Below are 72,089 nucleotides of genomic sequence, written 5' to 3'. Positions count from 1 at the left end.
ATCCTTCCGCAGGCTTTGCAGGATCAGGGAGGCCATGCAGCGTAGGTTAGCTGAGGCATTCGGTCCGGAGTCCTCTGGGTCACTAAGGACAACATGATCCGCAGCTACCTCCTCCCAGCCACGTACAAGTCCACGTGTTTCTTGGGACTGTAAATCATCCCTACAAGACTGCTGCTGCTGCTGCTGATGCTGATGCTGAGTGCCAGCCTCCACCTCCATGCTGACACAATCATCCTCCTCCTCCTCTTCCTCCTCCTCATCCTCTTCCTGTGTGATGGGTGGCACAGCAGGAACACTGTCTGGATAAAGGGGGCCTTGAGAGGCACGGAAGTCCTCCTCTTCCTGCCTCTGTTCTGCCTCAAGTGCCCTGTCCATTATTCCACGCAGCGTATGCTCCAAGAGGTGGACAAGAGGTACAGTGTCACTGATGCATGCACTGTCACTGTTCACCATCCTTGTGGCCTCCTCAAACGGTGACAGGACAGTGCATGCATCCCTGATCATGCCCCACTGGCGTGGTGAGAAAAAACCGAGCTCCCCTGACCCTGTCCTGGTGCCGTAGTCGCACAGGTACTCATTGATGGCCCTCTGCTGCGTGTGCAGCCGCTGCAGCATGGCCAATGTTGAGTTCCATCTGGTGGGCATGTCACATATAAGGCGGTTCTTGGGCAGGTTCAACTCCTTTTGGAGCTCAGCCAGCCGAGCACAGGCATTAAATGATCGGCGGAAATGCACACAGACTTTCCTGGCCTGCTTCAGGACATCCTGTAAGCCGGGGTACCTGCCCAAGAACCGCTGCACCACCAGGTTAAGGACGTGAACTACACAGGGCACATGGGTCAGTTGTCCCTGTCGGAGGGCGGAGAGGAGGTTGGTGCCATTGTCGCAAACCACCATTCCTGGCTTAAGCTGGTGTGGCGTCAACCACCTCTCGGCCTGCCCCTGCAGAGCTAACAAAACATCCGCCCCAGTGTGGCTCCTGTCCCCCAAACAAACCAGTGCAAGCACGACATGGCATCGTTTTGCCTGCGTACTTGCGTAGCCCCTGGAACGCCTACGGAGCACCGCTGGTTCTGAGGACAGAGCACTGGAAGAGGCCATGGAGGAAGAAGAAGAGGAGGGGGTGGAGGAGAGAGGTGTGTCACAACCAATAGTAGCATTTTGGAGGCGTGGTGGCGGAACAACCTCCAACACTACTGCACCTTGTCCTGCATCCTTCCCAGCTGCCAGAAGACTGACCCATTGGGCCGTGAAAGACAGGTAACGTCCCTGTCCATGCCTGCTGGACCATGAGTCAGCGGTAATATGCACCTTACCGCTGACCGCCCTGTCCAGCGAGGCAAGGACATTGCCTTCCACATGCCGGTAGAGAGCCGGAATCGCCTTCCGTGAGAAAAAGTGGCGTTTGGGGACCTGCCACTGAGGAACCGCACATTGTACAAACTCACGGAAGGGGGCCGAGTCTACCAACTGAAAAGGCATCAGTTGAAGTGCTAGCAATTTAGCCAAGCTAGCATTCAACCGCTGGGCATGTGGATGGCTGGGAGTGAACTTCTTTCGCCGGTCCAGCAGCTGGGGCAGGGACATTTGTCTGCTATAATCGGACGTGGGTGTACCGCTAGCAGAGTTCCCAGAAGCACTTGGCTGTGACACACCTAATTCTACACCTTCATTCCTCTCAGAGCAGGTTTCAGAGAGGACTGAAGGTCTAGTGGGGTTGGAGATGCCAGCTGATGAGGAGCAAGGAGAGGTCCGCTTTGTTCTTTGGTGTGGGTCTTTGAGGTACGCTTGCCAACGAGCTGCATGGCAGGTCAACATATGTCTGGTCAAGCATGTGGTGCCCAAGCGGCTGATGTTTTGGCCACGTGAGATACGCTTGAGACATATGTTGCAAATAGCAGCGGTGCGATCTGATGCACTCGTCTCAAAAAAGGCCCACACCAAAGAACTTTTAGAATAACGCGCAGAGGCAGCGCTCTGCACAGGCGGAGCTCTGCGGTGTGATTCAGTCGGTGTGCTGCCCCTAAGCTGGCCCCCGGAGGGCATCCTGCCTCGTTGGACATGTGCCTCCTCCTCCTCCTCCTCCTCTCTCCTTCCAGGCACCCACGTGGAGTCAGTGCCCTCATCATCCCCTCCCTCTTCATCGCTGTAGCAAATCTGGCAGTATGCTGCAGCTTGTGGAACATGACTGCCAGATTGCTGTCCTTCTTGAGCATCCCCTCTCTCTGCGCTCACGCTACTGCCTTCCTCTAGCTGAGTGTCATCATCAGAGCCCACAAAACACTGGGCATCCTCCTGGAGCATGTACCCAACACTGTGCTCAAAGAGTTCAGGAGACTCCTCAGGAGGATGTGGTGGGTCTAGGGAAGGAGTCACTGATGATGACATTGAGAGGAGGGAAGACGATGCGTTGGCAGCTGCTTTGCTAGTACCCTGAGTCTGGGTGAGAGAGGATGAGGAGGATGAAGAGGGCTTGGTCATCCACTCTACCAAGTCGTTGGCATGTTGCGGTTCAACATGTCCAGCTGCCGAAAAGAAGGACAAGCGTGTCCCATGGCCACGTGCTGATGACAATGCACCGCGTCCACGACCAGCACTGTTGTCTCTAGACACAGAGCCTGCTTGCCCTCTTTTATCGGCTCGCGCCTGTCTGCCTCTCCTTGCTGGCCTTCCAGACATGGTAATGGCCTGAAGGGAGTTGGGTAAAAAAGCAGTTGGGTAGTGTATATTGTGCTAGAGGCACACAACACCCACTAACTCCTGCAGATGCCTTTATTATAGAACACCAGAGATAAAGGGGTATATACAGATGTATACTGTGCTGTGCTGGAGGCACACACAACTTTCAATAACTCCTGCAGATGGCAAGTGGTCTCAAATAGAGAAGAGCTATGTAGGTGGATATAGCGGTATGTACTGGGTACAGAGCACGCAGACAGCACGCACTATCTCCTAACACTACTGGGTACAGAGCATGCAGACAGCACGCACTATCTCCTAACACTACTGACTGCAAGCTCTATTATAAAAGATAGATCACTAGCTATATAGGTGAGGTGAATATAGCGGTGTATACTGCGGTCAGGGCACGCAGACAATAACCAGAGAACACCAGAGATAAAGGGGTATATACAGATGTATACTGTGCTGTGCTGGAGGCACACACAACTTCCAATAACTCCTGCAGATGGCAAGTGGGCTCAAATAGAGAACAGCTATGTAGGTGGATATAGCGGTATGTACTGGGTACAGAGCACATAGACAGCACGCACTATCTCCTAACACTACTGACTGCAAGCTCTATTATAAAAGATAGATCACTAGCTATATAGGTGAGGTGAATATAGCGGTGTATACTGCGGTCAGGGCACGCAGACAATAACCACTACACAACAGCAAGATCGAAAATCGGCCAAAAACGATCGGTGTGTACTGTGTTGAAGGTACACAGAACACCCACTGCTTCAGACGCCAACACACTACACAAGGCCGCCGCGCTGGCGGCCTTATATAGTGTGGGGCGTGCACTACACAGCCTGAGCTATGATTGGCCACAGGCATCCTGCCTGTGGCCAATCATGGCTCTCCTCACTGCTGGCGCTGCGATTGGCCAAGCATGCGGGGTCACAGTGCATGCTTGGCCAATCATGAGCCAGCAATGCACTGCGCCATCGCAGTGCATTGTGGGCCGTGAGCGCCACACGAATTTGGCGCGAACGGACCAAAATGTTCAGACTTCGCCGAACGGACGAACAGCCAATGTTCGAGTCGAACGTACGTTCGACTCGAACACGAAGCTCATCCCTATCTGTGACCTGTGATGTAGGAAAAAAGAAATTAAGATTTTTGGTTTGCCTGTAACATTTATTTCTTGGAGTACATCATGGTACACAGAGATCCCAACCCTCTGTCTTGTGGCTTATGGCTACAAAACGGAATTCCTGCCTGCTGAAGAGGTGTTATGCCTGAGAGGGGACTTCTTGTATTTTTTGCCACTGTCCAGTCACATGTTGGTGGTGCATGACCCGGTAACCCAGTCCTTACTATTTGGAAAATGTTTATTTGTGACTGTGACATTACTCAAATCATATACAGTATATATAAGGGGTAGGGTGGGTGTTGCAGTATGCAAATGACACCTCCTCCATATGTTTCCTATTAACTCATTGGACACCAACCATAAATCACATAGAATACCTATGGGTGGGTTCTTCTGGGCAATGCCAGGCAATGGCTAAGGTCATTCATTCTAGTACAGGGGTTACACCTTGCCCAAAGGTGTGCTCACCAGTGTTCGGGACCAGGCTAGGGCCACGGTCATGTGAAAGTCAAACTATTAAAATAGTTTCCCAACTCATAGATGAACAACTTGTGTGTAGTGTTGTATGCAGAGTTCTTTTAAAGATACTGTACCTTGTCCTACACACTTGAACGGGTTTATTTGAAAAATAAAAATGGTGTAACCCAATCAGCGCAATCACTAATTGAAATTGCACTGTAATATATAACATATATCAACTGAGGTGTATGTGAGAGACATGCAGAGCCTACTCCACCAGTCAGCGTACCTGTTAACTCACTACTAGTAACAGTCCCACCGAGCGCATAGTGTGGACCTCATACATGAGCAACTTAACTCTTTCCTCTTCATACATAGTGATCAGGCCATAGGCCTCCGTAATGCTAATCCAATCCCAATGACCGATGGAGACAGACAGCTAAGGAGGGAGCCAAGACAACAGACTCCCTCCTTACCGGAGGCCTTGTCAGCTTACCAGGTAACACACCAACGGCTGGATGCAGTTCTTTTTGCTGTTACTTGTCTTCTCTCCTTAGAATTGCAGCTTAGCCTCTTTTTGTAGACTTACACCTCTTATTAAGCACCAGGACCCCACATGCACAACTTGAGTAACTTTAGACCAGGCTTTGTGCGGTTAAAAAACTTTTACTGAAAGTTCAGCATGGCATACATAACATGGCAAAACAGTATTAAGTACTTCCCCTTAGCCTAGGCAGCCATACAAGCTGTGGCACTATTCCTCCCACTGATACCAATGATGGAGCTCTATTCCTTCCACTACTACTAATGAAGGTACGCCATTCCCTCCACTGACACCAATGATGGGGCACTATTTCTCCCATTGACACCAATGATGGGGCACTATTTCTCCCACTGACACCAATGATGGTGTGATATTCCCTCCACTGACACCAACAATGGGGCACTATTGTTCTCACTGCCACCAATGATGGAGCATGTCACGGCACCCCAACATCCCCCCACCTTTCCCCACCACATACTTGTGGGGAGCCATGCAGTAAACACCTGGCCCCTTGCACAAAATTCCCACCACCCCACCCCTCCTGTGTGTGAGGCGCCAGGCTGTTAGTCCCCCTGCTGCTGTATTGATCTCCTCACTCCAGCTACAGACTTCCTCCCCTCCAGGTCCCAGGGTCTAGGGAGCACAGAATGCTCTTCATGCTGTGCCCCACCAGAAATGAGGAACTTGCCCCCCAGATGTGCACGAGTGGAACATGTTGCTAAGCATGAGGTTTCCTGGGTTGTGAGATCATGTTTAGCCTCATGTGTAACTACTTGTGCTGCAAAAAAAGATTTCAGAATTATTCAGCCTGTCCCCTGGATGCTACATGTTCATGTGAGGACCCCAGATCATAGTTACATTGTAGGTGAGGTTGAAAAAGAGACACACAAGTCCATCAAGTCCCACCTATGTGTGTGATTATATGTCAGTATTACATTGTATATCCCTGTATGTTGCGGTCATTCAGGTGCTTATCTAATAGTTTCTTGAAACTATCAATGCCCCCCGCTGGGACCACCGCCTGTGGAAGGGAATTCCCCATCCTTGCCGCTCTTACAGTAAAGAACCCTCAACGTAGTTTAAGGTTAAACCTCTTTTCTTCTAATTTTAATGAGTGGCCACGAGTCTTGTTAAACTCCCTTCCGCAAAAAAAGTTTTATCCCTATTGTGGAATCACCAGTACGGTATTTATATATTGAAATCATATCCCCTCTCAAGCGTCTCTTCTCCAGAGAGAATAAGTTAATAAGTGTAACCTTGCCTCATATCTAATATCTTCCAGACCCTTTATCAGCTTTGTTGCCCTTCTTTGTACTCGCTCCATTTCCGTTACATACTTCCTGAGGACTGGTGCCCAGAACTGGACAGCATACTCCAGGTGCGGCCGGACCAGAGTCTTGTAGAGCATGAGAATTATGGTTTATCTCTGGAGTTGATCCCCTTTTTAATGCCAATATTCTGTTTGCTTTGTTAGCAGCAGCTTGGCATTGCATGCCATTGCTGAGCCTATCATCTACTAGGACCCACAGGTCCTTTTCCATCCTAGATTTCCCTAGAGGTTCTCCCCCCAGTGTATAGATTGCATTCATATTTATAGATTGCAGATTGAGGCGGGCCTCGAGGAGCTGCCTCTGCCTCCCATTGCCCAGCTGCCTCTCTGCTTTTGCCCTGTGCTCTCTTTACCCCTGATCTGTGGCTAGAGTGCCCAGTGCTCTTCTCCCTCTCACTCCAGACCCAACAGACACCTGCCCAAAGTACTGCCTCTAAAGATCCTTCTGAGCCCACCACCCAACCCCCAGACCCTTTTACCAGAAGCCGGGGCCAGCCAGCCTCCTTAGCATGAGTCCCTGAACCATCCTGTCTCTCCTCTTGCTGTGCCATATTATTGCCCTGAGGATCCTTGGCCTTTCCTTTGTCTACTGTAGCACTACCCCTGCAAGGGCTGCTGGTAACTGGCTCCCCTTTTCCTGCACAGCCAGGCAACATGCATTTTCCACTTGCATCCAGACACAAGAAATCAGTCCTTGGGCTTGTGTTTTTTTTTTTTTTTTTTTTTTTTTTAGGGATAACAATTTGGATGGGGTAGGGGTTATGGGATGCCCATCTTGATTGAAACAACAAATGGGGGCAACTTATTTTCTATGTACAGAGAAAAGATCCTCGACTATTCTTCTTCCTAGACACAATCAGTCTTTAAGGATCAGTGGCAAAAATTATTTGTGGACTAGGAGCTCTTAGTCTTTGGAAAATAGCACAAAATTTGCAAAACTACATGCAGGAGTATCTACTGCTCCCAGCTCCACTGCCAGAAGGTACTATCAGCTCTACTGGGTACTTATCCACCAGCCCACATGGCAGCTCTGAAGATCTCTCAGGGCAAGAGATAGAAAGGGTCAAGCAAAGTGTTGTCCTTTGAAAGCTTGCTACGTGTGCCAATCTATTCCCTTGTGAATCCCTAGGTGTGCTGATGTACTCACTCTGTCTTCCTTGCTCTCTGCTGATCTTAGATTCCTTCTCAAACTGGACACTGAAAGGATTCTTCCCAGCTACCCCGAGCCCAACCTGTAGGCAAAGACCCTCTATACCTAGGTGACCCCTTCTAGGCCACCAATACCTTCCTCAGCACTCCATCTTCCACCCAACTCCCCTACTGGCATGGTTCCACCATGTTTAAGGGTTGACCTAGACACCCTGCCAGGACATTCTGCTTGGGGATTGGCCAAGTTCCCTCAAGTATGCATAGCAGGACCTCGTGTCCCTCGCCCACTAACTTCCAGAAGCTTGTACAAACTTCTAGATCAAGGGGGAGGTAACAGAGACCAGCGTCTGTGGAGTCATCCAGCCTGACCTGCAGTAACCCAATCCAGTTTGACACACATAACTTACCATGAGTCATAAACTTAAATCTACCTACACTAACACTAGTAGCACACTAGAGGATGCTACACTATTGTTGCCATGTAAATGATTTTTCTTTTGCTGTGCCATATTTCCACTCTGAAGATTTTTTCCCCTTGCTACCTAGGGGCCTGTTTCCCTTTTGCTGTGAGATATTCCAGCTTCATGGACTGTTAACCCTGGCTGTGCCCATTACCGCCCTGAGGATCACTCCCCTGTGCTGTGTAATATACTGTAGTTACCCAGGAACTATTTATCAGTGCTGAACCATTTGCTACTCTTTGAGCTATTCATCAGTGCTACTCCATGAACTGTTGTATGGTGCCAATTTCTACTCCATAAACTGTTCATCTGTGTTGTGCTCCTTGCTACTCTGTGCACTGTCTCTCTGTCCCATGCTCTAATGCCATATCTCCTGTACACCCAAGTCTCTGGAGCGGGTACTCGAGGCTCCAGAGGAGGGACCACCACGGTGAGTGCTGGACCTGAAGCTGGAGTGGAAGCTGATTCACCAGTGGCCAAAGCTGCAGAGGTCAGGTTGTGGATGCAACCTTTAAGCTGGAGATAACCCACCTCTATGCCCAGTCATTACTTGAATTAGAGTTGTGATTGGCTGATATAGCACTTCCAAAAGAGAGGCACCTCCTCTAGTCTCATGGCTAAATGGTACTAACACATATACGTGGTGATGACTGGAATGTTGTGGAGGCCTCTTTTCCACCTTCTGCCCAGCAATCTTAAAGGTAGAGACAGAGAGTGTGAGGGCATGAAGTGGCATGAGTGCCAGAATAGCTGGTTTGCAAAGTTGGCTCTTAAGGTGGATGAAGCTGAGGTTGCAGTTCTTACGAACAGGATACTGAAGCAGCTTGGCACCAGAGCAGGAGATTGTAGCAGAGCCAGTATGGAGGCAGCCGGGCAACAAGGGAACAAGTCAAACAGGCAGAGCAAGTCTAGGAAGCAGGCCAAGATGAGTAACAGCCAGGCAGAATCAACAGGCAAAGACAAGTCCAGTAAACAGACCGAGGTCAGAGAACAGATGAACAAGGTTAATGCAGAAACAGAGGCAAAGTCCAGGAGAAAGCCGGGTCTTACACAGGTAAGCAGGTTTAAAGGACCGGGTTTCAGGAATACAGGTACAGTATAAGCTAAAGACCATTCAGCAACTGCTCATGGTGAAAGACGAGTTTAAATAGGCCACTGGGTGCCAAGTGCACATGCTAATTCATATGCGCATGCACGCATGTGCTCGTACAAATGCAAACAAGATGAACTAGAATAGTAAATGTGTGCCTCTTTGCCTAGATGTATTAGCATGTGAGTAATACACACGTGCACAAATATGAGTGGGCAGTATGTACAGGAGAGGAGTGTGGAGGGTATGGCAGTGGGCAGTATGTACAGTAGAGGACTCTGGAGGGTGCGACAGTGGGCAGTGTGTACAGGAGGAGTGTGTAGGGTATTACAGTGGGCAATATATACAGGAGAGGAGTGTGGAGGGTATGACAGTGGGTAATATGTACAGGAGAGAAGTGTAGAGGGTATGACAGTGGACAATATTACAGGAGAGGAGTGTGGAGGGTATAACAGTGGGCAGAATGTATAGGAGAGGAGTGTGGAAGGTATGACAGTGGGCAGTATGTACAGGAGAGTAGTGTGGAAGGCATGACAGTGTGCAGTATGTACAGGGGAGGGGTGTGGAGGGTATGAAAGTGGGAAGTATGTACAGGAGAGGCGTTCAGAGGGTATGACAGTGAGCAGTATGTGCAGGAGAGCAGTGTGGATGGTATGATAGTGGGCAGTACATACAGGAGAGGAGTGTGGAGGGTATGACAGTGGACACTATGTACAGGAGAGGAGTGTGGAGGGTATGACAGTGGGCATTGTGTATAGAAGAAGAGTGTGGAGGGTATGAAAGTGGGCAGTATGTACAGGAGAGGAGTGTGGAGGGTATGACAGTGAGAAGTATGTACAGGAGAGAAGTGCGGAGGGTATGACAGTGGGCAGTATATACAGGAGAGCAGTGTGGAGGGTATGGCAGTGGACAGTATATACAGGAGAGAAGTGTGGAGGGTATGACAGTGGGCAGTATGTACAGGAGAGGTGTGTGGAGGGTATGACAGTGGTCAGTATGTATAGGAGAGAAGTGCGTAGGGTATGACAATGGGCAGTATTTACAGGAGAGGAGTGTGGAGGGTATGACAGTGGGCAGTATGTACAGGAGAGGAGTGTGGAGGGTATGACAGTGGGCAGTATGTACAGGAGAGGAGTGTGGAGGGTATGACAGTGGGCAGTATGTATGGGAGAGAAGTGCGTAGGGTATGACAGTGGGCAGTATTTACAGGAGAGGAGTGTGGAGGGTATGACAGTGGGCACTATGTACAGGAGAGGAGTGAGGAGGGTATGACAGTGGACATTATGTACAGGAGAAGAGTGTGGAGGGTAAGACAGTGGGCAGTATGTACAGGCATTATATGTTAATTAAGGCGGTAGTAAATTCTGCATTTAGATTTTTACCTACATAATAAAGCTTACCTGCAGGTAAAATGGTAAGCAGGTGTTAGGAGATATTCTAGTGAGCAGCCTCCGGTGATGTTTACAGGCTCATGCATTCCAAAGGAATGGTGTGCCCGTGCCATTACTTCAGAGCTGTGTGGCTTGGCTGAAACTTTCCTGAATGCATGGTAGTGATGTCATCATAGCTTGACCAATCAAGCAGCCATAGCCAGCCACCCGAATGGAAGACCAAGTAAAAATGGAAGCCTCTACTGTGGTGACAGTGCGCTTCTGGAGGGCTTTGTTTCTAGGTAAGTCTTTCATAAAGTGTCTTTCACAAACATATAGATAGTGGTACAAGCAGAAGAGCGTTAATAACAATGTAGGGTTCATCATATAGTCTTTTAAAGTTGCTGTGTCTTTGTATTAAATGGAAGATACATAGTCGATGTGCTCAGGGCCAGCCTTAGGGGGGAGTAGAAGCGGTCTCCAAACATGCAAAAAAAGAAGAAGCTCCAGGCCCCTCTGAGTGTAGACTGTTAAACATTGAATAATAGAGCAAAGGAATAAAACTCACATTGAGGACATAAGTGATCGGCATGTATAATAATCCAGTGAAAGGGAACTGGACTGGTTTGCACTGAGCCATTTCACGCCACTGGTGGAACTGTCCTGGCCAGCAGGATGCTGGTAAGATGGTGGGTGGTTGAGAAGGAGAGCTGGAACACAAGCTAGAACACAGCGTCGTTCGTAATAACGACATTCGTGATGTGTGTAATTTATACTGAGATTAAATTACACACGGATGGACTCTATTTACTAATTAGGTGACTTCTGAAGGCAATCGGTTCCACTAGATTTTAGTTAGGGGTATCAAAGTAAAGGAAGCTGAATACAAATGCCCCCCATACTTTTCACATATTTATTTGTAAAAAAATAATTAAATGCATTTATCATTTTCCTTCTACTTCAAAAATATGTGCCACTCTGTGTTGGTCTATCACAATACATTTACGTTTTTGGTTGTAAAACGAGAAAATGCGGAAAAGTTCAAGGGGTATGAATACTTTTTCAATGCACTGTGTGACTGCCATTTACAGCCTGTTTTATCTCCTCATCTATAGTTTTATACAATTTTCTATATATATATACACACACATATATATACAGTGGTGTGAAAAAGTGTTTGCCCCCTTCCTCATTTCCTGTTCCTTTGCATGTTTGTCACACTTAAGTGTTTCGGAACATCAAACCAATTTAAACAATAGTCAAGGACAACACAAGTAAACACAAAATGCAATTTGTAAATGAAGGTGTTTATTATTAAAGGTGAAAAAAAATCCAAACCATCATGGCCCTGTGTGAAAAAGTGATTGCCCCCTAAACCTAATAACTGGTTGGGCCACCCTTAGCAGCAACAACTGCAACCAAGCGTTTGCGATAACGTGCAATGAGGCTTTTGCAGCGTCCTGGAGGAATTTTGGCCCACTCATCTTTGCAGAATTGTCCTAATTCAGTTACATTAGAGGGTTTTCAAACATGAACGGCCTTTTTAAGGTCATACCACAACATCTCAATAGGATTCAGGTCAGGACTTTGGCTAGGCCACTCCAAAGTCTTCATTTTGTTTTTCTTCAGCCATTCGGTGGTGGACTTGCTGGTGTGTTTAGGATCATTGTCCTGCTGCAGAACCCAAGTTCGTTTCAGCTTGAGTACACGAACAGATGGTCGGACATTCTCCTTCAGGATCTCTTGGTAGACAGCAGAATTCATAGTTCCTTTTATCACGGCAAGTCTTCCAGGTCCTGAAGCAGCAAAACAGCCCCAGACCATCACACTACCACCACCATATTTTACTGTTGGTATAATGTTCTTTTTATGAAATGCAGTGTTCCTTCTACGCCAGATATACTTGGACACACACCTTCCAAAGAGTTCCACTTTTGTCTCATCGGTCCACAGAATGTTGTCCCAAAAGTCTTGGGGCTCTTCAAGATGTGTTGTGGAGAAATTGAGACGAGCTTTGATGTTCTTTTTGCTCAGCAGTGGTTTTCTCCTTGGAACTCTGCCATGCAGGCCATTTTTGCCCAGTCTTTTCCTGATGGTGGAGGCATGAACGCTGACCTTAACTGAGGCAAGTGAGGCCTGCAGTTCCTTGGACGTTGTTGTGGGGTCTTTTGTGACCTCTTGGATGAGTCGTCGCTGCGCTCTTGGGGTAATTTTGGGCGGCCGGCCACTCCTGGGAAGGTTCACCACTGTTCCATGACTTCGCCATTTGTGGATAATGGCTCTCACTGTGGTTCGCTGGATTCCCAATGCTTTGGAAATGGCTTTATAACCCTTTCCAGACTGATAGATCTCAATTACTTTCTTTCTCAATTGTTCCTGAATTTCTTTGGGTCTCGGCATGATGTGTAGCTTTTAAGGATCTTCTGGTGGACCTTACTGTGTCAAGCAGCTCCTATTTAAGTGATGCCTTGATTGTGAACAGGTGTGGCAATAATCAGGCCTAGGTGTGGCTAGAGAAATTGAACTCAGGTGTGGACAACCACAGTTATAGTATGTTTTAACAAGGGGGGCAATCACTTTTTCACACAGGGCCATGATGGTTTGGATTTTTTTTCACCTTTAATAATAAACACCTTAATTTACAAATTGCATTTTGTGTTTACTTGTGTTGTCCTTGACAATTGTTTAAATTGGTTTGATGTTCCGAAACACTTAAGTGTGACAAACATGCAAAGGAACAGGAAATGAGGAAGGGGGCAAACACTTTTTCACACCACTGTATATACTGTATATATATATATATATATATATATATATATACACATATATGTATGTGTATGTGTATATATATATATATATATATATATATATATATATATATATATATATATATATATATATAGTGGAATCTTGGATTACAAGCATAATCTGTTCCAGGAGAATGCATTTTAATCCAAAACACTTGCATATCAAAGTATCAAAGCGAGTTTCCCCATAGAAGTCAATGGAAATGAAGATAATTGACTTCTATTGTATGCAGTACCACATGTGGCCAGAGGTGGGGGGGCGCCGGAGAGACTCAGAAATACTTGAAGGCTGTTCGGAGCCGCTCATATGCAGTCGGAAAGCCTTGGAGAGGCTCGGAAACACTCAGGAACTGAGTTTTTCCGAGTATTTCTGAGTGTTTCCGAGTGCATCAGAGCGGCTCCGAGTGTCATTGGTGCCCCCGCGCCTCTGGCCAAATGCGGTACTGCACAACGCAGAGGCTTAAATCCTGCTAGTTTTGTGAGACAACACTCGCAAACCGAGTCAGGATTTAAAAAAAAATAATAGCTCGCATTGCGAAACGTTGGTTAACCAGGTTGCCCACAATTCGAGGTATTTCTGTATATTCACATTTATTGTCCAATTTTCTGTATCCATGTTTATTCAGATTTATTATTATTTATTTTTATATGGCTATCATTTATCATTCTTTGGGAATTATTACATTTACTTATTCGTAATTATGTTCATGATTGAATCAGAAAACTCATATAGTTATAAATGTAGCGGTGGCTCCTGAAGAGCATGTGCTATGCGTTTTTCCAAAGTTAAAGTTTTGCCTAAACTGCAGTTTGGTTTGGGTGCAATTGTCTAAATTAGACTTCAGCATCAGTCTGACTGGACTGTGAGATGTTCAGCCTGGCCACAGGGGGCACTGTCTCTTCTGGTAGGCATGGAACTATGGTCTGGGTGGGTGCTTAAGTTACTTTCTCTCGGAGCCCACTCAGTGCTTTCTGGGAGAGGGTACTTAAGATGCGGACGTCACGTGATTTGGGGTTCCGGTCCAGAATGATGTACTGACTTTATGGTCCTGGTCCTCCTGACCAGCCCCCGGGAAGGCTATGGCCTGGGGTGCGGATTCCACCCGACTTTAATGTCTCGGGCTGGCTAGTCTGCGGCAAGGAAACTAAGAGAAGGATTTTGAGGTGGTTGGGTGCTGTCTCTGGTTGGGAGAGACCCAGTGGCTTCAAGCATTCCAGGGGAGGACTCTTCAGAAGGAGACCACGTATGGGTTGGCTTCTAAGTGAGAGCCTGGAAGGGCTGAAGTACCCGAGAGAATCCGGTCTTGTGGATATCGCCAAGCTGGCTGAAAGAACCAAGTATCCTACAAGTGTTCTCAAGCTAAGTTTTCCTACGTGTTCTACAACGTCTGTGGCAGAGACATTATCTTGTATGTTCTACAACAACGTCTGTGGCAGAGACTTGTTCCTGAGTAAGCACCTTGTTGGCTGCTAGGCCTTGTGAGAGAGGGACTGTCCAACTTGAGGGAACATCCAGTTGCGAATGACTATTCTCTGGATGCAGTCAAAGTAAACAAGTTCTTCAACAAATTTGACTTTGACACTAAAGCCCCATACACACGAGCGGACTTTTCGACATCCAAACTCCGACGGACTGAGTCCGTCAGACTATCCGATCGTGTGTGGGCTGCAACGGACTTTAGCTTCGCTAAAGTCTGACGGACTTTAGAAATGAAGCATGCTTCAAATTTTCCCGACGGTACTCCGCCGGACCCGGTCCCCTTCGAAAAATTCGCTCGTGTGTGTGCTACTCCGACGGACTAAAACCGACGCTAGGGCAGCTATTGGCTACTGTCTATGAACTTCCTACGTCGAATCCAGTCGTACGTCATCACGTTCGACTCCGTCGGAGTTTGGTGTGATGGTGTGTGGTCAAGTCCGTTCGGTCGAAAAGTCCGCCAGAACTCCGGCGGAACTCCTTTGGAGGTCTGTCAGACTTAATCCCTCTCGTGTGTACGGGGCATTAGAGTACCTGAATTTTCCTTTCCAACCCTCTGATCCCAATTCAAGAGACTGTTTCATTGTCTACGTTTTTGCAAATAAAATCCATTCAGTGGATCTTTTGTCTGTCTCTAAGTTACTGGGCCATCTACCACGGGAACCCCTAGACGTACAACGAGGAGAACGGGAGGTAACGGTAAGCCCAAAACTAACCAGCAGCTCCTTCTGGGGTTAGTGCTACATAAATATATACTGTACATTTAGACAAAATCTGTTTTTTTACCACAGTCTGATATAAAAATATTTTTTAGCAATTATATATAATCCACGTAACACCATTGATTCATATATGTAATATGTATGTTGGGTCATATATTGTTTTAAATAATTCTTATCTTAATTTCATATATATATATATATATATATATATATATATATATATATATATATAATATATATATATATATATATATATATATATATATATATATATATATATACACTCATGCATGGAATGATATATGTTTTATATTGTATTGTAGAGAGTATATAGTATAATGTATTATATATTGCATATTCCTAGCAATATTACAATCCTAACAGCACAAAAGCATGCAAATAGAGAGATTAGCACTCTCTCCACTAGATGGCAATTTCTATAAGGCATTTCCCAGCCCCAATACAGCAGCTTGAGAAAGGAGCACGCGGTGAGTGTGTTCCCCTAATGCGCATGCTCCGAAACGCGTCGCAACATCATCACAAACGATGCTGCGCTCCAGCTTGTGTTCCAGCCTTCGTTCTCAACCACCCACCATCTTACCAGCATCCTTCCGGCCAGGACAGCTTCGTGAGTGGTGCGAAACGGCTCTCAGTGCAGTTCCCTTTCACCGGATTACTATATAGATCACTTATGTCCTCAATGTGAGTTTTATTACTTTGCTTTATTATTAAATGTTTAACAGTCTACGCTCAGAAGCACCTGTATCTTTTTTTTTTCATAAAGTGATAGTATGGGGTGCATACTAGCACATTTATGATATTGCCTTGCAGGAAAACAACTATTTTTTCTTTTTTGTCAAGAGTTTACTTACACTTTAACGTTATAGTGACCCGAGTTCTTTAAATTCTGATCCATTGTTGGTAATTGTATTACAAGTCATTAATAAAGAAAAACGAAATTGTTATATCGGGAATGAAGAATTCTTTATTTAAAGACAATTCCTGTGTGGGGTGATGTCCTGGTGATCGCCAGTTGATGCTGATCCCATCCTTCCACAAATGTCTTCAATGGCTTCTTAATCTATGTTTAGATAGACAATAATGAATAATAATAATAACATTAAAAATAATAATAGTAAGTGGCTGTGAGGGGGGCATTAGAGTGTAAGCTCTTCCTGTGCAGAGACTGATGTGACTGGCTCAGAGTTCTCTGTACAGCACTGTGGTATATGTTAGAGCAGACTTTCTCAAGCTTTTGCACACAGAGGAACCCTTGAAAAAAAAACTTTCGGTCTCAGGGAATCCCTGTTAAAAATGGCTATATCTACCCTGTTTCCCCGAATATAAGACCTAGTGTGATTGTCGGTGATGGCTGCAATATAAGCCCTACCCCCCAAATAAGCCCTTCCCTGAAAATAAGACCTACAAGGACTTTAACTAGGGCTAATTTGCGGGGTAGGGCTTATATTGCAGCTATTACCGACAATCACGCTAGGTCTTATTTTTGGGGAAACAGGGTAGATATAGCCATTTTTAACAGGGATTCCCTGAGACCGAAAGTTTTTTTTTCAAGGGTTCCTCTGTGTACAAAAGCTTGAGAAAGTCTGCTCTAACATATATAACTCATGATACATTGGGGTAATGGTCAGTGGAAGAGTGTGCCTTACATCTAGGGTCTTGGGGAAGAATGTCCCCCCTACAGATAGCTAAAAAGATCATTGGTGTCACTGGGAACTTATCTGAGAGGGAAAAAAACCTGTGTTAGAGCTATATAAATGTATGTAGCGCCGGTACTCCTGATGAGTAAACGCTGTAAATTTAGTTTTTTCCAAGACTGTAGTTGATTTTTGGGGTTAATTGTGCGAAATTGTACTTTGGCATCAGTTTGGCTGGGCTGTACTAAGGTTCTGCCTGGCCATAGGTGGGGTTCGCACCTGTGAGAGGCATTAGAACGCAGTCTGGTTTCACGCATTGGGTACCAATCTCTCTCTCTCGGAGACCATCAGTGGGCGCGTTTGTCTCGCTGTGTATTCCGGGAGAGGGTACTTAAGGTGCCGAAGTCACGTAGTTCTGGGTTCCGGCTTAGAAGTTGTTGCTGACTCCGTGGTCCTGGTCCTCCTCACCAGCCCCCAGAGGCCCTCATTGCCTGGGGTGTGGATCCAACCATTTCCGAGCCTCGGGACTGGCTAGTCCGAGGCACAGTAACTGGAAGGAGGGTTCTAAAGTGTTCCGGTCAGGGCCGTTTTTAAGGCAGGGCAAAAGGGGCAGCTGCCCTGGGCCCTGTCATTGTTGTGGGGCCCAAAGCAGCTGCCTCATACTTGTCAACTATCCTGGTTTAAATTCTCTCATCCCTTGAGGTTTTGGTCCTGTGCTGTGTCCCAATATCTGAGTGTGAAGTGCTGCTACTAATGCTCTGCCCTATTGTTGTGTACAGATAACTCACCCGCTGACTCTGTGTTTACATGTAAATTATCGGCATTCATATGTACATAGCGGTGGCATTCATATGTAAATAGCGGTGGCCGGTGGACTTGATATGTATATCATGCCCCCTGAGGTCATATCCACAGTAATCTCTAGCAACCAATCAACAAGCAGAAATCATGTGCTGTAACCTCTAGTAACTAATCAGTGAGCCGTAATGTGTGCTTTAAGCTCTAGCAACCAGTCAGTGAGCGGTAATGATACACTGTAACCTCAGAAAACTGATTTTGAGTCTAGCTGATATTTATTGTATGTCTCACAGCAGGTGGAGAGCAAAACTGCATGGGGGGGCCCCAAGAAAAGTTTTGCCCAGGGTCCAATCAGTATTAAAGATGGCCCTGGTTCCGGTGCCCTCTCGGGTTTTGGAGAGGCCCAGCAACTCTACATGCAACCAGGGGAGGACACTTCAGTAAGAGTGCCACGCACGAGGCTGGCTGCTGAGCTGTGATGGACACTAATTGAATCCATATTTCTTACGGTATCGCCGGACCGGCTGCAAGATACTGGTACAGTAAGAAAAGTTCCTACCTCTATCTTTCCGTTTGCAACTAAGTTCCTGTGAGAATCTAAAGTTTTACAACCAAGTCTGTGGCAGAGACTTTGCTAAGCTAGAATCACTTGTTGGCTGCTAGATCCACAAACAAGAATTTATCCAACAGTTGAAGAATCCAGTTGCGAGTGGCTATTCCCTGGATTGTCCAAGGAGAGACATTTCTTGAATGTCAGCAGTTTCAAAGTACCTGAGCTATACTTCATCCTCATACCTTCTTTTCACAACTGAGAGACTGAGTTTTGTTCAAACGTTTTATGCAAATAAAAACCCTAAAAAGGAATTTACGTGTCGGTCTCTACAGTTACTCGGCCATCAACCTCGGGAACCCCTAGACAAGAACGACGAGTTACGAGCTGGAGAAGGTAATCGGTAAGCCCAGAAAAAACAGCCGCTCCCTCGGGGGTCAGTGCTACATGTATAACAATAGTGTGTCGCTGTGCGGGGGAACGTAGAGTGCAAGCTCCTCTGGTGCAGAGACGTAGTAACTAGCTCAGTGTTATTTGTTTACTTCCTCACCTTGTGTTCCTGCTTCCATAGGCTCCCGGGGACTCTCATCACATGTCCAAGGTAAATTTGGAAATAGATGGGTCCACGTTGGGTATTTTTTAGCTGCACCTGTAGAGAGGACAGAGGGGACAGATGGTGATGTTCTACACATCATACATGGAAGGTATTCATCTTAGTGAATTATGTAGCACAACAATAATACGGCATTGAAGGACTTTTCCCCATTCACTGCTGGTGGAGTGATGATGGGAAGAGGTCCAATCAAGAACACTGAAGCCCCGTACACGCGATCGGGTTGTCCGATGGGAAATGTTGGATGTGAGCTTGTTGGCGGAAAGCCAGACCGTGTGTACGCTCCATCGGACAATTGTTGTCGGACTTTCTGCCAACAAATGTTGGCTAGCATGTTCTCAAATTTTCCGCCAACAAATGTTTGTTGTGGGACTTTCCGATTGCGAGCACACAAGTCCGTCAGACAAAAGTCCAAAGTACAAACACGCATGCTCGGAATCAATGCTCACCAAACACAACATTAGCGGAAGGTGCCCAAAGGATGGTGCACGACTATTGATCTTCCCTTTTATCGGCTTGCCGTACATATTGTAAGTCACTACTTTCGTAATTGTTGGCCAACATTTGTGTGACCGTGTGTATGAAAGAGAAGTCGGAGCCAACAACCTTCGAACAAAATTCCACAGTTTTTGTTGTTGGAAAGTCTGATCGTGTGTACGGGGCTTAAGTGTTATTGGTCCATCTACTGCAGTCGTAATAACATGTGAATTATTAATGAACTTGAGTAGGTGGATGGTAACATTGGAACTCTACTGTTACAGAACTATCTGAGCTGTTGTACCTGATACAGAACATATCTTTCTCCCACATCGATCACAACACTTCTGCTCTGGATCGCAGTCCTGATTACTCTCACAGCAATCTAATGTAACTTGTCCTTCCAAGAGGAATTCAATCAAGACTGGGCATTGTGTAAGTTTGGCTGTAAAAGAAGACAGAGATGGACAGTCAGTGACTCTTTACACCAGACATGCCAAACTCAAATACAAGAATGGGCCTCAAAGGCGGTCACGTCTTCATCCATGGGCAGCACTTTGATGAATGTACATGGTAAAAGAGTATTGTTAAATAGAAACTTTCACTTACTGAAATTCAGCACCTGTGCACACCTTTTCAGTTTTGTAAATATTTTATTATATCTTTGCATAGTGGAGGAGTACAAGGTCTCTAACATCTACCGGCTCTGTGATGTCGTTATGGAGGAGTGGAAGAGGACACCAGTGGCAACCTGTGAAGCTCTGGTGACCTCCATACCCAAGAGGGTTAAGGCAGTGCTGGAAAATAATGGCGGCCACACAAAATATTGACACTTTGGGCCCAATTTGGACATTTTCACTTAGGGGTGTACTCACTTTTGTTGCCAGCGGTTTAGACATTAATGGCTGTGTGTTGAGTTATTTTGAGGGGACGGCAAATTTACACTGTTATACAAGCTGTACACTCACTACTTTACATTGTAGACAAGTGTCATTTCTTCAGTGTTGTCACATGAAAAGATAGAAAAAAATATTTACAAAAATGTGATGGGTGTACTCACTTTTGTGAGATACTGTATATACTGTATATTGTTTAGCAGAGAGCCTAGAGAATAAAATGGGGCCGTTGCTATTTTTTTATGTCACACAGTTTTTGCGCAGCAGATTTTCAAATGCAATTTTTTTAAAAACAAAATACACTTTAACCACTTCCCGACAGCGCTATAGCCAAATGACGGTGTCTATTGATGTCCACTCAGAACTGTGCCCCCCGTGCGCCCACTGCAGTGCGCTCTATGATCGATGTGTCCTTTGGATGCATCACATACTAGCACATTATGTGAAACATACCTTAAAACAAAGCCCTCCAGCGGCATGCTGTTACCGCTGACAGGGCTTTCATCTTCACCTGGTCTTCCTTCTGGGTTGGTGGGCTCTGGTCTTTTGATTGGGTAGGCTGCGATGATATCACTCCCATGCATGCACACGGGAGCCACTGTTCATGGCACAGGGCTCTGAAGGAAAGGATCAGGTGACATCACCAGAGTTTCACAAGTAAATATCTCGGTGTCTAGCGGTGTTAAAATAATCAATGGGAGTTTACTCCCACTATAACTTTAAAGTAAGGTTAGGTGGTCAGCAAGTAGTAAAGTCAATTTAAAAAACACTTATGTTATACTTACCTGCTTTGTGCAGTGGTTTTGCACAGAGCAGCCCCAATCCCCTTCTTCTCGGGTCCCCCACCAGAGCTCCTGGCCCTGCCCTCCTGCTGAGTGCCCCCAGAGCAAGCAGCTTGCAATGGGGGCACCCTAGCAGGCTCGCTTTCAAGCTGTGGCTTTACGTGTCCATTCACACACAGAGCTGTGGCTTGATCCCGCCCCATATCTCTCCTCATTGGCTCACTGTGATTGTGTCAGGTCTGGGCTTAGCCCTTCCTTCTCTGAGCTGGCCGCTCAGCTGTCAGCTAATTGCCAGCTCCCATCTCTCTCCACAGTTACCCTGCTGTTGATGATATCCTGCTCGTCAGTCCTGCCTACTTAAGCCGTCCAGTCCAGAGGATCTCTGCCTTCGCCTTGGTCAACATCACAGAAATGATCTCCTGTGATTCTGTTCAATACTTGCTTTGCTGACATCCCTTCTGGCTCCAGATCCTGCTTGCTGGGCTCAGCCCTTCCTTCTCTGAGCTGGCCGCTCAGCTGTCAGCTAATTGCCAGCTCCCATCTCTCTCCACAGTTACTCTGCTGTTGATGATATCCTGCTCATCAGTCCTGCCTACTTAAGCCGTCCAGTCCAGAGGATCTCTGCCCTCGCCTTGGTCAACATCACAGAAATGATCTCCTGTGATTCTGTTCAATACTTGCTTTGCTGACATCCCTTCTGGCTCCAGATCCTGCTTGCTGGGCTCAGCCCTTCCTTCTCTGAGCTGGCCGCTCAGCTGTCAGCTAATTGCCAGCTCCCATCTCTCTCCACAGTTACTCTGCTGTTGATGATATCCTGCTCGTCAGTCCTGCCTACTTAAGCCATCCAGTCCAGAGGATCTCCGCCTTCGCCTTGGTCAACATCACAGAAATGATCTCCTGTGATTCTGTTCAATACTTGCTTTGCTGACATCCCTTCTGGCTCCAGATCCTCTTTGCTGTTCCAATACATTGATCCCTGACTTCTGGCTTGGCTGACTATCCATTCCGGTTACTGCACTTTGGCTATGTTTTGACTACGTTTGTTCTTTTCTACTTTTATTATTAAACAAGTGTAATTTAACTGTACTTCTGTCTCCGCCTGATTTCATGGTTTCTGACAGATTGATAGCAATGAGGAAGGAGAGTCCCTGGAGAGCTGAGGCTCTCATGCACATTGCATGATCTCTGGGTCTCAGGTAAGTATTAGGGAGGACTGGAGGGATCTGCTGCACAGAGAAGGTTTTTTATCTTTATGCATAGAATGCATAAAGGCAAAAAAACTCCATTCTTTACAAACACTTTAAGTAATGAGTTAAAGTATGTTATGTAGAGAGATCACAGCAGACTAGAATTGCAGGCCTGAACTTGAGCCTGTGACCTCTGCTGTCTCTGGCAATGACTCTTCTCGCTGTGCTACCTGAGATGCTGGACAGCATCCTACCTGATTCATTGGCCTTGTGCCTTGATTTCTGAACTTCCTGATTTAAGCCATGTCTCTGTAATTCCCGCTGCCTTGAACTACCTCTATTTCTACTTGGAATCGACCTTGGCTTGTGACTTTCCACTACGAAACTATTTTCCTGCACCGATCTTGGTTTGTGCCCCCCCCCGACTATGAAACTCTTCTCCTGCATCGACGTTGGTTTGTGATTTCTCATCATGGAGAGGTTCAAATCGTGTACGTGATTTATCCCAAAGAGAAACCCGGTGGATTTTTCTATTAAAGAGTCTTTTTCCTAGAGGTTTGAACATTGAGCTGGACCTCAATTGTTTTATTAATAATTTAGAATTTTACCAATTTGCTCCGAGAATTTTTTTTTTTTATGTTTTTAGAATGGTAGGTATTGAATATAAGATATAGATTTATATATATATCTATATTTTTTTTAACCACTTCAGCCCCGTAAGATTTTACCACCTTCCTGACCAGAGCACTTTTTTGCGATTCGGCACTGCGTCACTTTAACTGATAATTGCGCGGTCGTGCGAAGTTACACCAAAACAAAATTGATGTCCTTTTTTTCCCCCATAAATAGAGCTTCTTTTGGTGGTATTTGATCACCTCTGCTTTTTTTATTTTTTGCGCTATAAACAAAAAAATAACAATTTTGAAAAAAAAGCAATATTTTTTAATTTTTGCTATAATAAATATCCTCCAAAAATATATCAAAACATTTTTTTTTCCTCAGTTTAGGTCGATATGTATTTTACATATTTTTAGTAAAAAAAAATCAATGAAAAAAATCACAATAATATATATTGATTGGTTTGTGCAAAAGCTATAGCGTCTACAAAATAGGGGATAGATTTATGGCATTTTTATTGTTCTTTTTTTTTTTATATTAGTAATGGCAGCGATCTGCAATTTTTGTCATGACTGTGGCATTATGTTGGACACTTTTGACACTATTTTGAGACCATTGTTATTTATACAGCGATCAGTGCTATAAAAATGAACTGATTATTGTGTAAATTATGTTGGCAAGGAAGGGGTTAAACACAAGGGAGCGATCAAGGGGCTAAGTGTGTCCTAGGGAGTGATTCTAACTGTGGGGGGGGGTGGGCTACCACTGACATGACAGCGATCACTGCTTCCAATGACAGGGAGCAGTAGATCCCTAGAATGTCACTAGGCAGAACAGGGAAATGCCTTGTTTACATAAGCATCTCCCTGCTCTGCGGCTCTGTAACACGATCACAGGGCACTGGCACACACCGAGTCCGCAGGGCCCGCTGGCATGGTCACGCTGTACATGGCCCACTATCCCCACCAATTAAAGGGGACGTACAGGTACACCCATTTTCCCACCGCTGCCATTGTGCCAACATATATCAGTGTGTAGCTGTCGGCAAGTAGTTAATATATAATATAAATGTATTAGGTTTATATAATTGACTGGTAATAGGGCTCTGAGAAACATTTAATTGATATATGCCATACAATCTAGCCGATTTTGACATTTGATGGTGTTACATGCAATATTTGTTTAATACTGGGAATGTCGATTACAATGCAGTGTGGAAGATTATCCGTCCTGCTATGGGCACCTGTAAAGTTGCTTGATAGGGGATATCGATAAGAATTATATCAATAACATGCTGACCAGAATTAATGTGATGTCCCTCAATATGAATGTGAACAACGTTAAAGCTGGCTTATTGTGGCTGCGGAGACACATTGTGCAGTAAAAACACTTTCGCCAGTAATGGACGTAAGGACTATAAAAGGGAGGGGTTTCCGTGCCGTACAGCCAATTCCATGAATAAGTTGTGATGACGAAACGCGTCAGTTGTGGCTGTACAGCAACCAGCTGTGACATCTGACGTCAAACTGGAAGTGACGATCTGAGTCTGATGAGTCAGTGTGGGTGAGATACAGTTTGAACACCGTGGGTCTGCTATGACCACAATATACCATCAAAAAAATTTAGACAATTTTATAGACTTTATTTCTTGTCACTTTTGTCACTGGTGATACAGTGACTTTCACTTGTCACTGGGTGTTATTTTATTTTATTTTATAGTATTGATTGCTATGATTTACAATACCTCGATATCAGCACCACTATTGACTTTTACATTTAGGTAGAGGGTAACTACAGTTTTCAGTTTGATTTATTTAAAGTGGCATCTTTAACAAAATCTCAAATTTTTCCTGTCGGCGCAGTGGTGGACTTCAAGCGTGGGTGTGTTAAACTTGCAGACCATCAGTTATATACACTTTAGTAAGGACAGAGAACAAAGATTGGGAAACTACAGATTCCTGACAGTGTACCGCAGTGCCTCACACACTTCCAAATAAATGGGGTATCGATACTCCTTTCTAAACAAATTCCATGGAAAAAATGACAGGTTATCATGGACAATGAAGGTCACCTTCTGTGCCCTTGTACACACGGTCGGAGAATCTGTCGGAATGTGTCCTATCGGACTGTGTTGTCGGATAATCCGACTATGTGTGGTATGCATCGGACTGTTTCCGTCGGAATATCCGTCGGACCAAATTTTCAACTATTTTCCGACAAACTGGTCCGATAGGACATACTCCGATCATGTGTAGAGAATTCAGATCGGACAAAGTGCCACGCATGCTCAGATCAAATTCCTACATCAAAGCTATTGGCTACTAGCCTGAACGTAGTCCCATCGTAACAAAATTACGTCATCACGTTCTGAAAGATCGGATTTTTCAACAACTTTGTCCGACCGTGTGTATGCAACAGTTTCGGACAAGATCCGTCGGACAAAATCCGACGGATTTGGTAGTCGAAATGTCCGACCGTGTGTACAAGGGCTTATAGTTAAGGGATTCCTGTTTGAGCAAAACGTGACGCTAGTTAGCTTGTATTATACCAAACAAAGATCAAGTCACCTCTCTAGAGGCTTGTCTGAACCTGGACCAACATAATGAAAGTTTATGGTTAAGGGAGCGACATATCAATATGGCACTAGATCCCTTACTATAAGGGTGCCTCCCACTTTCCCTACTCAAAACTACGATATCAAAATTAAAGTGTAGCGCTAAAAAAAATGTTGTATAATAAAAGCAAAGAAATAAGTCTTTGGCAATGTGTTAAAGGGACAACAGCAGTGACCATTAATCTAAAGGTGAATGTCCACAATGTTCACCAGTTTACAATCCAAATAACCTCCAATCAAAGGGCTAATAGGCACAGATAAGAGAATGGGTGCTCTTACCGTAACAGGTGGACCCATACACCTTAGAGCAATGTATCATATAGGCTTGAGAGGCTAAAAAGCCAATAGTGGTCAGTGCTCGACTAGATAGTAGTACACAGGCTGGGGCTCGGATCCACATCCACGTCAGTAGGAGTCCACACTTCCAGGAAGATGGCTCCAGAATGGATGGACAACTAGAATTGATCCCTCAGATGTTGATCCAGGGGTATCCGTCAAATGCCAAACATAAAGGGGAAAAAATATATGGAGGGGCTCCACATAGCATAGATCAACCAATGAAGGTTTATTGAGATTTAAATACCATACAGAAAAAAAGGTAAAGCATAAAAAATCACGTGATATTAAAAAGCAATATGGGAACCAGAAATCCTCACCTGCACTACTCGAAACCATGTAAGGCCAAAAACCCTTCCAGGACCTGCAATTAGTGGACAGTTGGAGAACACTCCATGCTCATGATAGGGACTATACCTTCTAGTCTGCTAATCATAAGACTTATACCAGACCCAGTTATATATTAATTTATCAGCGTGTATTACTATATCTCCTCTCAGCATCCATTTGCTCTTTCTCTCTTTCAGACCATGCGCTTACCCATTGCATCTTAGAATGCAGGAAAGCCATGCCTGGTGAGTGACACTGGAAGATAAATGAAGCAGTCCTGAAGGATCCAGCTTAAAAAAAAACAATAGCCCTGGAGTTTGACTCTTTTTTTTGCCACCAACGAGACATCGATGCTACACTGTTCTGCCTCTGCGAAGCACACAAGTATGCAATCGGGGGTACTCTGATCTCACTAGGGACCATAGGAAACGACTCTTGACTTCTCAGGTAGAAGTCCTGCTCAAGTATATCAGAGCAAGCATTACAGATGGGTATGCTTATAGTCAAAGCAAAAGCCATACTCACTCAATGTAGGAAGGTGTTCTATGTAAATAAGCTGAGCAGGATGCTTGCTAATGCCCTTAGGAGTGCCAGAACGTGAAACCACATCTCACACAATAAGACATGGGTAAAACATCTTAGTCAACACATCACAGGCAATCTCCTGGACTTTCAGGGACTATTATGCCGACCTGTAGCAGTTGCAGGGTCAAGCCTCCCCCTCAGCCCAGCGTAATATACAGGAGGTGGCTCCAGGTCTGTCGGTGAAAAGAAGGCAGAGAGGGACAGTCACATATCATACATGGAAGGTATTCATCTCTAGTATCTGGCTATAGTGAATTGGATAACACAACCATAATATAACGTTGAATGACTCTTCCCCATTCACTGTTGGTTAAGTGATGGTGGGAGAGGTCCTTTAGAGAATAGTGAGTGTAATTTATCCATGTACCTTAAAATAAAGCACAAGTTATGATAACATGTCCAATATTAATGAACCTGAACAGGTGAATAGCAACATTGGTCATCTAGTGCTACAGACCTTCAGAAAAACGATTTTTTCTATGCAAAAGCTTTTTTATCAAGGGGCTATCTGAGGTGTTGTACCTAGAGTCTCTGGTTCAAAACACTTCCTTCCGCATACATCACAGCACCTCTTTTCTTCGAGACAGTCCTGATCTGTGTCACATGCATCTTCTATATCATCGCTAGTGCAGGTTAGCTTCCAGTTTGGGCACTGTACAGGCGTGTCTGTGGAAAGAAGACAGAGAGGGACAGCCATCAACTCTCTACACCAGATATGTCAAACTTAAATACAACAATGGTCCTCAAAGGCGGTCACACCTTCTTCTATAGGCGGTGAAGGTGTGGGCAATGAGGTTCTTAATGAGTCACAGAGGAACTGGCCATAGGCCCATATTTGACACTCTTTTTGCCATACAAATTATACATAGAAAACCTACTGCTTGACTACTCCAGTGCTATGGTGGGCACTGCTTACAGTGCCTTGCAAAAATATTCACCCCCTCTTGGCTTTTTACCTATTTTGTTACATTACAGCTTTTAGTTCAATGTTTTGTAATCTGAATTATATGTGATGGATCAGAACACTATAGTGTCAGGGCTGGCTCAGCCCTTCTTTCTCTAGGCTGGCTGCTCAGCTGCCGGCTAATTGCCAGCTCTCATCTCTCTCCACAGTTAACAAGCAGTTCCTAATCCTGCTCATCTTACCTGCCTATTTAAAGCTGTCCAGCTCACTTCACCTCTGCCTTTTGTCTTGGTCACATCACAAGAAACCATTTCCTGCGTTCCTGTTTAAAGACTGGCTTGCTGACATCCCTTCTGGCTCCTTATCCTGCTTGCTGTTCCTCTACTTGGATCCCTGACTTCTGGCCTGGCTGATTACCCGATCTGGTTATTGAACTCTGGCCTGGCTGACTACTCGATCCGGTTACTGGACTCTGGCTATACTTTGACTATGCTTACTCTAATTACCTTTTTATTTTTTTATTAATAAACAAGTGTGATTTAAATTGTACTTCTGTCTCGGTCTGGTTCATGGTTTCTGACAAATAGTCTAAGATGGTGAAGTAAAATTAGAAAAATAGATACATAAAAAATGATAATTGGCATGTGCGTATGTTTTCACCCCCTTTGTTATGAAGCCCATAAAAAGGTCTGGTGAAACCAATTACCTTCAGAAGTCACATAATTTGTGAAATGATGTCCACCTGTGTGCAATCTAAGTGTCACATGATCTGTCATTACATATACACACCTTTTTGAAAGGCTCCAGAGGCTGCAACACCTAAGCAAGAGGCACCACTAACCAAACACTGCCATAAAGACCATGGAACTCTCCAAACAAGTGAGGGACAATGTTGTTGAGAAATACAAGTCAGGGTTAGGTTATATAAAAATATCCAAATCTTTGATCATCCCTAGGAGCACCATCAAATCTATCATAAACAAATGGAAAGAACATGGCACAACAGCAAACCTGCCAAGAGATGGCCACACACCAAAAGCATGGACTGGGCAAGGAGAGCATTAATCAGAGAGGCAGCACAGAGACCTAAGGTAACCCTGGAGGAGCTGCAGAGTTCCACAGCAGAGACTGGAGTATCTGTACATAGGACCACAATAAGCCGTACGCTCCATAGAGTTGTGGTTTATGGCAGAGTGACCAGAAGAAAGCCAATCCTTTCAGAAAAAAAACAAAGTGGCACGTTCTGAGTTTGCGAAAAGGCATGTAGGAGACTTCCAAAATGTATGGAGGAAGGTGCATTGATCTGATGAGACTAAAATTTTAATTTTTGGCCATCAAAGAAAACGCTATGTCTGGCGCAAACCCAACACATCACATCACCCAAAGAACACCATCCCCACAGTGAAACATGGTGGTGGTAGCACCATGCTGTGGGGATGTTTTTCAGCAGTCAGGACTGGGAAACTGGTCAGAGTTGAGGGAAAGATGGATGGTGCTAAATACAGAGATGTTCTTGAGCAAAACATGTACCACTGTGTCTGTGATTTGAGGCCTAGGACGAAGGTTCACCTTCCAGCAGGACAATGACCCCAAACATACTGCTAAAGCAACACTTGAGTGGTTTAAGGAGAAACATGTAAATGTGTTGGAATAGCCTAGTCAAAGCGCAGACCTCAATCCAATTGAAAATCTGTGGTCAGACTTAAAGATTGCTGTTCATAAGTGCAAACCATCCAACTTGCAAAAATCCCACTAGTAAGATGTGGCAAGCTCATAGAGACGTATGAGTGACTTGGAGCTGTGATAGCTGCAAAAGGTGGCTCTACAAAGTATTGACTTTAGGGGGGTGAATAGTTATGCACATTGACTTTTTCTGTTATTCTGTCCTACTTGTTGTTTGCTTCACAATAAAAAAAAATACAAAAAAAATCTTCAAAGTTGTGGGCATGGTGTGGGCATTAAATTATGCAAAACAATCCATGGTAATTCCAGGTTGTGAGGCAACAAAACACGAAAAATGCCAAGGGGATGAATACTTTTGCAAGGCACTGTAAGTGGTTATAAGAACACATGCTGTTAAACTTAGCAAATTCAGCTGATTGGTTGTTTATCTTTAAAGAGAAACTGTTATGTAATTTTTTTTTTTAACCTTGTTAGTTTTAAAGTAATTATATATGTTATAGTAATATATAACTATAATCGGAAAAGGATGTGCAGAATGCAACCTTCAATCACGTTTCAGGAAACCTTGGTTCTTTTCCACATCCCAGAAACAGAAAGACTATATACAAAATAATACAATAATCAGAAGCCCTATTAGCCCATTCAGAATATTAAGTTCTTCTGTTCTCAAAATGTAAGCAAGGGTACAGGCAGTCCACGCATCCAGCAAATATATACTGTATGTTGAATCTATATATACATCGAAATGAATTCCATGCTTGTGCATACATCCGCATACACTATACTCAAGGCAAAAGGTCTCCAAACTTTCTAAAGAAAGGCCAGTTTACTGTTCTCCAGGCTTTACGGGGACCAGACTGTGGCTGGTGGGAGTAGAAAATGCCTTGCTATCAATGGGAGTAAGCAATACCCCTGTGACGGATCTTGGATACCTCTGCTGGGCACCTCCGCCAGACCTGTGTCTCCTGTCCTCCAAACGCACCGCAGGCTGCAGACTCCCTATAACCACACCTTAACTCCTCAATCATGAGACAAGCCACACAGGTGTTGAGGATTAAACATCACCTTGGCAAGAATAATATCGCAGAACCCTGCTCATGCCCTGATATGCCTCTCTGCCAGGTCCCTGGCTCTAGGTGTGATTTGCAGCATGTCAAGTCTCCATTAAAGATGGTGGCAAGGGGAGAAGAGTGGCAATGGGAGAACTTTGACAAGACTCCATAATCTAGCAAGTATGTTTTTGTTTTGTTTTTCTTTTCATTTTGGGACAGGGCCAAGTGTTAGAGAATATTTTTTAGGGGTTTAGGTAGGGTGAAGTTCCTCTTTAAACACTTAATATTGAAATGTAAGAACCATCCATCCCTGAGAGTTACACAGCCTTGCCACACACAGTGAGGTTGACTTTTCTATTCTGCAAAGAGGAAATAAATGAGTCTCACATAAACAACATCACAAATGGCAAAACTAATTAATTCCATAAAACAAGTTCACAATGTGACCTCTCCTCTGTCATCCATCTACTCCAATGTGTTTCACCCAAGAAAAGGGCTTAATTATGGAGACATATCTCCATGATTAAGGCTTTTCTTTGGGTGACATATCAGACATGTCTCTATAATAAAACCTTTTCCTTGGGTGACATATCAGACACGTCTCCATGATTATACTTTTTCATGGGCAACATATCGGACATGTTTCCGTAATTAATGTTATAAATATTAACAAAAACGTGCTAATGGAGTAGAAAAAGTGGAAAAAATAGACAAAATAAATAAATAAATAGAAAAAATAGGTTGCAGCCCCCCAGCCAAAAAATCCCCACAAGGGGTTTTCGCAAGTAGTTAGTGATCTGTAAAAATGGGGTATCTGGCGCTACCTGATATTGAAAAAAATAATAATAATAAAGTGATAAACCCCGGTGTTTCCAACAATCCAGGTGATGGTGTCACATCAATTTAGTAAATTTAACCTTTCTATACCAATTATAAATATTTAGGTTACCGTATCCCTACAATATAAAGATATTAGATTGTGTAAAAAAAGGCTATAGATGCCCACATAAAGTGCAAAAATTAAGTGCAAAATAATAATATAATATAATATAATACTCTATAATAGCTCTGTGTGAACTATTGGAGGTGATACATATGGCCTTACCCTAGGAATTACCACAATTATTATTCATATCTCCGCTCTACATTTACAATGCTGGACTGACTCTATTATTAAGGGTTAACTAAACCCCTGTACACACGGTCGGACATTCAGCCAACCAAATCCGTCGGATTTTGCCCATCGGATCTTGTCCGAAACTGTTGCATACACACGGTCAGACTACGTTGTCAAAAAATCCGATCATTCAGAACGTGATGACGTAATTTCATTACGATGGGACTAGTAGCCAATAGCTTTGATGTAGGAATTTGATCTGAGCATGCGTGGCACTTGGTCTGATCAAAATTCTCTACACATGATCGGAGTATGTCCGATCAAACCAGTTGGTCGGAAAATATTTCCAACATGTTGGAAAATTGGGTCCGACGGAGATTCGGATGGAATCAGTCCGATGCATACCACACACGGTCCAATAAGACGCATTCCGACGGATTCTCCGACCGTGTGTACAAGGCTTTAGAGCGGATGGACCCTGTTGAATAACCTAGGACTGGTCCTTATTCTCTGGGTCAAGAGCCATTTGTGTTGTTTTAAAAAAAAAAAAAAAATTTGTTTTTTATATTTTTTATATATATTTATATATATTTTTTATGGGACCTTTTTGGGTTTCTGAGTATGGAAATTTTTCTGCTGCCCTACGGATCCTAAAATAAGTGGGAGCATTGGATAGTTTTACATATACATATAATTTTGTTTTTATATGTATGGATTTTGTTATACATATTTTTGTGGAAATAAATGCTTTCTCTGCTAAAGTAACTAATTAGTGCTCCCATTTAATTACGTATATACTACACTACGGAGGCTATTTTTTTCCTATGAGGAATAAACTGAATTTTTTTGGATACGAAGAACTGGGCCTGAGAGTTGGAACTGCATAAGGCTGATTTAAAGGCACAGTACCCCTGCAGGGGTGTATTCTTCTGGTGAGTGGGGAACCTTGTGGGGGAGTACGCAAGTCACTTGAAGGATATACAACAAGCACTAAAGTCACCTTATGTATATATTCTTTGCTGGATTTGCACAACAGAGAATTTTTTTTTTCAATTGTGGACACTAAAGACTTTTTTTCTTTCTTCTTTTCTCTTTTTTCATTTTTTCGTGAATTTATTTTGCTGGAATTTTGATTTATATATACACTCAAGTTCTGAGATATACATCCCTTGATACACTTTCTTCTGTCTATGGTATATAGTAATCTTGGTATATATCCCACGCACATATCTCTATACAGGGTTTGTTTTTTCCCTTTTTTATCTTGCGTTTTTGCACTATTATATACATGAAATTTGGAGTATATGTTTACAGATTTCACAGTTATATTATATTTGATTTATTATTTGTCACATATCTGCACCTATAACTTGATGAATTCAATGTATGGAGTTTATTAGTGTTTGGGAAACTTAACACCTAACAGTACTTATGTGATTTTAATTATAGAGTATTATATTATTTTTTTGCACGTAATATTTCCGTGATTAAACCCTTTCCTTGAGAGAGATGTGTTGGAGAGGGTAAATAACAGTTGGGAAGTCATACTGTGAACTTGTCTTATCAAAATAAACAGTTTTCGCATTTGTTATGCCATGGTGTGTGGTCTGTTTATTCCTCTTGAAAATGGAACAGGTTCCCCCACAATCGGGGTTTTTAGGCAGCAAAAACACTAATAGTATGACAGAGTATCGTAAAAAAAGTATTTTAATATATTAATTACCATGAAGAAACAACAATTTTTTTTACTGCCTATCTCTACACGAGGAAGGATTTAGGAACTTTTCCACTCTCGGACGATTGGGTGACTTTATTTTTGAGTCAGTGACTGCGTCCACTACCTATCCCGGGCTAGGTCCCTGTTCACAGTCCCCCCTTTTCGTATAGGGGAACCCTCTTATTAATATCATCTATTCAGGTGCGACCTGCCATACTGTCGGGACTACCAATGTCCGCACCCACTCCCCATGTCTATGGAGGATGAGATATGCGTGTGACCTCTCGCAAGCCACGACGTTCGACCCCTATTCTCTTTCCTTTTGGCACTTGGCGACACTTTTGGATCTGGTGACATTCTTGATAAGTGAAAGGAAATTGAGGCATTCATCCGGAGGGTATACTCCACTGAAAGTACTTCATTTTATCTAGTTGGACATGCGCTATTGGACCTTTTTCTCTGAAGAAGACCCCTTGAGTGGGTTGAAACGCGTTAGGACTATATCTCCACTGTTGTTATATTGTACAGTGTTAGTAATAGTTGTGTCTGTTTTTGTACATCCATCATTATTATTGTACTTCGTGTATAGCTCTTATGTTATATTATTTTTTTTGTTTGGAGCTTTTCAATTGTTCAGGTGGAGCTCATGTTTTTATCTTTGTGCCATGTTGTTGTTTCTTCATGGTAATTAATATATTAAAATACTTTTTTACGATACTCTGTCATACTATTAGTGTTTTTGCTGCCTAAAAACCCCGCTTGTGGGGGAACTTGTTCCATTTTCGATATCTATTTGGGGTGAGCAGCACCCTCCAAGCCCCTTTGGGGCAGTGTGTTCTTTTTTAGTGTTGTTTATTCCTCTTGACCCTAGCCTGTGGAGGGGGTACGTGCTTTCAGGTGGGCACCTAAAAGCAACCAAGGATCAAGATGAATAGAGGTCCATTGATTACGGATTATTTTCTGCAGTTATACAATGTAGCCTGGTCACCTTCCCAGCTCTGACCTATTATTAGATGATGAAGCAGCAACAGAATCTGATTTCCTCTATCTAATCTCTCTACCTGTCTAAAGTTTCTTTGCCAGCTAAAGAGCATCCAGCACTCCTGAGTGCACAGGGGATTACAAAAGGCTAATACCAATCCCGTTTCATGTACTTATACTACCCGCTAATGAACACAGATCTGCAAACATTTATTTAGAGATTAGCTTTAAAGTGTAAGACAATGGGGTTGATTTATTAAAGGCAAATAGACTGTGAAGTGCAGTTGCTCCGGAGCTTAGTGAATGAGGTAAAGCTTCACTTTGCAAAGAATACCTAATCATGTGCAGGGAAAGTAAGAAAAAATAAAACACAGCATTTTTGCTTGCACATGATTGGGTGATGGAACTCAGCAGAGCTTCTGCTCATTTTCTAAGCTCTGGAGCAGCTTCACTTACACAGTCTATTTGCCTTTAGTAAATCAACCCCAATGGGTGTTCTAGATCAGTGATGGCGAACCTTGGCACCCCAGATGTTTTGGAACTACATTTCCCATGATGCCCATGCACTCTGAAGTGTGGCTGAGCATCATGGGAAATGTAGTTCCATAACATCTGGGGTGCCAAGGTTCGCCATCACTGTTCTAGGTAAACATAATAAGTTTGCTAGGGTAATATTTTAGATGAAACCAGTCTTAAATCACCCTATAAGATATATTTCTAACAATTAGATACACATTTGTAAATAGAGGGAAGGATGAACACAAGAAGAGAAGGATGTCATAGAGCCACTTACCTTCAGTCACTGCTGGGAGCAGGACTGTCCCCAGAAGGAGGAAGATAGATGCCACCTTCATGTCTGCTGGGAATATTCTTCTGGTTATCAGCTGTGCAGCTGGATTTTATAACCAGATCTCAGAGATAATTAGGACCGGCCAGGAACCAAAATCATTTTTTACTTTTTATTATAGTTCTCACTTTCGCAATAGACGAGTAACTCTTCAGAACAATGTGTGATTATTTAAATGCATATTAGTTTATTGGTCTCGGAAAATTGGCAAACAAGTCAATAAAGATTTGCCAAGTCCACCTAACTCATTATGACAAGGAATTTCTGGTTCACACTGAAGATTCCTTTGTTCAGCTTTTGTTCCATAAACAAGTCATGATTGTTTAAAGACTGAAGGCTTGAGGGTGAATCTTCTGGTTGTCAGAACTTACGTTAAGGAACCAATTCATCAAAATTATACTTTTAGGGGCCAACTTATTTAAAATGATATGGAAATTTCCATAAGTCGTGATTGTCCATGCTTTTTTTCCTAACAAAAAAAGAATAAAGCCTTTGTTTTTTTAAATGGCATATCTTACTGTGTTATTGTAGGCCACCATCCAAAACCTCCTGCTTTATCTGGAAGAATGGCCACCAAAGTTCATAAAAATAATCAGAGCTTCACAAAGCTGTGAAATGGAGCCTGCTTACCAGTTCCTTCATTATTCAGATAAATCTTAATTAGGGAAAAAAAATAATATCACAAAATTTCCAAGAGATTGTGGAAACACAAATAGTTACCCCAAAACGAAGATATCTTCTAAGTATAAGGAGACACAAATGGGTATATCTGGTATTTCATTTGGAAAAGTGGAAGGGGATTAAAACCACTGGTTACAGTTTGTGTAATGTGCAGTTTCCTATTGCGGAGCGGGCCAAGATATAAAAGGTTTTAGGGGTAGAGGGTTACACCTCTACCCCTAAAACCTTTTATATCTTGGCCCCCTCCGGAATTGGAAACTGCACATTAAACAAACTGTAACCAGTGGTTTTTAATCCCCTTCCACTTTTCCAAATGAAATTCCAGATATGCTTGCCGAGGAAAATTTTTAAATAATATATTATACTAAACAAACGGTGTTGGCTTGACAACATGTGAACTAAAATGGGGGTGATCCTAAAAATACATGGACTACAAAGAGCAAATCTGGACAATACAGGGGTTAGACAAAAAATTGAAACAACATGATTTGCAGGCATAAAAGTGATGACATGTTTTGCCGTTAAAAGTGGAAGTGATGTAACATTCTTTTCCTTCCGCTGTGTGATGAGACACCTATGGGGAATTAGAGTTGAGAGATATGGGGGGAATCAGAGTAGAGAGATATAGGGGGGATCAGAGTGGAGAGATATGGGGGGCTCAGATTGGAGAGATATGGGGGAAGTGATCAGAGTGGAAAGATATGGGGGGGATCAGAGTGGAGAGATATGGGGAGGGATCAGAGTGGAGAGATATGGGGGGGATCAGAGTGGAGAGATATGGGGGGGTGATCAGATTGGAGAGATATGGGGGAGGTGATCAGAGTTGAAAGATATGGGGGGGGATCACAGTGGAGAGATATGGGGGGGGATCAATGTAGAGAGATATGGGGAGGGATCAGAGTGGAGAGATATGGGGGGATCATCGGTAGTATGTGCCCTTCCGGTGTATTCCAGCAGAAAGGTTGATGAAATACTGTAATGGTTGCACTGCGGGAAGGAGGTCATCTCCAAGCGGTCACACAGCTGGAGGCCTATCATGTTGTAAAAGGTCCCGCAGTGCATTGGGGGTATATGTGCGTCGCCGTCAGAGACCAACAGACTGGGGTTAAAACAAGTTGTGTTATTGATGTTATATATATATATATATATATATATATATATATATATATATATATATATATATATATATTATTTTTTGTGGAGTTATTTATTTCGATTTTTTTAATAAAAGGCTGTAATGGCCACTTATACTCCAAAATCAAGGTGTGGTCTCATCATTTTAGGTGGGTAAGAAATGGGGTGTTGGAGTATAGGTGGTATAGCAGTGAGAGGTAAAAACGGGTACATTTGAACTACGTTGGTCATGTGTATTCTTCCTAAATCTTGGCATACTTTGTTTCTTCCAGATCTGTGCAGTAATCCAGTGTGAAACTTTACCACTGTGCAGGATCTTCCTTTAACCACCTCCATGCAGGCTGTCCCTGGGTTACACGGCTCTTCAGTCATTCTTTCCTCTTTCCATCTATTAAATCTTCTGCCCTTGTTGTTGTTTTAACCTTGGATAGTAAAACTTCCTGTTTCTTGTCTGGTAATAAGCCTAGGCTTATGACATCATGCACAGCTCTCTCTCTAATGCCCGTACACGCGATCGGAATTCTCATCAGAAAAAGCTCTGATGGTTTCCCCGATGGAATTCCGACAGAATTCGGCTCAAGCTGTCTTGCCTACACACGGTCACACCAAATTCCGATCGTTTATAACGCGGTGACGTACAACACGTACGACGTGACTAGAAAAAGGAAGTTCAATAGCCAGTAGCCAATAGCTTCTGTCTCGTAGTTGAATCTGAGCATGCGTGATTTTTGGCATGTCGGAATTGCATACACATAATCGGAATTTCCGATAGAATGTTTTTCCGTTGGGAAAATTGAGAACATGCTATAAATTTTTGCCTGGCGGAAATTCGGACAGCTAAATTCTGATGGAGCGTACACACGGTCGCATTTTCTGATGAAAAGCTCTCATCTGTCTTTTTCTGGCTGGAATTCCAATCGTGTGTACGCGGCATAACTCTCGTGAGAGTTTGCCAGCAGGGGGGGGGGAGTCATAGGATGGACAATGAGAGCAGCAGAGCTGCAGGGGGCTGGATGAGGGCAGAGATAACAGGAGACTGCAGAGATCCATGTGTATCCATCCAAAGAGGAGAAATGTGCAGGCAATCAAAGGTGTGAGTGCGTCTGTCTGCCTGTCTGTATATGTGTGTGTGCAGGGCTGTCTTTAATATTGTTTGGACCGTGGGAAAACATTGTCTTGCCCCCCCCCCCCCCCCCATACAATTTCGCTCTCCACCGGATCTGAGACATACAATAAATAGCAGCTAGACTTAAAATCAGTTTACTGTATAAAATCAGGCAGCGATTGGTTGCCAGAGGTTACAGTGTATCATTACCACTTACTGACTGGTTACTAGACGTTACAGCACACATTACGGCTCACTGATTAGTTGCTAGATGTTACAGAATATGATTTCTGCTTGTTGATTGGTTGCTAGAGATTACTGTACAGTAATACTGTTCACTGATTGGTTGCTAGAGGTTACAGCACATCATCTCCTCACAGCAGGGGGCATGATATACATATGAATGCCACCTTTAATTACATATCTATGCCGCCGGATGCAGCTATTTACATATGAATGTCGCCTCTATTTACATAGGAATGCTGCCCCTATTTATATATGATTGCCAGTTATTTAGATGTAAACCCAGGGTCTGCAGGCGAGTCATCTGTACACAACAATAGGGCAGAGTTGGGCAGCATTAGTAGCAGCACTTCACACTGAGATATCAGGACACAGCACGGGACTAAAACTTTAAGGGATGAGGGAATTTAAACTGAGTTAGTTGGCAAGTATGAAACAGCTACTTTGGGCCCCCCAACAATGACAGGGCCCAGGGCAGCTGTCCCTTTTGCCCTGCCTTAAAGACAGCCCTGTGTGTGTCCATATATGTATGTGTTGCATCCATCCCAACATTTTGAGATGGGAATGAGGGACACCTACTAGCAAACATATGTAGGCATAGGACACTCCCCCTGCCATGCCCCTTAAAGGGGAAATAATTTTTAAAAAAAGGTTAATTAAATCCACAAGTGTTTTTTTTTACCACTACTATTCCTTTATATTGGCTTTTAAAAGTGACAAATGCAGAAATGTTGAATTTGGAAAAGTTTGGAAAAAACACTTTTTGAAAGATAATAAGTGCATTTTATATACAACTATATAGATCAGACCAAAATGAGGGACAAATGAGGAGGAAAGAGGGACAGAGGGACATTGCTCCAAATCAGGGACAGTCCCTCCAAATCAGGGACAGTTGGGAGCTATGCATGTGTGTGCGTCTGTGTGCCTCTGTGTGTCTGTGTAAATCCAGGAAGTGAACAGGCAGCAGCTTCAGCTGCCCACAGTTAAAATGGTTGCAGCCAGACTCAGTGGAGGGAGATTTCTGCAGCATACACTGCTGATGGGGAGAATGGAGTTGATAGGTGGTGTGATTGGTCCTGTGATAGTGAGGGAAGGTGTATGTCCACCGGCGGGCACTGACAGATGTTGATGATCCACTAGGTTCACCGACAGATGTTGATGTTGCAATGGAACACTATTGCAGATCTTTTTGAGCACTGGTACACTGTGATAGATGTTGATGGGACACTAGTACACTGTGACAGATATTTTGTGCACTAGTACAGATGTTGATGAGACACTAGGACAGATGGTGCTCGGAGCATTGGGGTGGGATATCCGCAGTCTGTGTGATCTGTTTAGCTGAACACGAAAATCATCAGCTACACAGAGATGTAGAGATCAATGACATGCTGCAGCAACAGCCCCCCCCCCCCCCCCCCCCGAGCTCTGACTAAGCTCAGCGGGGAGAGCCGACAAGTGTCTCTGTTTCCACTGTGCGAAGGCTGTAATTGGACACAGCCATCACGTGATCGGGAGTGCCAATCACAGCTCCCATGTCCCAATCTATGATGTACCATGTCCGAGGGACACATCACAGGCTCGTGCCGCCACGTGACCGGTTTTAATGGGACATACGGATACGCCCAGTCAGAAGGGAAAAGCTCCCACCCAACCGTTTATGTGCAGTGGCTGGGTGGGTAGCAGTTAATAAAGACTGCACACTTCTGCTCTCTCTTCTTGTGCAGGATGACTGGTCTCATCTCCGCCCCTCCTGTAGATTTCTACAGGCAACAAGTAGTGGGTGGAGCCAGCTGGGTCCCTCCCACAGCCTTGCTGTCTTCACAAGGTATGCACAGCACAGTAATGTCACTGCTATTTTTATATGATAATATTTATTTTTTCGAATGTGTTTTTTTTTTTTTTTGCATACAAAGTGGTTTGCTATGGAGTAATATACATGAAATAAAGTTTTTGTGCTTGCAGTTCAGCTTTAAAGTGGTAGTAAACCCTTCTATCATTTTCAGTCAAGGAAGCTGCCATCTTGGCCTCTAATGATTCTTCAACTGCCATAATGCTGCACATGTGATCAGTTATGAAACCAGCCATTGGATGGTTTGAAAATTTGGTTGAGAGCACAGCCAATGTGAAAGTTAGCATTTCTGGGATGCTGGGGATGTAAGTGTTTTTTTTTAAACTGGGTTTACTCCCGATTTAAGTTCTGATCCATTATTGGTAATTGATTGGTAGTTTGTAATTGTGTGACGAGATCTCAGCATTACAAGTCAGAATTCCTCATTAATAAAGTAAACAGAAATTGTTATATCAGGATTGAAGAATTCTTTATTTAAACACAATTCGTGTGTGTGTGTGTGTGTGTGTGTGTGTGGGGACGTCTTGCTGATCATAACAAGGCAATGGTGATCTCATCTCTTCAAAATGTCTTCAGTAGATTCTTATTCTGTTCCTGGAAAGACAATAATGAGTAATAATAATAATAGTGTGTGACTGTGGGGGGACATTAGAGTGCAAGCTTCTCTGGTGTGACTCAGTGTTCTCAGTTTACTTTGTCACCAATTGCTAGAAAAGGATGCAGAGGTTGCAGGTCACACAACCAAGGTTGATTTGGAAACCATCTGCGCCTCAGTAGGCAGTCTCTAGGTATGTCTGTGGAGAGAGGACAGAGGGGCAGTTGGTGACACTCTACACATTATACATTGACGGTAATAATTTCTAGTCTTTGGTTCTGGTGAATTCGGTAACACAACAATAATACAGCATTGAAGGACTTTTCCTTAGAGCCGGTTCACACAGGGGCTACACGACTTCCAGGACGACTTTGTGAGGCAACTTGGAGACGTCTTGAACACGACTAAAGCCCCATACACACGGTCGGACTTGTACAAACTTTTCCGTGGACTTTTGTACAAAGTGTGTTGTCCACAAGTTTGTATTGCATACACACGGTCGGACTTTTTGACAACAAACACGAACGTGGTGACGTCACAACGTACGGACGCCACTTCAAAAGAGGACGTTCAATGACTCCAGCGCCACCTTTGGTCAACTTCTGTATTGTAGTCTGATCGTTTGCAATGGTTCTGAGCATGCGTGTTTGTTCCTTGTACAAAAGTCCGATGCTTTTGCATACACACGGTCGGACTTTGCTCCATCGGACTTCTGTTGTCAAAAAGTTTGTCCGTTCGCAGAGCCAACAAAAGTCCGATGAAAACAGAAAAAGTTTGTCCGATGGAGCGTACACACAGTCGGATGTTGCTCCAAAACAGCTAATTTGCATGTTTGTTGTCAAAAAGTCCGACCGTGTGTACGGGCCTTTAGACACGACCTGGGGCGACTTACAACACGACTTTAAGTCGCCCCAGGCCAGGCGACTTTTGCCGTGGCCAATCAGCGAATGAGCTCTGAAGGGGGAACTCCACGCCAAATTTATGAAAAAAATTTGTCGTGGGTTCCCCCTCCGAGAGCATACCAGGCCCTTAGGTCTGGTATGGATTCTAAGGGGAACCCCCTACGCCGAAAAACCGCGTGGGGTCCCCCCCAGATCCATACCAGACCCTTATCCGAGCACGCTACCTGGCCGGCCAGGAAACAGGAAAGGGGGTGGGGACGAGCGAGCGCCCCCTCCCCCTCCAGAGCCATACCAGGCCGCGTGCCCTCAACATAGGGGGTGCCTTGGGGAAGGGGGGGGCCGCGCGGCCCCCCCCAAAGCACCTTGTCCCCATGTTGATGAGGACAAGGGCCTCTTCCTGACAAGCGGTGGCCCGGTCTTCTGTCGCCGCCGTTGCCGCCGTCGCCGTTGCCTTCGTCGCCTTCCGTTCTTCTTCTTCTGGAGATGTTGACTCAACGCTCTCTCCGGCCGCAATGCCAGGGACGCGGTGCGCAGCGACTTATATAGGGACAAGGGGCAGGGTCACCGGGTGATGTCACATGGTGACCCCGCCCCCTTACGATGTGTCACAGTCCCAGCATCCTCCATGACTGTGACATCGTAAGGGGGCGGGGGTCACCATGTGACATAAACCGGTGACCCCGCCCCTTGTCCCTATATAAGTCGCTGCGCACCGCGTACCTGACATTGCGGCCGGAGATAGCGTCGAGTCTCCAGAAGAAGAAGAACGGAAGGTGATGGCGGCGACAGAAGACCGGGCCACCACTAGTAAAAGAGCTGGAAGAAGAAGCGGTGGCTCGACAAGAAGAACCGAAGAGGGGGACAAGACCCCCGAAGTCGGAAGAAGAGGGCGGCAACGAAGAAGAAAGCCGGGCTCCTCCGCTAGCAAAAGAGCTAGCAGAAGAAAGCGGAGGAGTCCGGCGAGAAGACCCCCGAAGACGGAAGACCCCCGGAGCTGTGCAATAAACTATTTTAACCCTGTGTTGTGTTTTTTTTTTTTACATTTTTTTCACAGGTGAATGGGTAGGGGTACATTGTACCCCATACGCATTCACATAGGGTGGGGGGCCGGTATCCAGAGGCCCCCTTATTAAAGGGGGCTCCCGGATTCCAATAAGCCCCCCGCTCGTAGACCCCGACAACCAACGGCCAGGGTTGTCAGGAAGAGGCCCTTGTCCTCATCAACATGGGGACAAGGTGCTTTGGGTGGAGGGGCCGTGCGGCCCCCCCCTTCCCCAAGGCAACCCCCATGTTGAGGGCATGCGGCCTGGTACGGCTCAAGAGGGGGGGACCACTCGCTCGTCCCCACCTCCTTTCCTGGCCGGCTGGGTAGCGTGCTCGGATAAGGGTCTGGTATGGATCTGGGGGGGACCCCACGCCGTTTTTTCGGCGTAGGGGGTTTCCCTTAGAATCCATACCAGACCTAAGGGCCTGGTATGCTCTCGGAGGGGGAACCCACACAAATTTTTTTTCATAAATTTGGCGTGGAGTTCCATCTTCAGAGCTGATAATTCTGTCAGAGTCGCCTCCGTATAGACGGAGATCCGACTTGGAGGCGACCTCCATTGGAATCAATTGGTATCAGTCGCCTACAAGTCGGATTGAAGTAGTACAGGAACCTTTTCTGAAGTCGGAGCGACTTCAGTAGCATGCATTAAGACGGCTCTCATTCACTTACATTGATTTTTAAATGTTGTCCGACCTGAGGCGACTAGGGGCGACCTGAAGTCGGATCTGAGTCGCCCCTGTGTGAACCGGCTCTTAGGGGCAAGCATAGGGACATGTTGGAGGAAAAACTGAAAGGAAGGGAGGCAGATAATAAGATATGGTGTAACATATAAAAAGTAATTAAACCCAGGTCTAGACGATCATTGTGTGGAGGGAGGACTATAGATGGATCACTTGCGATGTGTCCAATCCCTACTCCTCCATTCCACACACTTTAGGCTTACAAACAGTATCCTTTTTTCTTAAGAGATCGGGCCAATTCTCTCTTGTCCCCCAGGGGTTCATTCTTATGCGTTTGGAGTTTTTTTAACTTCAAATTTTTTTATGTTCGACTTCTATCTCCAGATGTGCGGGGCCTCTATGGGAGCTACGAACTAATCCCCAACCCCCCCCCCCCCCCGGTGCGCTTCACAGCAGAACATGCAAACAGGCAAAAAATGTGTTCAAACACACAAACACCATTAAAGTTATGGGACACAAACATGAATAATCAAAAGTGATAATTTTAAAGGCTTATATGCAAGATATTGTCATAAAAAGTGTTTTAGGACCTGGATCCTGCCCCAGGGGACATGTATCAATGCAAAAAGTTTTAAAAACGTAATTTTTTTCGGGAGCAGTGATTTTAATAATGCTTAAAGTGAAACAATAAAAGTGAAATATTCCTTTAAATTTCGTACCTGGGGGGTGTCTATAGTATGCCTGTAAAGTGGAGCATGTTTCCCATGTTTACAACAGTCCCTGCACAAAATGACATTTCTAAAGGAAAAAAAGTAATTTACAAGTACTCGTGACTATAATGAATTGTCAGTCCCGGCAATACACATAAAAGTCATTGAATAAAAGGACATGGGATTCCCCCACAGTCCATTATCAGGCCCTTTGGGTCTGGTATGAATATTAAGGGGAACCCCGAACCAAAAAAAATTGTGGGGGTCCCCCCAAATTGGCGCAGTTTTGGACAACAGTTCTCAAAAATGGATATCGGGGAACTGGAGAAAGTGCAGAGAAGGACAACCAAACTGATAAGAGGCAAAGAGGAGTAGTGATGGCCGAACGGTTCGCCCGGCGGTCGTTTCGCGGCGAATTTCCGACTTTCGCCGTCCGCGGGTTCGAACGCCTTTTTCCGTCGTTCGCCCCGGCGGACTTACGTGTTTAATGTATACAAGAACTTTAACCTTTCGTGACACGTTTATCATGTGTTACAGGACAACCAATTGAGACATGACAGCTCATGGACACTTGGACATTCCCCCTAACCTATAAATACACCCGATCCGGTGGCCATTTTACATTCTTTCTTCTGTCACTGTAGGGAAAGGATCCTGTGTGGAGTAGGGACAGAGAAAACGCTAGCTATTTGGTACACAAAAGTTCTTTTCAGGACTGGTATAGGTGTTAGGTCAGCAGCCTGAGTTTCTTTTGTCAGTTTAGATAAAGGGACAGAGCGCTGTATGCTGCTATTTTAGGGACAGCTCAGCCAGATTAGTCTTTCTTCATCATCATCATCATCATCATCATTAGCTGTTACTATCAGGTCCACAAAAGAGCTGTTCCAGCTAATCGTTCCAGCCTACTCTTTTTTGCCAATTTGTATAGGGACAGGCAGGAAGCAGTGTGTCAGGCAGTGAGGATAATTTTAAAGACTTGCTGTTACTATTAGTTCCACAAAGGTTCTTTTCAGGACTGGTATCAGTGGTACGGTAATAGGCTTGTACACGTATAATATTCTTTCTTCCAAATATAGAAAGAATATTATACTTGACTGCTGCCCTTCTGCTGCAGTCTGCTAATCATTCACAACTCACTTGTTCCACAAAAGTTCTTATAAGGACTGGTAACTTGGTCTGTCTAGGGTGCTACGGTACATAGGCTTGGGTGCGGTACAGTCTGCTGTTCTGTAAGGACCGCTATCGGTCCACAATAGATAGGGTTGCCGTGCACTACTGCTGACCGCTGCCCTATACTGCAGCAGTCCTTCAGCGGTATAGGGACTGACGCACAGTCTGCTAAACACTAATACACAACCTGCTTGGTCCACAAAAGTTCTTATAAGGACTGGTAACTTGGTATAGGGTGCTACGGTACATAGGCCTGAGTGCGTTACAGTCTGCTGTTCTGTAAGGACCGCTATCGGTCCACAATACATAGGGTTGACGTGCACTACTGCTGACCGCTGCCCTATACTGCAGCAGTCCTTCAGCGGTATAGGGACTGACGCACAGTCTGCTAAACACTAACACACAACCTGCTTGGTCCACAAAAGTTCTTATAAGGACTGGTAACTTGGTATAGGGTGCTACGGTACATAGGCCTGAGTGCGTTACAGTCTGCTGTTCTGTAAGGACCGCTATCGGTCCACAATACATAGGGTTGCCGTGCACTACTGCTGACCGCTGCCCTATACTGCAGCAGTCCTTCATTGGTATAGGGACTGACGTACAGTCTGCTAATCACTAACACACAACCTGCTTGGTCCACAAAAGTTCTTATAAGGACTGGTAACTTGGTATAGGGTGCTACGGTACATAGGCCTGAGTGCGTTACAGTCTGCTGTTCTGTAAGGACCGCTATCGGTCCACAATACATAGGGTTGCCGTGCACTACTGCTGACCGCTGCCCTATACTGCAGCAGTCCTTCAGCGGTATAGGGACTGACGCACAGTCTGCTAAACACTAACACACAACCTGCTTGGTCCACAAAAGTTCTTATAAGGACTGGTAACTTGGTATAGGGTGCTACGGTACATAGGCCTGAGTGCAGTACAGTCTGCTGTTCTGTAAGGACCGCTATCGGTCCACAATACATAGGGTTGCCGTGCACTACTGCTGACCGCTGCCCTATACTGCAGCAGTCCTTCATTGGTATAGGGACTGACGTACAGTCTGCTAATCACTAACACACAACCTGCTTGGTCCACAAAAGTTCTTATAAGGACTGGTAACTTGGTATAGGGTGCTACGGTACATAGGCCTGAGTGCGTTACAGTCTGCTGTTCTGTAAGGACCGCTATCGGTCCACAATACATAGGGTTGCCGTGCACTACTGCTGACCGCTGCCCTATACTGCAGCAGTCCTTCATTGGTATAGGGACTGACGTACAGTCTGCTAATCACTAACACACAACCTGCTTGGTCCACAAAAGTTCTTATAAGGACTGGTAACTTGGTATAGGGTGCTACGGTACATAGGCCTGAGTGCGTTACAGTCTGCTGTTCTGTAAGGACCGCTATCGGTCCACAATACATAGGGTTGCCGTGCACTACTGCTGACCGCTGCCCTATACTGCAGCAGTCCTTCAGCGGTATAGGGACTGACGCACAGTCTGCTAAACACTAACACACAACCTGCTTGGTCCACAAAAGTTCTTATAAGGACTGGTAACTTGGTATAGGGTGCTACGGTACATAGGCCTGAGTGCAGTACAGTCTGCTGTTCTGTAAGGACCGCTATCGGTCCACAATACATAGGGTTGCCGTGCACTACTGCTGACCGCTGCCCTATACTGCAGCAGTCCTTCATTGGTATAGGGACTGACGTACAGTCTGCTAATCACTAACACACAACCTGCTTGGTCCACAAAAGTTCTTATAAGGACTGGTAACTTGGTATAGGGTGCTACGGTACATAGGCCTGAGTGCGTTACAGTCTGCTGTTCTGTAAGGACCGCTATCGGTCCACAATACATAGGGTTGCCGTGCACTACTGCTGACCGCTGCCCTATACTGCAGCAGTCCTTCAGCGGTATAGGGACTGACGCACAGTCTGCTAAACACTAACACACAACCTGCTTGGTCCACAAAAGTTCTTATAAGGACTGGTAACTTGGTATAGGGTGCTACGGTACATAGGCCTGAGTGCAGTACAGTCTGCTGTTCTGTAAGGACCGCTATCGGTCCACAATACATAGGGTTGCCGTGCACTACTGCTGACCGCTGCCCTATACTGCAGCAGTCCTTCATTGGTATAGGGACTGACGTACAGTCTGCTAATCACTAACACACAACCTGCTTGGTCCACAAAAGTTCTTATAAGGACTGGTAACTTGGTATAGGGTGCTACGGTACATAGGCCTGAGTGCGTTACAGTCTGCTGTTCTGTAAGGACCGCTATCGGTCCACAATACATAGGGTTGCCGTGCACTACTGCTGACCGCTGCCCTATACTGCAGCAGTCCTTCAGCGGTATAGGGACTGACGCACAGTCTGCTAAACACTAACACACAACCTGCTTGGTCCACAAAAGTTCTTATAAGGACTGGTAACTTGGTATAGGGTGCTACGGTACATAGGCCTGAGTGCAGTACAGTCTGCTGTTCTGTAAGGACCGCTATCGGTCCACAATACATAGGGTTGCCGTGCACTACTGCTGACCGCTGCCCTATACTGCAGCAGTCCTTCAGCGGTATAGGGACTGACGCACAGTCTGCTAAACACTAACACACAACCTGCTTGGTCCACAAAAGTTCTTATAAGGACTGGTAACTTGGTATAGGGTGCTACGGTACATAGGCCTGAGTGCGTTACAGTCTGCTGTTCTGTAAGGACCGCTATCGGTCCACAATACATAGGGTTGCCGTGCACTACTGCTGACCGCTGCCCTATACTGCAGCAGTCCTTCATTGGTATAGGGACTGACGTACAGTCTGCTAATCACTAACACACAACCTGCTTGGTCCACAAAAGTTCTTATAAGGACTGGTAACTTGGTATAGGGTGCTACGGTACATAGGCCTGAGTGCGTTACAGTCTGCTGTTCTGTAAGGACCGCTATCGGTCCACAATACATAGGGTTGCCGTGCACTACTGCTGACCGCTGCCCTATACTGCAGCAGTCCTTCATTGGTATAGGGACTGACGTACAGTCTGCTAATCACTAACACACAACCTGCTTGGTCCACAAAAGTTCTTATAAGGACTGGTAACTTGGTATAGGGTGCTACGGTACATAGGCCTGAGTGCGTTACAGTCTGCTGTTCTGTAAGGACCGCTATCGGTCCACAATACATAGGGTTGCCGTGCACTACTGCTGACCGCTGCCCTATACTGCAGCAGTCCTTCAGCGGTATAGGGACTGACGCACAGTCTGCTAAACACTAACACACAACCTGCTTGGTCCACAAAAGTTCTTATAAGGACTGGTAACTTGGTATAGGGTGCTACGGTACATAGGCCTGAGTGCAGTACAGTCTGCTGTTCTGTAAGGACCGCTATCGGTCCACAATACATAGGGTTGCCGTGCACTACTGCTGACCGCTGCCCTATACTGCAGCAGTCCTTCATTGGTATAGGGACTGACGTACAGTCTGCTAATCACTAACACACAACCTGCTTGGTCCACAAAAGTTCTTATAAGGACTGGTAACTTGGTATAGGGTGCTACGGTACATAGGCCTGAGTGCGTTACAGTCTGCTGTTCTGTAAGGACCGCTATCGGTCCACAATACATAGGGTTGCCGTGCACTACTGCTGACCGCTGCCCTATACTGCAGCAGTCCTTCATTGGTATAGGGACTGACGTACAGTCTGCTAATCACTAACACACAACCTGCTTGGTCCACAAAAGTTTTTATAAGGACTGGTAACTTGGTATAGGGTGCTACGGTACATAGGCCTGAGTGCAGTACAGTCTGCTGTTCTGTAAGGACCGCTATCGGTCCACAATACATAGGGTTGACGTGCACTACTGCTGACCGCTGCCCTATACTGCAGCAGTCCTTCATTGGTATAGGGACTGACGTACAGTCTGCTAATCACTAACACACAACCTGCTTGGTCCACAAAAGTTCTTATAAGGACTGGTAACTTGGTATAGGGTGCTACGGTACATAGGCCTGAGTGCAGTACAGTCTGCTGTTCTGTAAGGACCGCTATCGGTCCACAATACATAGGGTTGCCGTGCACTACTGCTGACCGCTGCCCTATACTGCAGCAGTCCTTCATTGGTATAGGGACTGACGTACAGTCTGCTAATCACTAACACACAACCTGCTTGGTCCACAAAAGTTTTTATAAGGACTGGTAACTTGGTATAGGGTGCTACGGTACATAGGCCTGAGTGCAGTACAGTCTGCTGTTCTGTAAGGACCGCTATCGGTCCACAATACATAGGGTTGACGTGCACTACTGCTGACCGCTGCCCTATACTGCAGCAGTCCTTCATTGGTATAGGGACTGACGTACAGTCTGCTAATCACTAACACACAACCTGCTTGGTCCACAAAAGTTCTTATAAGGACTGGTAACTTGGTATAGGGTGCTACGGTACATAGGCCTGAGTGCAGTACAGTCTGCTGTTCTGTAAGGACCGCTATCGGTCCACAATACATAGGGTTGCCGTGCACTACTGCTGACCGCTGCCCTATACTGCAGCAGTCCTTCATTGGTATAGGGACTGACGTACAGTCTGCTAATCACTAACACACAACCTGCTTGGTCCACAAAAGTTTTTATAAGGACTGGTAACTTGGTATAGGGTGCTACGGTACATAGGCCTGAGTGCAGTACAGTCTGCTGTTCTGTAAGGACCGCTATCGGTCCACAATACATAGGGTTGACGTGCACTACTGCTGACCGCTGCCCTATACTGCAGCAGTCCTTCAGCGGTATAGGGACTAAGAGTTTTGTCACAGGGTGATTTAAAAAATGACAGGCAGAGGAAGAGGCAGGCCCTTCCGCAGGGGTGGTAGGGGTAGGGCAGGAGCAACAGCCTTGAGCCAAAGTGGGAAGTTGCAGAAGGTGCGTTCAATTACTTTAAAGGACGCACCAGACTTGGTTGAGTGGCTCACTCAGCCTTATTCTTCTGCACCCTCCTCATCCTCTCGATCTGCACCCTCTTCTTCACTCTCTGCTATGTGCACCCCCAAAGACACTACCACCAACAACACCACCACCACCACATACCTTCCGCTTGAGTGCAAATGGGGGCCTTCATGCTCCAGTGTTTTAATAGGGACCCCCGTATAAAAAGCATGAGGGTCAAGGACCAGTACTGGGTGGCAACGTACTTAGATCCCCGGTACAAACACAAAATGGCAGAAATGTTACCACCGTCACAGAGGGCTGTCAGAATGCAGCACTTCCAGGCTTTGCTTCGAGAAATGCTGCATTCTGCTTTTGCGTGCGCTGGCAGAGGAGCAATTCCCACTCCCAGAGAAGGATTTGCGGGTACCAATCCAACAGCGCCTGCAAGAAGAGGCCGGTTTGAAGATGTGTTGGTGACTTCGGATATGAGGTCATTCTTTCAGCCGACCCATCGACAGGTGTCATCCGGATCCAGCATCAGGGAACGCCTAGACCGTCAGGTGTCCGACTACATTGGGTTAACGGCCGATGTGGACGCTCTGAGGAGTGATGAACCCCTAGACTACTGGGTGGGCAGGCTTGACCTCTGGCCAGAGCTTGCCCAATTTGCAATCGAACTGTTGGCTTGCCCCTCATCCAGTGTCCTGTCCGAAAGGACGTTCAGCGCAGCAGGGGGGATTGTGACCGATAAGCGTACTCGCCTAGCTCACGACAGTGTTAACTACCTCACATTTCTAAAAATGAATGAGGCATGGATCTCGGAGGAATTCAACACATGTGATCAGTAGACCATGTATATGTCTATAAACAATTTTTGGAATCAAGCACACAGACCTTCTTAATTCATTTGGCTCACTTCCCTGACCCAAAAAAGCACACCGTACTATATGCCCCTACCCTCCTCTTTGAAGAGGTTGAGCGGTGTCATATTTCTACTGGGGCTGCTTATTATGAGGGGTTCCCACCATCCCTGTGCTGTGCTGACTTCCTCCTGGGTGTTCTTATTATGAGGGGCTCCCACCATCCCTGTGCTGTGCTGACTTCCTCCTGGGGGTTCTTATTATGAGGGGCTCCCACCATCCCTGTGCTGTGCTGACTTCCTCCTGGGGGTTCTTATTATGAGGGGATCACACCATCCCTGTGCTGTGCTGACTTCCTCCTGGGGCTGCTTACGGTGCTGCTGTCAGCGCTGTATGTCACGGAGCTGCTGTCAGCGCTGTATGTCACGGAGCTGCTGTCAGCGCTGTATGTCACGGAGCTGCTGTCAGCGCTGTATGTCACGGAGCTGCTGTCAGCGCTGTATGTCACGGAGCTGCTGTCAGCGCTGTATGTCACGGAGCTGCTGTCAGCGCTGTATGTCACGGAGCTGCTGTCAGCGCTGTATGTCACGGTGCTGCTGTCAGCGCTGTATGTCACGGAGCTGCTGTCAGCGCTGTATGTCACGGAGCTGCTGTCAGTGCTGTATGTCACGGAGCTGCTGTCAGCGCTGTATGTCACGGAGCTGCTGTCAGCGCTGTATGTCACGGAGCTGCTGTCAGCGCTGTATGTCACGGTGCTGCTGTCAGCGCTGTATGTCACGGAGCTGCTGTCAGCGCTGTATGTCACGGAGCTGCTGTCAGTGCTGTATGTCACGGAGCTGCTGTCAGCGCTGTATGTCACGGAGCTGCTGTCAGCGCTGTATGTCACGGAGCTGCTGTCAGCGCTGTATGTCACGGTGCTGCTGTCAGCGCTGTATGTCACGGAGCTGCTGTCAGCGCTGTATGTCACGGAGCTGCTGTCAGCGCTGTATGTCACGGAGCTGCTGTCAGCGCTGTATGTCACGGAGCTGCTGTCAGCGCTGTATGTCACGGAGCTGCTGTCAGCGCTGTATGTCACGGTGCTGATGTCAGTGCTCTGTATTACGGTGCTGCTGTCAGTGCTCTGTATCTCCTGCACCCTCTTGTTTGCCTACCCTGGTCCCTGACCTTCCCTCTCCTCCATTGCCTTCATTAGCTCCATAGTCCTGAATTGTCAGAACAATTTCCCAAATAAAAAAAAAATGCTTGTAGTTATCGATCCCAAATTCACCTCATACATGTATTATGCTATTGTCCAGGTGGTGGGACTACGTGCTACCCCCTAATAATTACCCCGTGGCCGCAAATTCGACCTAAAGGTTTGCGAAATTCGCCTCCCATTGAAGTCAATGGAGCCCGCGGCGAACGGTCGTTTTCGCGAACGTTTGTGCCCGTTCGCGTTTCGCGTTCGCGAAACGTCCCGTCGGAAGTTCGTCCATCACTAAAGAGGAGCTCATCTGTGAGAAAAGATTAGAGGAACTGAATATATTCTCTCTTGAGAAGAGGAGATTACGGGGGGTTGTGATCACCATGTAAAGATATCCAAGGGGGATATGATCTCCATGTATAAATACATAAGGGGGATATGATCTCATGTGTAAATACATAAGGGGGGGATATGATCTCCATGTATAAATACATAAGGGGGATATGATCTCTATGTATAAATACATAAGGGAGGTATGACCACCATGTATAAATACATAAGGGAGATATGATCACCATGTATAAATACATAAGGGGGTATGATCATCATATACAAATACATACGGGGGATATGATCTCCATGTATAAATACATATGGGGGGATATGATTACCATGTATAAATACATAAGGGGGATATGATCCCCATGTATAAATACATAAGGGAGATATGATCACCATGTATAAATTAGAGCTGCCACGGCGAGTCAGCGTAATCGATTATGTCGACTACAAAAATACAATACGTCGACGTGCGTGCAGGGCGTCGATGCTTCACAGTGCTCCGTATCTCCTGCTCTCCTCCATGCTGCCGTCCCCTCTCTTCTCCCCCTCCGCGCATCTGTCCCCCTCCGTGCCGCCGTCCCCCTCTCTTCTCCCCCTCCGTGCTGCTGCTCCCCTCTCTTCTCCCCCTCCGTGCATCTGTCCCCCTCCGTGCTGCCGCCCCCCTCTCTTCTCCCTCTCTGTGCTGCCGCTCCCCTCTCTCTTCTCTGTGTCCCCCTCCAGGCTGCCGTCCCCCTCTCTCTTCTCCCCCTCCGTGCTGCCGCCCCCCTCAGTATCTCAGGATGGAGAGTGGAGGTAGAAGCTGGTAAACCCAGCTCCTTAGTTTTCTGAATGGACAGAGTCAGTGACCATTCACATAACTGAAACATTGTAACCTCCTGTGATTACGATGTCTCAGTTAATGAATGGAGAGAAGCCGCTGTCTTTTCTCCATTCATCATCAGTGCAGCAGATGCTGCAGAGAAAGGGACTGGGGAATCTCTGTCCCCAGTCCCTTTCCCTGTCTCAAATGAGAGATGTCAGAGGTCTGTTAAGACCCCTGATATCTCACCATAGCCCCCCTCAACAGGGCTGATAAAAAATTGCAATAATAAAAAAATTAAAAAATACACTGACACACCCTCCCCCTTAAAAATAGAAAACATTGTAAAAAATTAAATTATAAACATTCATGAACTTCTGAACAGGAAATATAAAGCTAAGATAAAATAATATATATAAATAATATATATATATATATATATATATATATATATATATATATATACATATATATATATATATATGCGCAGGTTTCCGTTACATCAGAGGGAGCAGGGTCACCCATACATCATTGGGGAACCTCTGGCTTCCCTCACCAGTGTCAGAGGGGGCGGGGTCAGGTGACGAGTGGCCCCTCCCTCCTAATATAAGAAACGTCAGCGCTGGGATCCCCACAGTGTCTCCTCAGTGGAGACAGAAGACGGATGCATGGCTGGACTGCGCTGGACTGAAAATCACCCGTTGCTGGATCAGATCAGCCATCGCTGGACCCCGGAGAGATGATCATCTATCGCTGGATAGCAAGAGTGGATTAGCACTGCTGGAACCTTTTTTTAATTTTTTTTATTTTTAATAAAGGAATTTTTCAAAAGTGTGTTTGTCTTTTAACCATTTTTTACACTTTCTTTGTGAAATGGTAGGGGTACTTTTGTACCCCCTTACCATTTCAAACAGGGGGGGTGGGATCTGGGGGTCCCCTTGTTAATAGGATTGTGTATATGAAGATTTACGGTTTTCTTTTTATTTATTTTCTTATATTGGTTGAGCTAGATGGACTTGTGTTTGTGACTATATATTCATTGGGCTATCTTAGCAGTTGTACCTTTAATTGGATCAACACATTTCAATCCACATTGACTGCAGCACAGTTGTCCCTCGGTACAGGGTAGATTTGGCCCACATTCATCTATTGTTGACTCCGAATCGCAGGTTCCCTTCCAGAGTGGGCATTTCGGAGAGTTGACTGTGAAAACAGGACAGAGAGCGACTGTAAGTGACTCTACCCCAGGCATGACAAACTCATATACAAGAATAGGCCCAATGGTGGTCACACCTTCATCTATGGGCAGGTAGCACTTTGATGGGTATAGATGGTAAAAGGACATTGTTTACTACAAACTTTTGCTTACTCAAATCTACTGTTCATAATCACCTTTTTTTTTATCTTAATTTATCTCCACTACAATACTTCCTGCCTACTCAAACACCTATTCTTCACAAAGTCAGATATAATGAAGAGCACATTACAGTCTGAATGGCTCTGACTTGCATAGGCACGTTGGGTCACTCTGTATGCCAAAGCTATATATAATTCTGTCCACCCACCACCTGTCAATCATTCCGGCAGTTTGTCCCTTGTGGATTGTGATAGGGGGTGGGTATGTGTGACAGTTATGACATACATGATTGTTTGTAGAAAAACTGATTTAACCTTCACATCTGGAAAGACGTCTTCACAGTAAGAGCTGTTAAAATGTGGACTAGACCCTCTGAAGAACTAGTTCTGGCCAGCTCAGCAGATTGTTTTAAAAAAAAAAGAGTTGGATGTATTCCTACACATCCAAATATAACTGGATACGAACATTTAGGGGTAATAACACCAGGGGTAGTTGATCCAGAGAATATCCGACTGCCTCCTGGGGAATCAGTAAGAAATGTTTTCCACCACTGGAGTAAATTGGACCATGCTTCCTAATGCCACGTACATACAATTGTTATTTCGGCCAGCGGAAGACCGATTGTCACGGATTTGGCGGGAGGCCGAGATGCTGAGAGGGCTCCCCTTGCGGCCGAGTGCAGCACAACCCTGAAGATGACACGGGGATGCAGTGCCCACAGAAGCACGGGTTGCCTGGTAGTAGCAGCTGGTGTCAGGAACTGAGTAGAGCAAGTCTCTGGGGGCAACCGTGCTTGGGATGTCCAAGAAAAGAACAAACGCAGGGTCCAGTAGCAGGGTCAAGGCCAGGCCGGGGATCAAACACAGTAAATCAGTCCAAAGATCGGAGCCGCAAGTCCAGAACAGGAGACCGGAGTATTCGGAGTCCGTAAGCCAAGCCGGGATCAGATGCAGGAAGCAGACAAAGGGAAGTCGGGTGCAAGCCGGTAGTAAGAGCCAGGCGATCAACAGGAGCAGGTCAAACAAACCAGGTCGGTACACAGGAGATCAGATAGCGGAAATCACGGACACAGGTATACAGGAGAAGCTGATGATAATCCAGCAATGCAGCACTGTCAGAAGAGTGTTTAAATAGGCAAGGCGCCCGTGTCACGTCGTACGTGCGCTGTTGCGTTAGTACGACTGCGACTTTGTTACGTCATGCGTTCGTATCATCATCGCGCACACGCGTTTGCTCAAACGCAGCGCCAGGTGTTCGTTTTAGAAGCACATTGCGTCTCCGTGTGCGCTGACGCGCGTTAACATGGCCATACCTTGTGAGGTTGCGCATAGGGATGCGCCTTTTTCCCCTGACACTGATGGGGGACTTTCATTGGAAAATGCGACTGTGTGTTGGCTCCATCGGAATTTGGCTGACTGAAATCCCGCCAGCAAAAATTTGAGAGCATGTTCTCTATTTTCTTTCGGAAATTCCGATTGTGTGTATGCAATTCCGACGTGCAAAAACTCACGCATGCTCAGATTCAACTACGAGATGGAAGCTATTGGCTACTGGATATTGAACTTCCTTTTTCTAGTCCCGTTGTATGTGTTGTACGTCACCGCATTCTTGATGGTTGGAATTTGGTGTGACCGTGTGTATGCAAGACAGCTTGAGCGAAATCCTGTAGGGAAAACCATCAGTGCTTTTTCCGAACAAAATTCCGATCGTGTGTATGCGGCATATGGGTATTTTTTTTGCCTTCCTCTGACCGACTGTGGCTATAAGATCATGTATGTGGAGGGTTACTATTTCCTATTTATTTCTTCTGTTGGTTGAGCTAGAGGCACTTTTGTCTTTTTTCAACCTTACTAACTATGTAATCACTGCGCTATCTTAGCTTTTGTACCTGGTTGTAATGGACCAATACATTTCATTCCGCATTGATTGCAGCACGGTTCTCCCCCGGGACAGGGCAGATCTGGCCCACATTCATCTATTATTGACTCGCAGATTGCCGACCATGGTGAGCACCTCGGACCAATGGCTGTGAAAAGAAGACCAAGAGGAACAGTCAATGACTCTACCCCAGGCATGACAAGCTCTTATATAAAAATGGACCCAATGGTGACCACCCTTCATCCATTGGCAACGCTTTGATGGATATACATAGTAAAAAGACATTAACTACAAACTTTTGATTACTCAAATCTACGGCTCATCTTCATCTTCTTTATCTCAATCTCACTGTCTGTGCCCACCATTACAATAATTCCTGCCTACTCAAACACCTATCCTTCACAGCGTCAGATATACTGTAATGTAGGGCATATTACAGTTTCAATGGCTCCGACATGCACAAGCATGTTACGTTGGGTCACTCTGTATGTCAAAGCTATGATGATATCTCTTCCCACCCACCACCTGTCAATCATTCCTGTCGCTTGCCCCTTGTGGATAGTGATAGGTGGTGGGTGGGTTTGTCATGCAGGTGATGGATCTGTCCTTTCCTTTTGTATTGTATACAGCCACCCGTTATTGCCCACAACCTGGAAAAGGTCTCTTTTGAACAGTGAAGATGTGGGAAGGAGATCCTTAGTGAGCTACAGAGGAGCCTTTCTTGGGTTGCATGTTTGACACCACCAATGTACACATTATACATAGAAAATTCCCGGCTCATGTACTGCTTATTTATGTACAAGGCTTTTTTTCTCAGAGAATAGGTGCAGGTACTCCCCTTTTCCAAGTCACCCATTGTCTCCTCCTCTACCCACCTCCTAGAAACGTTCCTTGGTTCCATCCCCTACCCACCTACCAGTACTGCCCCCTTTAGAGAGAACAGAACCAAGAATCAGTTTGCGGTGCTAAGTAATTTGTATGGAGTTTGTTAGGGATAATTTAAAAAACAGTAAAAGAGATCCCCTGCAGACAACAACAATAGCCCCCAAACAACATCAGATCCCTCCAAAAACAATAGCGCCTGCCCCCCCTCCCCCCCCAGCAACAGCAGACCCCCTTCAGATCCACCTCAGAAACAAAAGCCCCTGCCAGCAAAAATAGATCTCCCAATAACCAGTATTCATAGACTCTCCAGCAGCCAACAACAGTAGACCCCACCCTCAACAGTAGAGTCCTCCCGACAACAATTGATCTCCAAGCAACATTAGAACCCCACCCCAGCAACAATACACTCATCCCTTAAAAACAGTTCCCCCAAGTAGCAATAAATCCACCAGCAGCCAACATCAATGGACCCTCCAGCACACCCCAGCACCCCCTGCCATTAGATACATTCCATATTGCCATTTTCAGCCAGCAATTCCCTACACCATAAGAACAATCATAGCGGCTGTTCCACCACTTGATCATTCTTACGGGAGGCAAGAAGGAACACCCCCCCCTCCCGCTACCCTCCGGTGCTTCTACCGACTCACCGCTACGATCGGTGAGTCGGGCAGAGGATCCACCAGCCCAGGATGTTGATCATAGAGACCATCTGGTCCGCTGGAGTCTCTATGATCGTTGAAGGCCGGGCGCGATGTTATGATGTCACGCCCAGCCTCTGCATTCAAGAAAACGGCGCCGCTTCGGCTGGGAAGCTGTGATCGGTTTTTTTTTTATTTCAGACTTCCCAGCCTAGTGATGAGATGTGGGGTCTTATTGACCCCATATCTCACTATAAAGAGAACCTGTCATGTCATATTCCTATTACAAGGGATGTTTACTTCTTGTAATAGGAATAAAAGTGATAATTTTTTTTGTTTTTTCCAAAAAAGTGTCAAAATAAAAAAAAAGAAAGAATAATTAACAATATATATATTTTTTTTCCTTAAAGAGCCCCTGTCCCCATGTGATCGCACGCAGAAGCGACCGCATACGTAAGTCCTGCCCAATATGAAAACGGTGTTAAAACCACACCTGGGAGGTATCAACGCAAACGTTGGAGCGAGAGCAATAATTTTTTTCCTAGACCTCCTCTGTAACTCCAAACCAGTAAAAAAAATTCAAGCGTTGCCTATGGAGATTGGGGGTTCTATGTAAGTTTCTAGCAAACAAATGATGATTTTTACATGTAGGAGAGAAATGTCAGAATTGGCCCGGGTGGCAAGTGGTTAAAATTGAATTGAGTTACAACCGAAGCAAAAAGAGTTTTCAAAATGGTCATTTTATTTCAGGAATTAATTTTTTATCTTTTTCTCAGGAGAGAAATGATCAGTGTGATCTCCAGGCAAACAGCTACATACACAAAAGAAATGCATTCAGTATATGGGAGGTGTTTTAGCTGAAAAAGAGATTTATATTTCTGTCCAGCCATTGTTGAGATTAACACAGCGCTACCATGCACCACAGCCGACCTGGAGACCTGACTATTTTCTGGTGTGGTTAAAGCGGTGTTCCACCCGCAACTTTTTTTTTTTTTTTTATTAAAGTCAGCAGCTACAAACACTGTAGCTGCTGACTTTTAATAAGGACACTTACCTGTCCAGGGAGCCCGCGATGTCGGCCCCTTGAGGCTGATCCATCCATAGGATCGGGTGCAGGCACAGCCGCTACTCTAATTAAGGGAAACAGGCAGTGGAGCCTTGAGGCTTCACTCCCCGTTTCCTACTGTGCATGTGAATGGTCGGCTGTCTTCTGGGACACACACATGTCCCAGAAGACAGCGGGGAGGGAGGCTCGCCGAAGAAGAGGATATGACCATCCTGCGCCACGGACCAGATGGATCAGAAGTACAGGCTGTACTTCATAAAAAAGTAAGTTAGAAGAGAAATTATTTTTTTAACTAGCCAAAAACGAGCCGTGGAAAGGTGGTCTTTCATTTGAGAACACCTCTCAAAAGTGGGTTTAACTCCACTTTAACCACTAGAGATCCGCGCTATAGCCGAATGACGACTACAGCGTGGACCTGCATTGCCGGGACAATGGACTATTGGCGCTGTCCCGTGCACGAGCGGCCTGCACGCCCCCTGAAGGGCGCACGGCGTGCTCTGTGATCAGTGAGCTAGATGGACTTGTGTATTTTCTTGTTCAACCCTACTATGTGACTATATATTCACTGGGCTATCTTAGCAGCTGTACCTGTACCAAATGAATCAACACATTTCCATCCGCATTGACTGCAGCACATTTGTCCCCCGATACAGGGCAGATTTGGCCCACATTCATCTATTGTTGACTCCCACTCGCAGGGTCCCTTCCAGAGTGGGCATTCCGGAGAGATTACTGTGAAAAGAGAACAGAGAGCGACAGTAAGTGACTCTACCCCAAGCATGACAAACTCATATACAAGAATAGGCCCAATGGTGGTCACACCTTCATCTATGGGCAGGCAGCACTTTGATGGGTATAGATGGTAAAAGGACATTGTTTACTACAAACTTTTGCTTACTCAAATCTACTGTTCATAATCACTTTTTTTTTTATCTTAATTTATCTCCACTACAATACTTCCTGCCTACTCAAACACCTATTCTTCACAGAGTCAGATATAATGAAGAGCACATTACAGTCTGAATGGCTCTGACATGCATGGGCACGTTGGGTCACTCTGTATGCCAAAGCTATATATAATTCTGTCCACCCACCACCTGTCAATCATTCCGGCAGTTTGTCCCTTGTGGATTGTGATAGGGGGTAGGTAGGTGTGACAGTTATGACATACATGATTGTAGAAAAACAGATTTAACCTTCACATCTGGAAAGACGTCTTCACAGTAAGAGGAGTGAAAATGTGGAATAGACCCTCTGAATAACTAGTTCTGGCCAGCTCAGCAGATTGTTTTAAAAAAAAGAGTTGGATGTATTCCTACACATCCAAATATAACTGGATGATGATATCTCTGCCCACCCACCACCTGTCAATCATTCCTATCGCTTGCCCCTTGTGGATAGTGATAGGTGGTGGGTGGGTGTGTCACGCAGGTGATGGATCTGTCCTTTCCTGCAGCTGTTTTAATTCCCACACACATTGTATACAGCCACCCGTTATTGCCCGCAACCTGGAAAAGGTCTCTTTTGACCAGTGAAGATGTGGGAAGGAGATCCTTAGTGAGCTACAGAGGAGCTTTTCTTGGGTTGCATGTTTGACACCACCAATGTACACATTATACATAGAAAATTCCCGGCTCATGTACTGCTTATGGCTTTTTTTCTCCCAGTACTGCCCCCTTTAGAGAGAACAGACCAAGAATCAGTTTGCTGTGCCAAGTAATTTGTATGGAGTTTGTTAGGGATAATTGAAAAAACAGTAAAAGAGATCCCCTGCAGACAACAATAGCCCCCAAGCAACATCAGATCCCTCCAAAAACAATAGCATCTGCCCCCCCCCCCCAGCAACAGCAGACCCCTCAGATCCACCTCAGGAACAAAAGCCCCTGCCAGCAAAAATAGATCTCCCAACAACCAGTATTCATAGACCCTCCAGCAGCCAACAACAGTAGACCCCACCCTCAACAGTAGAGTCCTCCCGACAACAATTGATCTCCAAGCAACATTAGAACCCCCCCCCCCCCAGCAACAATAGACTTATCCCTCAAAAACAGTTCCCACAAGTAGCAATAAATCCACCAGCAGCCAACATCAATGGACCCTTCAGCACACCTCAGCACCCCCTGCTATTAGATACATTCAGGGCTCGAGTCTTGCGGGAACGCGTGGGAACGGCATCCCTGCACTATTTTCACAGCGGGAACGCCGTTCCCTTTGCAGGACTAGAGCCGCCTGAATGAGGTGTATGCAGAGTAGTGCAGGAAGCGTTTGGCTGTAGTAAACTCTCCCTCACTGATAACAGCGCTGTTCGCTCCCCGGCAACCCCCCTCTCTTCTCGTCTTTGGTCTATCCCAGATGATGTCACTAGCCAATGGGGATAGACTAGAAGAGAGGAGGGGCCACCGGGGAGTGAACAGCACTGTGTGAAGTGAGGGTGAATTTACTACAGCCAAACGCTTCCTGTGCTACTCTGCATACTGCCTAGTAGGGATGAGCTTCGTGTTCGAGTCGAACATACATTCGACTCGAACATCAGCTGTTCGCCCGTTCGGCGAATTCCGAACATTATGGACCATTCGCGCCAAATTCGTGTGGCGATCACGGCCCACAATGCACTGCGTCATCGCAGTGCATTGCTGGCTCATGATTGGCCATGCATGCACTGTGACCCCGCATGCTTGGCCAATCACCGAGCCAGCAGCGAGGAGAGCCATGATTGGCCACAGGCAGGATGCCTGTGGCCAATCATAGCTCAGGCTGGGTAGTACACGCACCACACTATATAAGGCCGACAGCGCGGCGGCCTTGTGTAGTGTGTTGGCGTCTGAAGCAGTTAGTGGATGTTCTGTGTACCTTCAACACAGTATACACCGATCGTTATCGGACGATTTGAGATCTTGCTCTTCTGTAATGGTTGTTGTCTGCGTGCCCTGACCGCAGTATACACCGCTATATTCACCTCACCTATATAGCTAGTGATCTATCTTTTATAATAGAGCTTGCAGTCAGTAGTGTTAGGAGCTTGTGCGTGCTGTCTGCGTGCTCTGTACCCAGTACACACCGCTATATCCACCTACATAGCTCTTCTCTATTTGAGCCCACTTGCCATCTGCAGGAGTTATTGGAAGTTGTGTGTGCCTCCAGCACAGCACAGTAAACATCTGTATATATCCCTTTATCTCTGGTGTTCTATAATAAAGGCATCTACAGGAGCTAGTGAGTGTTTTGTGCCTCCAGCACAATATACACCTGTATCTACCCTTTATTGCTGTTCTCTAATAGAGCCATCTGCAGGGCTTAGTGGGTGTTGTGTGACTCCATTACAGTATACCCCTTTATCTCTGGTGTTCTATAATAAAGGCATCTGCAGGAGTTAGTGGGTGTTGTGTGCCTCCAGCACAATATACACTACCCAACTGCTGTTTTACCCAACTCCCTTCAGGCCATTACCATGTCTGGAAGGCCAGCAAGGAGAGGCAGACAGGCGCGAGCCGATAAAAGAGGGCAAGCAGGCTCTGTGTCTAGAGACAACAGTGCTGGTCGTGGACGCGGTGCATTGTCATCAGCACGTGGCCATGGGACACACTTGTCCTTTTCGGCAGCTGGACATGTTGAACCGCAACATGCCAACGACTTGGTAGAGAGGATGACCAAGCCCTCTTCATCCTCCTCATCCTCTCTCACCCAGGCTCAGGGTACTAGCAAAGCAGCTGCCAACGCATCGTCTTCCCTCCTCTCAATGTCATCATCAGTGACTCCTTCCCTAGACCCACCACGTCCTCCTGAGGAGTCTCCTGAACTCTTTGAGCACAGTATTGGGTACATGCTCCAGGAGGATGCCCAGTGTTTTGTAGGCTCTAATGATGACACTCAGCTAGAGGAAGGCAGTAGTGTGAATGCAGAGAGAGGGGATCCTCAAGAAGGACAGCAATCTGGCAGTCATGTTCCACAAGCTGCAGCATATTGCCAGGTTTGCTATAGCGATGAAGAGGGAGGGGATGATGAGGGCACTGACTCCACGTGGGTGCCTGGTAGAAGAGAGGAGGAGGAGGAGGCACATGTCCAACGAGGCAGGATGCCCTCCGGGGGCCAGCTTAGGGGCAGCACACCGACTGAATCACACCGCAGAGCTCCGCCTGTGCAGGGCGCTGCCTCTGCGCGTTATTCTAAAAGTTCTTTGGTGTGGGCCTTTTTTGAGATGAGTGCATCAGATGGCACCGCTGCTATTTGCAACGTATGTCTCAAGCGTATCTCGCATGGCCAAAACATCAGCCGCTTGGGCACCACATGCTTGACCAAACATATGTTGACCTGCCATGCAGCTCGTTGGCAAGCGTACCTCAAAGACCCACACCAAAGAACAAAGCGGACCTCTCCTTGCTCCTCATCAGCTGGCATCTCCAACCCCACTAGACCTTCAGTCCTCTCTGAAATCTGCTCTGAGAGGAATGAAGGTGTAGAATTAGGTGTGTCACAGCCAAGTGCTTCCGGGCACTCTGCTAGCAGTACACCCACGTCCGATTATAGCAGGCAAATGTCCCTGCCCCAGCTGCTGGACCGGCGAAAGAAGTTCACTCCCAGCCATCCACATGCCCAGCGGTTGAATGCTAGCTTGGCTAAATTGCTAGCACTTCAACTGCTGCCTTTTCAGTTGGTAGACTCGGCCCCCTTCCGTGAGTTTGTACAATGTGCGGTTCCTCAGTGGCAGGTCCCCAAACGCCACTTTTTCTCACGGAAGGTGATTCCGGCTCTCTACCGGCATGTGAAAGGCAATGTCCTTGCCTCGCTGGACAGGGCGGTCAGCGGTAAGGTGCATATTACCGCTGACTCATGGTCCAGCAGGCATGGACAGGGACGTTACCTGTCTTTCACGGCCCATTGGGTCACTCTTCTGGCAGCTGGGAAGGATGCAGGACAAGGTGCAGTAGTGTTGGAGGTTGTTCCGCCACCACGCCTCCAAAATGCTACTATTGGTTGTGACACACCTCTCTCCTCCAACCCCTCCTCTTCTTCTTCCTCCATGGCCTCTTCCAGTGCTCTGTCCTCAGAACCAGCGGTGCTCCGTAGGCGTTCCAGGGGCTACGCAAGTACGCAGGCAAAACAATGCCATGCCGTGCTTGCGCTGGTTTGTTTGGGGGACAGGAGCCACACTGGAGCGGATGTTTTGTCAGCTCTGCAGGGGCAGGCCGAGAGGTGTTGACGCCACGCCAGCTTAAGCCAGGAATGGTGGTTTGCGACAATGGCACCAACCTCCTCTCCGCCCTCCGACAGGGACAACTGACCCATGTGCCCTGTGTAGCTCACGACCTTAACCTGGTGGTGCAGCGGTTCTTGGGCAGGTACCCCGGCTTACAGGATGTCCTGAAGCAGGCCAGGAAAGTCTGTGTGCATTTCCGCCGATCATTTAATGTCAGTGCTCGGCTGGCTGAGCTCCAAAAGGAGTTGAACCTGCACAAGAACCGCCTTATATGTGACATGCCCACCAGGTGGAACTCAACGTTGGCCATGCTGCAGCGGCTGCACACGCAGCAGAGGGCCATCAATGAGTACCTGTGTGACTACGGCACCAGGACAGGGTCAGGGGAGCTTGGTTTTTTTCTCACCACGCCAATGGGGCATGATCAGGGATGCATGCACTGTCCTGTCACCGTTTGAGGAGGTCACAAGGATGGTGAGCAGTGACAGTGCATGCATCAGTGACACTGTACCTCTTGTCCACCTCTTGGAGCATACGCTGCGTGGAATAATGGACAGGGCACTTGAGGCAGAACAGAGGCAGGAAGAGGAGGACTTCCTTGCCTCTCAAGGCCCCCTTTATCCAGACAGTGTTCCTGCTGTGCCACCCATCACACAGGAAGAGGATGAGGAGGAGGAAGAGGAGGAGGAGGATGATTGTGTCAGCATGGAGGTGGAGGCTGGCACTCAGCAGCAGCAGTCTTGTAGGGATGATTTACAGTCCCAAGAAACACGTGGACTTGTACGTGGCTGGGAGGAGGTAGCTGCGGATCATGTTGCCCTTAGTGACCCAGAGGACTCGGGACCAAATGTCTCAGCTAACCTACGCTGCATGGCCTCCCTGATCCTGCAAAGCCTGCGGAAGGATCCTCGTATTCTTCGGATCAAGGAGAGGGACCATTACCGGCTGGCCACTCTCCTTGATCCACGATACAAGGGTAAGGTTGCCGACCTTATCTTGCCATCGCAGAGGGAGCAGAGAATGAGACATCTCCGGGAGGCCTTGCAGAAAGGTCTGTGCAACGCGTTCCCAGAGACTGGGAGGTTACAAACTCCTGGTCCTGGACAACGTGTTGCTGAGGCATCGGTCAGAAGGAGCGGTGGAGAATGTGGCCGTCTGACTGATGCTTTCAGACAATTTGTTAGTCCGCAGCCCCAAGGTATGATTGGTTCCAGCAACCATCGCCAGCGTCTGATTTACATGGTGCAGGAATACCTAGGGGCAAGGTCAGACTTAGACACCTTCCCCACCGAAAATCCTCTGGCTTACTGGGTCTTGAGGATGGATCACTGGCCAGAGCTTGCACAGTATGCAATTGAGCTACTGGCCTGTCCTGCATCCAGCGTTCTTTCGGAACGCACCTTCAGTGCTGCTGGTGGCTTTGTTACCGATCACAGGGTGCGCCTGTCCACCGAATCAGTTGATCGACTGACCTTCATCAAGATGAATCAGTCTTGGATCACCCACAGCTACCAAGCACCTGAAGCTGATGTAACCGAATAATTTTTTTTGAAATATCACATCCCTTCAAGACTGCCTATGCTGATGCTGAGTGACTGTCCTGTTATGTTGATTGTCTATCCTCTTCCTCCTCCGCTGATATGTTGGAAGAACATTTCTGGTTCTGGGTGATGCCATCAGCCCAATTTTTCTGCCCCTGTTTAACAGGGGCGTTTAATTACAATTTTTGATGCAATACTTTGCAGCAGGGCTAATTCCTGCAATAAAAATAGAGTATATGGGAGAGGTTGCAGTGTGGTGGCACCAGCACCAGTGCCTAAGGCCCAATTTTTCTGCCCCTATTTAACAAGGACATGTAATTACAAATTTTGATATAATATTTCACAGGAGGGCCCGTTCCTGTGCCCACCCAGAGTAACTGTGAGGACTTATAGTGTTGTGGCACCAGCACCACAACCACCAAAGGTCAATTTTTCTACCACTGTTCAACAATGGCATGTAATTACAATTCTTGATATAATCGTTCACAGCAGGGTGTTCCAGCGCCCACCAAGAGTCACTTTCAGGGCTTACAATGTTGTGGCAAAACCAACACCGCCATTTCTGCAGAGCATATAGGGCAGGCCCCTACTTTCAAACATCCAACTTACAAACATCTCCTACTTGCAAACGGAAGGAGACAACAGCAAGTGAGATGAAAAAAGATGGACGACAAAAACAAATTATACAGGGGTGATAACCCTTCCCTATGTTTTCCAAAAAGCTTAAAAATAGTTTTTTTGACTGGAGCTACACTTTAAAAATGTACCAGTTGAAAATTACAAACAGATTCAACTTAACACAACAAACCTACACAGTCCCTGTCTTGTTTGCACCGCCTGTATACTGCTGTTCTGAGTATATAGGGCCTGGGGGCCACACGCATTTCCTTTTTTTAATATGGGTACTGGGTTCCCCTTAATATGCGTACAAGACCCAAAGGGACTGGTAATGGGCAGGGAGGGCTACCCATGCCATTTTTCTCAATGATTTTCAATCATATTGCCGGAACCAGATATAACATTAAAACCGCAAGCAGTTTTAAATGATATTATTTCCGTTTAATGTCATTTTGTGCAGGGACTGTTCTAAACACGGGAAACACGTGGCACTTCACAGGCATACTACAGACACCCCCCAGGCACCATATTTAAAGGAATATTTCACTGTTTTTTTTCACTTTAATCGTCATTAAAATCAGTGTTCCCGCCAAAACGGCCATTTTTAAAAACATTTTAGGCATTGACCCATGTCCCCTGGGGCAGGAGCCAGGTCCCCAAACCCTTTTTAGGACAGTATCTTGCATATTAGCCGTTAAAATTAGCACTTTTCATTTCGAACGTTCGAGTCCCATAGACTTCAATGGGGTTCTAAAGTTCGTACGAATTTGGGGTCCTTTCGAAAAGTTCTGGTGCGAACCGAACCGGGGGGTGTTCGACTCATCCCTACTGCCTAGTAAGATGATGATGTGCCCTATAATGTGCCCCCTGGTGTGCTATGTGCCCCATGCCATAATGTGCCCCCCTGCCCTGATTTCCTATGTGCCCCATGCCGTAATGTGCCCCCTGCCCCGATGTCCTATGTGCCCCACTGTGCCCCATTATGTGCCCTATGCCGTAATGTGCCCCCTGCCCTGATGTCCTATGTGCCCCACTGTGCTCCATTATGTGCCCCATGCCATAATGTGCCCCCTGCCCTGATGTCCTATGTGCCCCACTGTTCCCCATTATGTGCCCCATTCCTTAATGTGCCCCCTGCCCCGATGTCCTATGTGCCCCACTGTGCCCCATTATGTGTCCTGATGTGCCCCATGCCATAATGTGCCCCCTGCCCTGATGTCCTATGTGCCCCACTGTGCCCCATTATGTGCCCTGATGTGCCCCATGCTGTAATGTGCCCCCTGCCCTGATGTCCTATGTGCCCTGATGTGCCCCATTATGTTCCCCATACCGTAATGTGCCCCCTGCCCTGATGTCCTATGTGCCCCATTATGTGCCCTGATGTGCCCCATGCCGTAATGTGCCCCCTGCCCTGATGTCCTATGTGCCCCACTGTGCTCCATTATGTGCCCCATGCCATAATGTGCCCCCTGCCCTGATGTCCTATGTGCCCCACTGTGCCCCATTATGTGCCCCATGCCGTAATGTGCCCCCTGCCCTGATGTCCTATGTGCCCCACTGTGCCCCATAATGTGCCCTGTTCTGCCTCATGCCCCGATGTGCCATAATGTGCTATGTGACCCATAATATGCCCTGATGTGCCATAATGTGCCCCCATGTGCCAACGTTTCCCCATGCCATGATGTGCCATGTGGCCCGATGTGCCCCATGCCCCGATGTGCCCTGATGTGCCCCATAATATGCCCTGATGTGCTATGTGCCCCATAATGTGCCATAATGTTCCCTGATGTGCTCCATGCCCTGATGTGCCATGTGTGCTCCACACCCTTATGTGCTATGTGCCCTGATGTGCTATGTGCCCCATAACGTGCCATAATGTGCCCTATTGTGCCAACGTTTCCCCCATACCCTGATGTGCCATGTGGCCCGATGTGCCGATGTGCCCTATGCCCTTATGTGCTATGTGCCCTGGTGTGCTATGTGCCCCATTATGTGCCCTGATGTGCCCCATGCTGTAATGTGCCCCCTGCCCTGATGTCCTATGTGCCCCATTATGTGCCCTGATGTGCCCCATGCCATATTGTGCCCCCTGCCCTGATGTCCTATGTGCCCCACTGCACCCCATAATGTGCCCTGATGTGCCATGTGGCCTGATGTGCCCCGTGCCCTTATGTGCTATGTGCCTTGATGTGCTATGTGCCCCATAATGTGCCCTGATGTGCCATAATGTGCCCTGATGTGCTATGTGACCCATAATGTGCCCTGATGTGCCCCCATGTGCCAACATTTCCCATGCCCTGATGTGCCATGTGGCCTGATGTGCCCCATGCCCCGATGTGCTATGTGCCCTAATGTGCTATGTGCCCCATAATATGCCCTGATGTGCTATGTGCCCCATAATGTGCCATAATGTTCCCTGATGTGCCCTGATGTGCCATGTGGCCTGATGTGCCCCGCACCCTTATGTGCTATGTGCCTTGATGTGCTGTGTGCCCCATAATGTGCCATGATGTGCCATAATGTGCCCTGATGTGCCAACGTTTCCCCCATACACTGATGTGCCATGTGGCCTGATGTGTCCCATGCCCTGATGTGCCCCATGCCCTTATGTGCTATGTGCCCTGATGTGCTATGTGCCTCATAATGTGCCCTGATGTGCTATGTGCCCCATAATGTGCCATAATGTGCCCTATTATGCCAACGTTTCCCCCATACCCTGATGTGCCATGTGGCCCGATGTGCCCCATGCCCTTATGTGCTATGTGCCCTGGTGTGCTATGTGCCCCATTATGTGCCCTGATGTGCCCCATGCTGTAATGTGCCCCCTGCCCTGATGTCCTATGTGCCCCACTGTGCCCCATAATGTGCCCTGATGTGCCATGTGGCCTGATGTGCCCCGTGCCCTTATGTGCTATGTGCCTTGATGTGCTATGTGCCCCATAATGTGCCCTGATGTGCCATAATGTGCCCTGCTGTGCTATGTTAACCTTAATGTGCCCTGATGTGCCCCCATGTGCCAACATTTCCCATGCCCTGATGTGCCATGTGGCCTGATGTGCCCCCTGCCCCGATGTGCTATGTACCCTGATGGGCTATGTGCCCCATAATATGCCCTGATGTGCTATGTGCCCCATAATGTTCCATAATGTGCCCTGATGTGCCATGTGGCCTGATGTGCCCCGCACCCTTATGTGCTATGTGCCCTGATGTGCTATGTGCCCCATAATGTGCCATGATGTGCCATAATGTGCCCTGATGTGCCACAATGTGCCAACGTTTCCCCTATACCCTGATGTGCTATGTGGCCTGATGTGTCCCATGCCCTGATGTGCCCCATGCCCTTATGTCGGGGATCTGCAATTAGTGGACCTCCAGTTGTTGCAGAACTACAATTCCCATGAGGCAAAGCAAGACTCTGACAGCCAAAACCCTGATACCCAGAGGCAGAGCATGATGGGACTTGTAGTTTGGCAACATCTGGAGGTCCGCTAATTGCAGATCCCTGCCTTATGTGCTATGTGCCCTGATGTGCTATGTGCCCCATAATGTGCCCCGATGTGCTATGTGCCCCAATGTGCCACATAATGTGCCCTGATGTGCCCCATAATGTGCCATAATGTGCCCCATGCCTTGATGTGCTATGTGCCCCGTGCCCTGATGTGCCCCATGCCCTGATGTGCCCTGTGCCCTGATGTGCCCTGATGTGCCCCGTGCCCTGATGTGTCCCATGCCCTGATATGCCCCGTGCCCTGATGTGCCCCGTGCCTTCATGTGCCCCGATGTCCTATTTTTTTTCTTTTTTTTTTTGGTGGGGGAGTGGATCTTGGGTGGGAGTTTCCACACTTTTTTCTCTAGGACTTGACCCCTGGATACATTGCATATTGCCATTTTCAGCCGGCAATTCCCTACAACATAAGAACGATCATAGCGGCTGTTCCGCCACTTGATAATTTTTTTTTCTCCCGCTGCCCTCCGGTGCTTCTACCGACTCACCGCTACAATCGGTGAGTCAGACAGAGGATCCGCTGGCTGGTAAGCTGTGATTGGTTTATTTTTTATTTCATACTTCCCAGCCTAGTGATGAGATGTGGGCTCTTATTGACCCCATACCGCACTATAAAGAGAACCTGTCATGTCATATTCCTATTACAAGGGATATTTACATTCCTTGTAATAGGAATAAAAGTGATTTTTTTTTTCAAAAAAGTGTCAAAAAAAGAAAGTATAATTAACAATTTTTTAAAGCGCCCCTGTCCCCATGTGATCGCACGCAGAAGCGACCGCATACGTAAGTCCTGCCCAATATGAAAACGGTGTTAAAACCACACATGTGAGGTATCAACGCAAACGTTGGAGCGAGAGCAATAATTTTGTCCCTAGACCTCCTCTTTAACTCCAAACATGTAACCAGTAAAAAAATGCAAGCGTTGCCTATGGGGATTTTTACGTACCAAACTTTGGCGCCACTCCACGAGCGTGTGCAATTTTGAAGCGTGACATGTTAGGTATCTATTTACTCTGCGTAACTTCATCTTTAACATTATGTAAAAACATTTGGTTAACTTTGCTGTTTTATTTTTTTTTAAAGTATAAAACTGTTTCTTTCCCCCAAAAAAAAGTGTTTGAAAAATTGCTGCGCAAATACCGCCATTGTATTCTCTAGGGTCTTTGCTTAAAAAAAAAAAAAAAAAAAAAAACATATATAATGTTTGGGGGTTCTATGTAAGTTTCTAGCAAAAAAATTATGATTTTTACACGTACAGGTAGGAGAAAAATGGCAGAGTTGGCCCGGGTGGCAAGTGTTTAAAATACCATTTAATTTAATTACAACCAAAGCAAAAAGAGTTTTCAAAATGGTCATTTTACTTCAGGAATTAATTTTTTACCTCTTTCTCAGGAGAGAAATGATCAGGTTGATCTCCAGGTAAACAGCTACATACACAAAAGAAATGCATTCAGTATATGGGAGGTGTTTTAGCTAAAAAAGAGATTTATATTTCTGTCCAGCCATTGTTGAGATTAACACAGCCCTACCATGCACCACAGCCGACCTGGAGACCTGACTATTTTCTGGTGTGGTTAAAGCGGTGTTCCACCCGCAATTTTTTTTTTTTTTTTTTTTTTTTATTAAAGTCAGCAGCTACAAACAGTGTAGCTGCTGACTTTTAATAAGGACACTTACCCTGTCCAGGGAGCCCGCGATGTCGGCCCCCTGAGGCCGATCCGTCCATAGGATCGGGTGCAGGCGCCGCCGCCATTCTAATTAAGGGAAACAGGCAGTGGAGCCTTGCAGCTTCACTGCCCGTTTCCTACTGCACATGTGAATGGTCGGCTGTCTTCTGGGACACACACATGTCCCAGAAGACAGCGGGGAGGGAGGCTCGCCGAAGAAAAGGATATGACGTTCTGCGCCACGGACCGGATGGATCAGAAGTACAGGCTGTACTTCATAAAAAGGTAAGTTAGAAGAGAAATTATTTTTTTAACTAGCCAAAAACAAGCTGTGGAAAGGTGGTCTTTCATTTAAGACCACCTCTCAAAAGTGGGTGTAACTCCACTTTCACCACTAGAGATCCGCGCTATAGCCGAATGACGACTACAGCGTGGACCTGCATTGCCGGGACGATGGACTATTGGCGTTGTCCCGTGCATGAGCGGCCTGCGCGTCCCCTGAAAGGCGCACGTAGCGTGCACTGTGATCAGTGAGTCTATGACACTCGCTGGATCACAG

General features: G+C 46.1%; 1 protein-coding gene and 1 long non-coding RNA gene across 2 annotated transcripts; both read right to left on the bottom strand.

Moving 5' to 3' along the window:
- Positions 1 to 16,128: 16,128 nt before the first annotated feature.
- LOC143990351 (uncharacterized) lies at positions 16,129 to 35,077 on the bottom strand. Its single transcript, XM_077490385.1, has 5 exons — positions 34,918 to 35,077; positions 27,193 to 27,336; positions 19,627 to 19,767; positions 18,783 to 18,881; positions 16,129 to 16,310 (listed from the first exon to the last, which is right to left on the bottom strand). The coding sequence occupies exons 1-5, from the start codon at positions 34,976 to 34,978 to the stop codon at positions 16,306 to 16,308; spliced, it is 450 nt and encodes a 149-aa protein (XP_077346511.1). The 5' UTR covers positions 34,979 to 35,077; the 3' UTR covers positions 16,129 to 16,305.
- A 5,409-nt stretch (positions 35,078 to 40,486) lies between these two features.
- Positions 40,487 to 56,564, bottom strand: LOC143990350 (uncharacterized). Its single transcript, XR_013277276.1, has 3 exons — positions 56,424 to 56,564; positions 54,241 to 54,381; positions 40,487 to 40,780 (listed from the first exon to the last, which is right to left on the bottom strand). It is a non-coding gene; the product is annotated as an uncharacterized LOC143990350 (long non-coding RNA).
- Between the last annotated feature and the right edge of the window lie 15,525 nt (positions 56,565 to 72,089).

Source organism: Lithobates pipiens, unplaced genomic scaffold (assembly GCF_037356315.1).
Source record: "Lithobates pipiens isolate NorthernLeopardFrog02 unplaced genomic scaffold, aLitPip1_a1.2 Scaffold_18, whole genome shotgun sequence".
In the NCBI taxonomy this organism is placed as follows: domain Eukaryota; kingdom Metazoa; phylum Chordata; class Amphibia; order Anura; family Ranidae; genus Lithobates; species Lithobates pipiens.
This window is presented reverse-complemented; position numbering and strand designations above follow the sequence as displayed.

Bases quoted from the DNA above. Each gene is read 5' to 3' on its own strand.
- LOC143990351 (XM_077490385.1), bottom strand. From the start codon at position 34,978: ATGAAGGTGGCATCTATCTTCCTCCTTCTGGGGACAGTCCTGCTCCCA. The intron at 19,768-27,192 runs GTACAACACCTC...CTTCTTTTACAG, and splicing joins TTTTGAACCAGAGACTCTAG to CCAAACTTACACAATGCCCA. The intron at 18,882-19,626 runs GTACAACAGCTC...TCCTCTCTACAG, and splicing joins AAAGATATGTTCTGTATCAG to GTGCAGCTAAAAAATACCCA.